The 72,089-nt window shown below is 45.9% G+C and overlaps 1 protein-coding gene across 1 annotated transcript; it reads right to left on the reverse strand.

The window, feature by feature from the left end:
* Positions 1-1,154: 1,154 nt before the first annotated feature.
* Positions 1,155-40,552, reverse strand: ANP32A (acidic nuclear phosphoprotein 32 family member A). Its single transcript, XM_065871430.1, has 7 exons — positions 40,355-40,552; positions 9,136-9,285; positions 8,778-8,900; positions 6,176-6,374; positions 4,819-4,916; positions 2,591-2,654; positions 1,155-2,376 (listed from the first exon to the last, which is right to left on the reverse strand). Exons 1-7 carry the CDS (start codon positions 40,406-40,408, stop codon positions 2,315-2,317), a joined length of 750 nt encoding a protein of 249 aa, XP_065727502.1. The 5' UTR covers positions 40,409-40,552; the 3' UTR covers positions 1,155-2,314.
* Positions 40,553-72,089: the final 31,537 nt, after the last annotated feature.

Below are 72,089 nucleotides of genomic sequence, written 5' to 3' on the forward strand. Positions count from 1 at the left end.
ACGGCTTGATATGACTGACATAGACAGGGTTTTCCTCCCTTGGTCCCATCATTATGAACCCATCCCTCATCATCCATTTTACCTTACATTTTATAGCATTTATTTCCATATCTATGTGAAGTTAACCAATCCTTAAAGTCCCCGTGGAGTCAGGGCCAGAAAACCTGAGTCCAGGCTTGAGTGCCTCTGGATTTCACTCCACTGCCCTGTTCCTTCACCAGCTCTGGGAGGGTCAGAGCATGCCTGGCCAGTTCGTCCTCATAGTCCTGATGCCTAGCATGGGACCTGGCCTCCAGGCCACCTCCCAAGCCTACACCTGGAGCCAGAGGATGTCTGTCTGCTCCAAAGAAGAGGGCAGTAGGTGTCAGGGTACCACCCAGGGGGTGGGGTGGGTCAGTCTCTCCTGAGAACACTTCATTCTGCTGGGATTACACAGGGTCTAGGGCTTGCTGTCGGGTTCAAGGCCATACGGCTGAGAATGAATATATGGGTATAAATTACCACGGTATATTGGTATAACCCTTCTGGAAAACATGGAACCTGGCACATGAGCCTTATAAATGTCACCTTTTGGTGTAGTGACTCTGCAAAGTATAACAGAATGTCTAGTGGTAAGTTGGAAATAACCCAAACATCTTACCGCTTGGTTAGAATTAAGCAAATCAGAATAGTTAATGGACTACTACATAGCCATTTCAGATACATGCTTGTGAAGACTCTTTAGAGGTAGAGAAATTATAATTAACGTTAAGTGAAAAAAGGAACAAATTTGTTTTGTACATTCCTCAGGTTTTCCTGTATTCTTTTTAGTCTGAACAACAAAACGATGGAAGATATTCAAAGTAAGGTCCCAAGGCTGGCCTTCCTGGTGAGTGTTTTTTAATTTAACTCTTTTTATATCTTTCTCTCTTTACATCACCACCCCCACTTCCCCACCCAAATGAAGTTTTTAATGAAGACAGCACACCACTGAGTCTCAAGTTGAGACCCAAAGTATCCAAACTTAGTGCATCAGGTTATATATCCTGTAAGAAAGACGATTTTGTCAGGTAACCAATGTGAAGCTCACCCCTGCACCCCCATCAGCTAGCAGGTTATCTGGAATTCATCCTAGATCAGTGACCTGTTGGACTCAAAGAAGCCACCCCCAAAAAAATTGTATAAAAAGATTTATTGAAATTTATCAATGACAAACAGACATAAAACTCAAAGTTTGGCTCTTCTGAGGGGGAGGAAAACCGGTGCAGATGTTCTTTTATACAGATGAAACACGGGCTAAGGAATCACACGTCACTTCAAAAGCAATCCAGAAGAGGGACAGGAAAGCAAACCTGTACATTCGCTAGGAATTTGCAGTCATTTCAGATTTCCACTAGGTAAGAAAATACAATTTTGCGTTAGTTTTTCCGTGCTCGGGTGTATGAAAAAAAAACCCAGCCGACATGCAGCAGCGTCTCCTGTGCTTAGGTTCGTAAAAATGGTCTAAGCACAGAAGGACATGTAGAAGAATTCTCTTGTCATTTTGTAAAACAAAGCGTTCTAATATTTTACAGAACAAGATAGGACAGTTTTGTTTTGAATCTTTGAAAGAGGTTGAAGTTTGAGGGTTTGCTTCTTCTCTTTTAATTAGAATTACCAAATCCATTTTACTCCTAACTCAGAAGCCTGCTGCTCTCAGCTCTCTGGCTCATCACAGGAGTGACACCAGAGTCTTCTTCGGACAGCGGAGCCCACCACCATCTGTGAAGAGGGAAAGGGGACGGGGGACGGGGAAGATCCCCCGACCAGTGCCAAAATACGCCTTTAGGTTGCTATTTACAAACCAGGGCGCTGGCTGCCTCTAGCAGGCCCAAGAAATGCGGAAACCACGAGAACCAGAACAAGAGGTAAGATGTGGCTGGTGCTCAGCCCCTCCTGGGCTTTGAGAAACCAAACTGAGGCCAGCCATGGCCTTCCAACCAACTCAAGAGACTCGGGAAATACCAGGAAATGTCAGAGATCTCCAAACCGTCCTCTTTGAGGGTAAGGAACAAACGCTCACTTGTGTGTGTACTCAGCTATCGCAAATTTATCAGGGACAGAACAGACACAAAGAAAAAGTAGGGGAAAAAAATAAAGAGTGGCAGTAAAAATAGTATTTTATTCCACCCCCTCCCCCCTCCCTCCCCCCACAACCCCCAGTACACTTTTCCCCTCTCGTTCCCACAGCAACGTTACAATCAGAAAAAAATAAGTTTCGGGGAGCGGGATTTGGGGGGGTACGGGTAAAAACAGTCAAATCACAATAGGAATTTTTCAAAATAGGTTATTCCACTTAGTCATCGTCTTCTCCCTCATCTTCAGGTTCTCGTTTTCGCTTCTGACCCCTTTCTTCTTCTGGAAGAGTAAGGAAAAGGCATTCAGATTAAACACGGATCCCGCCTCCTACTCAACCCTCCCCCCACCTCCCCGCTGGGAAAGCAGGGGACCGTATGTCTAGGACGCTTTGCCAACCCTGGCAAACCAAGGCCAGGTCCTCAGGACCCAGACCATCTACTGTCAACTGAGGGGGCCAGCCTGCTACCCGCGGAGAGTAAAAACGCTGCCGTACCACCAAGCTCCTCTTCATCTTCCTCATCGTCTACTTCCCCATCGTTATAACCTTCTTCATCCTCCTAGGAGAGAAGATGGACACCGGACATTAGGAACGCCCCGACCGTGGGACACGTGGAGGATGCCACTTTCCCTGACACCGAGCTCAGAAAGGTAGGGGCCGCCCCCAGCCCCTCAGAGCTCCCACGGACCTGCTTCGCACCGGTGAACCTAAAGCAGAAGTTCTTTTGCATCAAGGACCCCCCCCTTTAAGAATCTGTAGAAAGTTTTGAACCCCTTCCCTAGAAAATACCCACATTACACACGATATCTGCAAACAATGTCAGCAGAGGGGGGTGGATTCTATCCCCCGTTAAGAATTCCTGACCTGAAGTCCCTATAACTCAGGCAGCTCCGCAGTGTGCCCTCCTAGGGGAACAAGTTTCCCAGCCGACTCTCCATCGTGTGAAGTAGGCCGAGCTCTCATCTGTCCTCACTCTAGTTTTGGCTTCAAGAGAAGACCCCAGTCCAGACCCCAGTCTGTGGGTGAGTGCAGCCCCTTCACCATCTTGCAAACTTGGGTCACTTGGAGGGAGGAAAAATACAATTCTCACCCCCTGCCCAGGACATCACTCCCAGCTCCGTGAGATTCAGCAAGGGGTGTGAATTCACCCTCAACACAGGACCACGCTTCACGCTGGTCCGGTAGATCCAGGCTAGTTGAATCTCTGCATGAACACCGTTCCTAAAGTACCAGGCAGCCCATTGTTTAACAAGAACTTGGCAATAGACTTCTTTTTGTCAAGGGAAATATCCTTTCATAATGTCACCAAATAGTTCCTTAATCAGTCTGTTTGCTAAGACTGTGTGTGTGTGTGTGTGTGTGTGAGCTCTCCTTTACTGGAAGCTGGAAATTTGCAGATAGTCAATGAGATTACTAAAAACAACCACCACAACAAAAAACCAACCCCAAACCAAAAACAACCTCTACATGTTGGCGGCTCCTGACAGGAAGAGCAAGACGAAAAATCCATTAGCCAGCATGACTTACTGCCCTGTCCTAGGGGGGCCTATTTTGCTAGGTCTCTATTTTTAAAATACACAATATTCTTCAGAGGTGAGCCTAGCAGCCTACACCTGGGTAGAAGAGACACCCAGCAGCACAACTTGACGGGAACCAAGCCTATCTCACCAGTTTTCTCACTAACCCCGACCTGCCTCTCCCCAGCTTGTGGGGGGCTGGCTGGGAGATCCCGCCTGAGCAGGTCTGTGTGGCAGACAGGCGTCTGTGCCCTTGATGGAGAGAGACAGGGAACTGGGGGAGAAGGCAGGTACCTTGTCCATGCTGTCATCATTTTAAACCTCTCTCTCGGTCTAAGTTTTGCAATTAGCAAGAGTTGATTTAGAAATCTGAAAAGCCAGGGAAAATGACTCTGCTATAGAAAGACTCAGAACATCCAAACACAAAACCCAGCACACAGAGCCAGGACCTTGGAGAAGGGTGTGAAAGCCTAAAACAGTAAGTGGGCAAACACTCCCTTGTCCTTAAACATTTTACTTACAAGTTATCCTCTTAAGCCAGTGAGTTGATCCCTATTTACAACCCAGCTGTAAAATGACACCTATTGTACAGATGAGGAAATAGGTTCAGAAGGTCAAGGAACTTGTCCAGGGACACCCAGCTAGCAAGTGGCAGAAGCTGGGATCCACCCCGTCACAGACACATCCCAGACCCTGTTAAGAAACGATGCCCGACAGCGTGTGGATAGTGGCGCCATCCGCCGTGACAGCGTGTGGATAGTGGCGCCATCCGCCGTGTACGGGGACCCGTGTCGCCCTCTGACGTGGAATCCAGCAGTGTCTTATCCCCTTACCCACCAGTTCAAGGCAGTCTTTGATTTTCCCTAGCACACGGTAAGTGCTCACTGAATATCTGGATTAACATCCTAATGCCAAGAGGTAGAAAAAGGGGATGTGGATTCTACAGGAACTAATTTTCATGTGGAAACAAGTGCCAGGCTTGCCCCAGCAGATGAATCCCCTCCCTCTTTCTTTTCCAGGGCCAGCTGCAAGGCTTGCCTCTCCCAGACCAACCCAGTAACAGGCCCTGAAGTGGGTTCAATTCCCAGCCAGGGCTCCCGGCTGCCGAGGCGGATCACTGAGGCAGTTAGTGGGACTGACTCAGAGGCAGCAGGGTAAGTGAGGGGGGCTCTGAGAGACGGTTCCCTGCCCAGCCCAACCTCTCACCTCTTCCTCTCCACTCACATCCTCCTCTTCACCTTCCTCCTCCTCCTCCTCGTCCTCCTCATCTTCCACTACCTGAGCATCTTCATCGTACTCTTCCTCTGTGCAGTGGGAATGGGGACAAGAACAAACTGGTGGTGAGCTGGCCCTTCCCTCCCACAGCACAGGCCCAGGGCCTGGCGCCAGAGGTGTGGGGCCCACGACTCTCCCACGCCCGTCCAGGCCCACAGCCTGGACGCTCTAACGTGACTGAACGCATCCTAAAGTAAGCCCTCCTCCCAAGCGTTACGAAAACAGAAGATCTCTCGTGGAGGCTGAGATGGGAGAGAAAATGCCGGATCAGAGAACCAAGTTACAGGCCTGGGACAGCTGAGAAGTCAATTCATTCACAAAGAGCGTCTAGCCAAACGCGCCGCCCTAAAGGTGAGGAGACTGAGTCCCAGAGGGGGAGAAGTGAGTTGTTCAAGGTCACACCTGGAGTTAGCGGCAGATCTGGGCCTAGAAGCCTGGTCTCAGGGCGCCAGTCCTGGGACCTTTCTGTCCCATCGCAAGATGGAACAAACTAAGGCAAACAGGGCGTCTGAATCCCTTGTAAAACACTCCCACCTAACGAGGGAAAAGCACTCTTACGTCTGAACTATTCAGGTAAGGTCTCAACCCTCAACTTTACTCTGGCCACAAAGACCTGCAGGGAAGCCGCACTGAGCTGGCAGTGTGGGAAGGAGATGCGAGGCTCTCCTTCCTTTTCCTTCTTTCCTTCCTGTGGTCCCTGACTGCTCACCACACCACCAGGGAGCCCAACGTGCTGCCTGCAGCCTCCTCTGCTTCCTGGGCCCCTGGGGCTCCTGAGTCCTCATCCCCCAGGTCCTACCATGTGGTCCCGTGGGCGGCAGTCAGCTGGGGGCCCCACGACCTCTCCAGCCGTGACCTCATCTCCACTACCGGACCCGAGATGGAGAGAGGGGACCCTCAGGCCACACCCCACCTTCCTCCATCCGCTCATCCCCTCCCTGGAAGAGTATCTTGGGTCCAGCACCACACTACAGAGAGACACTGTAGGATCTCGTTTTCAGGGGGACTTTGGAAAAGGGAAGAAAATTGAAGGAAGACTCAGATGGTTTTTACGGAGTTATTATGCAGTTGGAGAACCTCAGGACGCTTCTCTGGGACTCAGGCCCTGTTATTTTAGGGGCGTCGATCAATGAGACAGACCAGGGACAACAGTAAACAGAGCAGACAGCCCACTCCCCTCCACAGCTCTAGAAAGAGGTCGATAGCCCTCGGGGGCCGGTGGGGGCCCCCTGACACCCAGCCCGCCCCCCCATAAAGCCCGGCCTGGCCTCTCCCTGGCGCCACTCACCATCCTCATCCTCCTCGTCATCCTCCAGGCCCTCCACGTAGCCCTCGGCGTCCGAGTCGGGGGCCTCCTTGTCGTCCCGATCGTAGCCATCGAGATACGTGAGCTGAGGAAGGAGCTTGAACACGTTTTCTCGGTAGTCGTTCAGGTTGGTCACCTCGCAATTGAAAAGGTCTAAGCTCTTGAGGTTTTCTAACTTTTTCTGCAAGCAAACAACAAAGCTGACAGTGAGCGGCGTGGGAGGCGGGGTGGGGAGACGGACGGGGGTGAGGTGAGACGGCGTGCAGAGCTCCAGGCTCACGGGTGATGAACACACTCTGGTTTGGCCCTGCCCGGCCGTCTCAGCCCTGGTCGGGGGGCCTCATGTTCATTCACGTGGAAGGTGGGAAGTTGGACTTGAGGATCTTTGAAGCCTCATCCGATGCCAACGCTTTTATTCTGCAATTACAGCTCTTGCCGTAGCAGTGACGCACCTGAAATTAACCCGGGGCTCTCTTGGTGCATAAGCCAGGAGCTTGGCTGCCTGCCCCTGTGACTAAGGAGCCAGAGAGGAACTGAAAAGGCCACAGGAACTAACAAACGACCTCCTTCTATGAATAATAATAATAATGGCAATTAACATAGCACTTTATGGATTAACTCAATTTATCCTCATGACCCCGATAAGGCAGAAATAATTATTCGTCCATTTTACAGACAAGGAAGTAGAGGGCAGAGAATTGGGATTTGATCAGGCAGCCCAACTTCAGACCTGGGCTCTTACTCTTTGCCTGTCAAAAAGGACAAGAGAAAAACCAGTGAAGCATCCAGATTTTGTCCACAGTACTTAACACAATTGGCTTTATCAAAGCTTTACGTATCGATGGGTTCTAGGCCCGTATTATACCCACTTGGTGGCTGGAATCGGAGGCCCAGGAAGCAAAACGGTCATACATCTAGCAAGAAACAGCTGCCTCCTGACTTCCTACCTCACACGTCTTCAAGGCGCAGGAACCCCACCCCGGGCCAAGTCCCTGTTCCAGTGGGGCCAGGCATAACTGCCAATTAAGGCTACTGTCCCTCAGGGTCAATGTCAGGAATGAGGCTGCTCTCTTGAGATCTCGTGACTGAGACCCGGTCATTCTCAGCAGAGGGTCAAGGGCAGGGAATGAGTCTGAGCTGCGGACTGGGTGGGTGAGGCCAGCATCTCCCAACCAAAGGCAGTTCCCCCACCCTCAGAAGTGAGTAAAACACCTTAATCACACTGATAATCAGGGAAGAAGGTACAAAACCATGTGTGGCCTGGGCAAGGGAATAGAGAGAGGGTGTGTGTGTGTGTGATCTATAATGGTACCCAAATCACAACTAAAACACACATATACAGAACTTCAAAGATATTCTCCTTTTAAAATGAAATTATGAAATCAAGGCTTCCAGGTAGATCAAAATAGCTTTGCTCTCCCCAAGGAAATTGGTGGAAGACCTGAAAGAAAGTTCAATGGGAAGCATAGTCTAGTAGTTGACCCCAGGCCACAGATGAGCAGGTAAAGTCTGAGTTGGAAGGAGAAATGCCAGCTTCCCGTTCTGCCACGCTGGCCCATCAAGCTGCCCTTCAAGCATCCACGAAGGGCAAGGAACGCGTTTTGGACAAGAACACACACTGAGAGATGTCCCAACTGCCACTCTATATACCCAGAAAAGGGAGACGTGGCACACTTGGCCAAATATCCCCATGGCCTTTCCCTGAACCTAAGGTGCATGGCTTAGGAAGTAATTCTTACGTATATATTTACAGTAAGTGTTAATTTAATGCGGTAGTTATTTCTACATTTCAAAAAAGCTATCATGAATCAGTGATACATCTTACAGTTGACTTCCTTAAAGTCAAGGGAATACAGTCACTCAGATCTGGGTAATGTAGAAACTGTTATTCTAACCATGAACCATGACCTGCCCCTTTCTGGCTAGTGAACCGTGAGGTTTGGGGTGTGCTCAGCTCTATGTGGACCAGCGGAGGAGGAAATGCGGCCCAGACCTCTGAGTCCCTGGTCACCATCACACCCAGGACTGGTGACCAGGGTCCCTCTTCTCTACGCCCCACAGGGGAAGGCCTGCATGGGGCTCCCGTGCCACACGGCTCTCTGTCATCCCAGGGGGCCTGTGTCAGGACCAACCCACCTTCCACGGTTCAGAGGTGCTAGCCTCTGGCCAGTGACCCAAGGAGAAAGCAGGTGACCACCTCCAGGGTCAGCTTAATTCCCGGATGGCGCCTCTCTCCCCAGTGAAGGGCACAAGCCATGCTCTAAGCCTAAAGAAATGACAGCTCGGGTTTCCAAAGCTGAGCAGAAACTATAAGAAGAAAAGCACTAGACCAGAAATTGAGACCTGGGTCCTACAGCATCCTTCACCCTGATGCCCATTCCAACTGTGCGACCCTGGTCAAGCTCTTTAACTTCTCTAGGCCTCAGTTTCTCTACGGACGGACCAGAAGTAGGAGCCCTGACTCTATCTCATGGCACACGATTAGAGTAAAAACAAAAAAGCATGTTATACAAATGCAAAAGTAGTATTCCCTGATATCAATCCCTCCCACCCCAGTGGAGAGGGGAGGACCCCAGTGACTCACCAGTGGCTCTATTGTGCTGAGGTCTTTAATTTTGTTGCCACTTAAATTTAGATGCGTGAGGTTCGGACACTTTTCTGCCAATACTTCCAGGCCCCCTGAGATTCTGTTATCGCTTAGTTCAAGCTAAAGAGGCAGGGAGAGAAAAAGCAGAAACGGCTTTTAAAATGAAGGCTCTGGGCTCAGGCGGCCGGCTCCCCGCAGACAGGACAGGAAGGGAGTTGGCTAAGGACCTGGCAGGCGTGCTGGGGCTCGCACCTGGCCTCCCCCCTTCAGTTACGCTCCCTCAACGTGGAACAATGACCCTTTCCTCCTCCCCAGCCCGGCCTCCCAAGCACACACGCTCCTCCGCTCTATTTACCTTCTTAAGTTTGTTTAACTTTGGTAAGTTTGCGACTGAGGTGAGGCCTACGTTGATTGTACTCAAGAACTCCAGTTCTTCAAATTCATCTGTGAGGCCTTCGATTTTGCCTTCATTTGACCGACAGTTGTCCAGGACAAGCTCTTTCACCTGGAAAGGGAAGGAGGGCGTGAACCAACTGGGCGAGGAATCGGGACTGAGGCCGGGGTAGGGGGAGGGCAGGAGGCAGGCCAGGAAGCATCGCAGCACCAGCGCCCACCCTGATCTTTCTGCCTTTACCAATGCTGGGGGGATCTAGGGGAGCGCTGCGGTGAACGGAGCTGCAGAACCAGGGGGCCCCTCCGGACAGGAGCCTTGGCTGGACTGGAGAAGACAAACGCAGTAAGCCCAGCTGCTGTCGGCAAGGCTGGGGGCGGTGTCTCGTTCCAACCCTACCGCCACACCTCAGCCCCCAGCTCCCCACTGTACCAGCCATAACACTGTTGGCAACCTCTCGGCCTTGCCATTCCATCAGAGCCCCTCTCCCAGCGCCCACCACGGCCCCGCCTGACCGTCTTACTGAGGCCAGCCACCTACGACTTCGCCTCCTCAGCCCCCCACGGGCCTTTCACCTCCATGTGTCCGTGGACGGCTCCCAGGACGTCCCCATCTGCTTGCACTCGTACCTGCCCCTGCCACCACGGTCAGAGCCTGCCCATCCGGCCTGGCATTCACCACTTGGCCCCACTGTAAGGGTCACAGACCAGGGACCCCTCCAACTCTCCATCCTCTAGACCAGCGCTGTCCACCAGAACCAACAGAACTTCCTGTGACGATGGAAACCCCACTAAGAGAAGAGCCACTAGCCACATGTGGCCGCCGAGGTGAGGCTGAGAAACTAAGTTTTACATTTTATTTAGTTGGTTTCTTTTTTTGGCCACACCGCACAGCACGTGGGATCTTAGTTCCCCAACCAGGGGTCAAACCAGTGGAAGCGCAGAGTCTTAACCACTGGACTGCCAGAGAGTCCCAAATTTTATTTAGTTTTAATCAATATACGTGTAAAGAGACACATGTAAATTACCATATGGAGTATCATGGCTCTCGACTTTGCTCTTCAGGGTCCTGGGAGTAGATGTGGAAGGAGAGAATGGATATCCACAAACCCAGGATGGACCCACGTAGAAATGCTGAGGTTGGCAAAGCCCAAAAGCTAGTCTCTGGAGGCACCTCTGTGGCCCTGCCTGCCCCCGCCAACTCCCTGGAGGTGGTTTTGCCCTATTAGAGTTCTTAGATTCCCCTCTCTTCTCTTCTTACTCAAAATTTGGGCCCTAAATCCTTATTTCAAATGAGATAGAAAGAGCTGATAAAGAGCTACCGCCTCACTGGGTTGTTAAAAGGCAGACCTGGCTGCAGGTTCCAGCGCAGATGGCAGGGAGACAGGCTGAGGAAGAGTCCTCAGGTCTCAGGCCTGAAATGACCCAGGGGAGTCAGCAAGGGACGCCAGGCTGCCTGGCCCTCCAGAGAGATGCCCAGAGTTATCCACTCCTGTCCTGAGCTGACAGAGGTGATCCCTCCTGGCTGCACCTGGTGCTTGACACAGCATCTCCACGTGCCCCCTCCCTGCAGCCTCCGGGAAACATGTACTGACGTCACCTGGATATGATGCCTCCCTGGGACTTCCACCCACAGGTTCGGATTTCTCACCTATGGGTCACTCGGTACAGGCCCGTCCTTCTCCATAGCAGCCCTGCATTGTCATTTCCTGCTGAGAGGCAGGGAGCAGGCTTTTCTCCTCCTAGATAAGCAGACAGGCCTATTCTAAGCAGTCCCTGTCCAGGGCTGCTCCCTGCCTCTCAGCAGGCCCATTTGCCCAGCTTCTTCCTGCACGGCCCAGGATGACCATCTGTCTCAGTGGTCCTCCTACTCGGGCGTCCCTGGGCCAACCCGGGGGAACAGAACCCACAGCAGGCTGCTGTGCCCCTCCTCAGTCCACCCTTGCCAGTGGTCAGACCAGGAGCGCTCGGGGCACGTCTGGGCCACAGCACCCTATAGTTGCCCTGCCTTCTTCTTCCCTGGTGGAGAGAGAGAGCCTGCTCAGTCTAGGACTGCAGCAATTTGCCAGGAGGGGCAAAGCCAGGTGAGGCAGCTCTCACCCAGAGCCAGCAAGCTCTCGGCTCAAGCACCAGCGCCAGGGCCCACCTTTCCCTTGGATCTGGGATGGGGGAAGTTAAGTTCTTTCCCACTCTCTCAGTCCCCAGGGGAGGGGATGTCCAGGTCAAGCCACCTTTTTCAAGGTCACTGCAAGTGTGCCTGGGAATAAATCCCATGAGGCCTTCTGCCCTAGGGCAGGAGATCAGTGTAGAGCCAGGAAACCAGGCCTTAGGGGAGCAGTGGAGGGAGATCAACTTTCCCGGGGGGAGGGAGAGTCACCTCCCCTTCGTTTGCAGTTACTGCTGGGGTCACACAGCCACTGGAGTGGCTCCTTCAGTCACTCCTTTCCTTGGAAGGCCCTGGGAATTGTTTAAGCTCCACCAAAGAAAGACAAGTATGAGAAGGGTTTCCAGTCCACCCTCAAAGATTTCAGACATGTGGTTTTTCTAGGTGGGTCAAGGGCTTCTCCTCTTACGGCCATCAGCCAAGGAGGAGGCCTCAGTAACGGGGGGAGATGGTGCTGTGGAGTCAAGGGAATTCCTCCTGGAAGTCAGCCTCTGTCCCGGAGAGGCACAATGCTGCCTGGGAATTCTACAGACAGACCCAAGGTTCCAGCCCCAGCTCCCAGCACCATGCCCAGACTGGTGGCCATTCCTCTCGGGGACAATATGCAAGCCACCACTACTAATGCTTTTATTAACAACAATCATGGGCTCTTTCCAGAGCCCTTAGCAGGCACACTCTTCAAAGGCACTGTCTCATTTAACCCTCACAATCGCTCCACGGGGTGTTCCTGGGGTATTCTCCCATTTTACAGCCACATCTGAACCACAGATCCTAAAGCCCCAGGAATGGGCACAGGAGGTTATCTAATGGACCCCGATGGTCAGTGTTGCCGCAAGATAAGGAGGGTTTCCCTGCTATTCCCAAGTGCAGGGCACAGGCTCTTGCAGACCCCCAACTGATCCTACAAGCTACCCTGACGGCACCTACACCCCCTTCGGCCCCTCTTCTAACTGTTCCACCGGCGAGTGGGGGCCACTCCCAGCGGTCCCACCCTGGTTACACTTCCTCGGTAACCAAAGCACAAAACTTAACCCAGCCCCCGTTCCAATGACACTGCAGTCAGTGGGGGAGGATCTGGAGAGGGGCCCGGGGGCCTGAGACCCCGCTCTTCCCCAAGGAGAAAGAGGCTGCCTCCCGTCACTCGGGAGGGAAAGCCTGTGGTGTCTGGAAGTCCAGGTGGCTGCTCCAGGTCTGTGGGCCTCCGGGATCCCCATGGTTTCTGCATTTCCTTCCTGGCGGGGTTTCAGCACAGTTTGGGGAGAGATCAAAGAGGGGAGGGGTGGGCTGAGGCTTACACCAGAGAGGCCAAACCACATCGGGGAAAACCCACTGCCTCTCTGTGAGGTGATGAGTCACATCGGGTATGGCAAGTAAGCAGCCTGTGAAGTGTCTGTAATGCACCAAACGGGAAAAAACAAAAACTCCAGCCCCGAAGCTGACCTGTGGAAGGTATTCCGTCCACCCCCTGTTCCACCTGCTTCCACACAAGCCCACGCTTTCTTACAGCTCCAGGGCAGGCTAACGTGTTTCAAAACGTCAAACCCACCCCAACCTTCCTTAAACTGACTTTGAAACCCTGCTGCAACTCCAGCCCGCTTCCTCCCATCTCTGCTCGCTGCTGCTGCTGCAAACCCTTCCATGTGAAGAGAACATCCCTTTTACATCCAGGGTGTATTCTGCTTAAAAAAGAAAAAAAAAAAGTGAGGCCCATTCTCCCCGCCAAACCATGGGTGTGAGCTAAGTGCAAAGTTAAAATTAAACTGAAAATTTGTACTTTGGGTTTAGACTCTCTCCCAACTCCACTGGCCGTTTAAAAATATCCGAATGCGGTTACTCTCTCCAGAACCCAAAACTGGAATTACTCTGCTTGTATCGGGAACTTTTCAATCACCCCAAAAACCCTCCACAGGATCCTTTGCTTCATTCCTCCAGCGTTAACACCCAAGAAGTGTCTGCATATTCATACTCAGCGCCCACCCCCCATCCCCCCCGGAGATAGTAGTGGGGAGGCACTGAAGGTTCCCAAGAAATCAGACTGCGCGGCTCCGGCATTTCCTGAAAAACTTGTCCCCAAAGCAAGGACGCAGCAGTCATTTCTCACCAAGGGGAGCTGAACTGTCTGTGATAAACACGAACACATTGTTACTCTAAGGGACAACCCGTTGCTTGTTTCAAAACTGTGAAATCTTGTCTTTACAGATCTCTCACATTTGACCATTCCTCTCTACTGCCGGCACTGCAGTCCTGGTCACGGTCATCTAAGTCACTCTAAGTCTGCTTCTGCTTCCAAATGGGGTCCATGTAACAGTGGGAATGCTGGACTACTGGGAATAGGCCCCCACCCGGAGGCCAAGGCCTGGCTGGCTGAATGCCTCTGACTCGATCCCTGAGGTCTCAGGCTCTGCCTCGAAGAAAGGGGAGGATGATATCTGTTTAACCTATAAAGTGCAAACTCTGGCCTAGAAAACATTCCTGGCTTCCCGCTGCCTCTGGGAAAAAAATTCAAGGTCCTAGACTGACCCAAGGAGGCCCTCCACTCTCGACGTCTCCCCACTTCCTCCAATCTCATCGCCCCCTGCCCACCTCTGACACTTGCCTACAGATCTAGTTAAGCCCGCCTCCCCAGGAAGCCTTCTGCACCCAGCTCTGAGCATCCCGGGGCACCGAGGGCAGCTGCCGCATGAATCATTTAATCGTGTATTAAGCATCCGATCCTCCTAGAGGTCAGGAACTGTCCTTCTCCGTAATCAGCCCAGCAGGGAGCGGACACCGGCGCAACTGCTTCACAAATGTTCCTGCTTATCGTGCCAGCCACAGCACTAGGTGCTGGGGCATACAGAGGGAGACGAAGCATCGTGACACAGTGCAACCAGTCCGATACACGTTGAACAAGCCCTCCCTTATTATAAACAATAACAACAATGTGTTCTCGTGTGTTTTGTGTCCCCCCAGGTAAGCATAAGCCCCAAGAGGAGGTAAGTCAACGGTGCACCCTCTTCTTGACCCGACCCAAGGGTCTGCACTCAGGTCTCTTGCCCGTAAGAAACCCCTCTCTCCACCCAGCAAGCTCCTGTGACACTGTCCATCTGAGCAGCTGAGGGGACACGGAGGTGACGGAGAGCCACAGCTGGGGGTCCCTGCCAGCAAGAGGTGTGGTGGCGGGCTAGGAGGAGACAGACCCCTGGTAAACAACTATAGTCCACTGTGCCACGTAGCAGGCCCGAGGCTGGGAACAGGGTGTGTGCTTCGCATGCCTCCACCCCGAGAGGATGGGCACACTAAGGACAGGCAGGGGGGACCCAGAAAGACCAAGAAAGGGGATGCACTATAGCAAAGCCAGGGCCAGCCAGATAATTTGCAGGGCCCAGTGTAAATGAAAACGGGAGACCCCTTGCTCAAAATTTTTTAAGAATTCCCAGACAGTGACAGGAGCGCATTAAATCCAAGAGCAGGGAGGGACCTTCTAAGCATGGAGCCTGTGTGACCACACAGGTCACATGCCCATGAAGTTGGCCCTGATTTAAATGGACAGCTTGGGCCTAAAGCAGAGCCCTCTGAAGGCCAGAACCAGAGAGAAGGAAGCTCGAGAGGGCGCTGCTTTTTATTTTTCCAGCACTTCCTGAGGCAATGTGGACAGGTGGGCAGAAGGCAGGCTCCGGAGTCGGACGCACCTGGCTCGAGTTCAAATGCCCCACTGCAAGCTCATCATCTCACCTCTCCTGAGCTCGTTTCCTCCAATGACAATAGTGCCCACCACTTAGGGTTGGATTAGATGAAACAATGCACTTAGAGCATCCCCAGCCTGGAAAAAGCCACCTGCCTATTCCCCAATCCACGGCCTGCGGATTGAGTCAAGTCACAAGAATGGGAATCAAGGCAGGCCCGCAGCTCTGAGTCACCCCTGCTGCCCTCAAGGCTTCCTCATGGAACAGAAGCCTCTCCACATTCTGGACGGCTAAGATGCTGTGCCCAGAAGACACCCCCTGCTGGATTTTATACCTACACCTTGTTTTGTTTAGTTTGTCCCACGAAACTCGAAGCCTGATCTTTTCTTTCACCAAACAAGAATGTAATAAATATTTGTAGCTTTGGTTTCAACCTTGTCAGTCCCTGACCAATTTAGTTTTCAGGTCCCAGGCTTCTAACAGAAGACTTAAATCAGATTGACCCCGTGTTTTTTTGGTGCTCATGGGTTTTAAATAGGTCAGCTTTTAAATGGGCCATCCCCTGTTGCAGATCCCGTTTCTAGCTCGAAGACCAACTGTTTGAGACACCGAGGCTGAGGGGAAATGGGCTTCTTCTCAGAGGTGATCGATAGCAGTGACAGACACTTGTGGTTCTGTCCCTAAAATCTCTAGTTCTGCTCAACAGTCAGCGTGGCAAAAGATGCAAAAATCAGTCGGGTTCCATGGGGGAAAAGTCAGGCTCTGGGGGAAAAGTTGGACATTTCCAAAGCTTAGAAAGGCCTTCAGGATCATCTAGGTCAGTGGCTTTCTGACCACAACCCACAATAAAAAATACATTAACACCTTGGCTCAGCACACATATATTTTTGTGTGTGTATAGGCATACACACTGAAACAAAACTTACCCTGTTACAATTACTCTTTTCTATTACGTTAAAAAATAATTAAAAAAAAAAAATGTGACCCACAGTTTGCAAAATGCTGGTCTAGTTTAGCTCTCTTTTTCTAGAGGAAGAAGCAAGGTCCAGAGTTGGCCAAGAGCCCAGGAACCCCAAGCTGCGTGATTCTCCTGCCACACCACACCACACCACGCCGCTGCTCTGATCGGAAATCAGTCCCCAGTGGAAGACCGGGGAATCAACCACGTAGCTTTCGTGTTTCTGCTAATAGGAGGCTGTTCTGCAGCCTCAGTGGTAGCTAAGACTCAGCTCTCCATACCTCTTAAAGATCTTTTAAAATCTTAACTAAGGGGCAGAGTCCCACCTTACTTTAAAACAAACAAACAAAAACAAACAAAAAATCTCTCTAAGAAAAAAGCATCTGGGTCTCTGGATTTTGTTTGTTTCCTACAATAGAGCTCTGAAGGCACGGGTGGGAGCACATGGCGCGGGAAGTCGGTGACGCCATCCTTATTATTTTAGGGAACCATGGAAGGCAGGCCGAGGCTCGCTGCGGCGGTAATTAAGCTGTCGGCAGGGCCTGGGTAATAGGCTAAGCGCCGGCTGGGGGAGGGCCCACATTAACATAAACCCTGTGACTGGCTCCCTCGCGGCCTGGAACCTGCTTCCTACCTCCTGCCCCAAGCCTGGGGAGGACTTGGTTTCTGCCTCGCCAAAGAGGAGCTGGTGCCACTGCAGATGCTTCTCCGGCCAGAAGAACAGACTCAGGGCAGTAACCCCAGGACTGGCACAACTGGTATAGGAGCTGGGCTTCGGGCTTATCAGATGGACCTGCTTAGCTAGTGAAGCCTGGCAGAGCTGGAAAGCAAATGTTATGCCTTTGCTTTCCTCCCCTTGAACCTCACTCCTCTCTTCCAGCCAGTCTAGATTCTACTCCACTTCAAGGACTTGTCAGTTCCATCTCCTGCAGGAAGCCTTCCCTGATTGCTCAGCCCTGCCCTAGCCCTGCCTGACTTAACAGCAGGTGAACAATTCCCAGAGCCGGAGAAAATAGGCCCGGAATGCTGTCTGCGGGAAAGGAAGTGGGGAGGAGTCAAGCTGGGTCTGACTTTACCGTGTGTGCGTGTGTGTGTGTGTGTGTGTGTGTGTGTGTGTGTGTGTGTGTGTGTGTTGGGGGTGACAGTGCAGTGGGGACAGGGAGAGATGAGGGTTTTGGAACTGGTGAATGACATGATCAAGCGAAAATCTAGCAGGCTGCATCTTCTAACTGGCTGTGTCCCTTGCTACCTTCAGCGGGTACTGGAAGGTGTGAGAAGCAGGAGTTGGAAGCAGAGCCCAGGGAAGGTGCAGTCCCAGCAGGCAGTGTTTGAATGGTGACCACGGGAAGGAAGAGGGACAAGAAGCACGGAGGTTTGGTGCAACGGATGCTCGTCAGGCAGTCTGATGACCTGGACTCTGGGCCCACTTTGCCACTAACTTGAGATGTGCCCCCAGAGTGGGGGGGAGTCACATCTACACTCTCTGGGCTTCTACAGTCCCCGAATCCGCACACTGGACAGACAGACACGAGATCCCTTCTAGTTTCAAAATTCTGTGGGTCCACCCACTTTTAGTCCTGCCCCACATCCAAACTCAATCATTGTTCCCCAAAAGGAGGTGGGAGATTTTATGGGCCAGAGGATCCCAGGATTCATCGCGTTGAGGGATGCCAAAAAGGAAATCTGGGCCGCCGGGCAATTATCCCGGATAATTACTGAAATGCGAAAATCAATCATGTAGTCTCTTAAAACACACCGGGATCATAAAAACAGCCCCCAGGGCTCAAGGTTTTGGGTTCCAAATGATGGAGTCTAGCAGCGCCCCATCTGATGCCTGCCGCCTTACAGGACAGCTTGGAGCAGGTATCTCAACACATGGGGTCCTACTGCCTGCTGTGCAATCCTGTGGTTCATAAAAAACCACACCATCCATGATGATCCAAGAGCCAGAGCACTGGCCCCATGCGACAGAAGAGCCCTGAGGAGAGTGAAGAGGAAGGCCCAGAGAGCAGAGGGGGTACATCCTGGGCAACCTTCCCAAAATGCTGTTTTGATAATGCCACGTCATGGCCCATCACTCCTTGTCCAGAAGCCTCTAATGGCCAAGGGAGTCAAGTGCCAAATCCAGAGGAGAATTCCCAGCCCCCCGACCATCAATGTCCCCTGACTAAAACCCTGTGCCTCTTTTCAAGTCTGTCCCTGCCTCACCCCTCTGCCAGCCTCCCTGATTGGCAGCACACACAGTGACACCACCTGGCATTTCTTCCCCACGTTACAGTTTACAAAGTGCTTCCCCAGGCATCACCTCATTGAATCCACAGACAACTGGATCCCACCCCCGGAAACCGTCCCTGTCCACCTATACCAGGGCCCTCAGAGAACCATGGTTCGGTCACAGGATGCCTGGCAGTCTTTCGTCCTGTGGTCTCCCCTCCAAACACAGCCTTGCTATGGTCTGAGGTCTTGGTGTCCCCTGCTGGTGCCCTGCCCAGAGGGGCTGGCTAAGTGGTCAAACTGGACCAGGTCACTCAAGAGGAAAGGATGGAGCGGAGGAAGGTAATGGCTCTGACCCCTTACTCACTTTTGGAAGCAAAGCATTCCATTAACTCCACTCGCGGGCAAATCAACAAAACGATACAAAAATGGCTTCCTGGGCCCCCTGTCCCAGCTGCACTGATGTGGCTAATTTGGGTTCCTGAAATCAATTTCAGGGATTTGAGCCCAGCTGGGCTGGGACCACTTGTGGAAATCCCACCAGAGTCCCCGAGTCAGCAGGGTCTGAAAAGAGGACACAGCCCAGGGTCTCTGCTGTGGGTCTGGTGTGGGTGGCGACAGCTACCCACTCTCCAGGGACCAAGTGGAAGAACGGTCTGCAAAACAGAAGTTAATTCATTTCCTCAGCTTCACCACACAGAGATCCACAGGCCAGCGGTTCATAGCCCCTACCCAGCCCAGGCGAACAGCACAGCCCATCTAAGAAGACACCATGCCTTCAGACTTGGGCTGAGACACTTCCCACAGCCCTCGTATGGGCCCCTGCCAAATTTCCAGTCGGCTTTAGAAAAGTGCTTCAGAGAACTAAAGGATCCCTCATCGTAACTCTAGGGAACCACTGGATCCAGTCCAGCTCCTCAGGCAACTAACAAAGCCAGGTGGAAACCAACACCGTGACTCACCCAAGGTCACACAGTTAGCCCTTTATGGAACCAAACCTTGGGCCATTTCTTAATCCTCTTAGGGCCCGCACCCCAAAGACACAGGCCTCTCCATGGTGAACTCCTTGAAGCAAGAGGAAACGGAGTAGGAGAAAGAAAACAGCTGTTAGGAAAAGAGCCCCAGGCCTGAACCCAGCCCTCCTCCCCGACCCCTGCCTGCCTCTCCATGTACCCCAGGAGGGCTGGCAGGGCAGAAGAGGCCAGGGAGGGCTAAGCGGACTCAGAGAAGAAACCCTCGACCTTGGCCTCCTTCCCTGCCACCTCTACCAAAACGACAGCCACATTGGCAATGACAGAAGCCGAGCAAACACCGTGGCACTGAAGCCCTCGTGTCCAACCACCAATCGGAAACCGCTGATGTGGGCAGAAAAGGGAACCAATCATGCAAAAGAACCTAAAGCTGGGGACTGAAAGTTTTTTCTCTCCAAGACCGCAAAACAAATTAGCCGAGGGTCACACGTACGAAGGAATTTAATCTCTTCCTCCCTTAGAGAAATGTGACATGTGCAGCCTGCCTTCGTCTGGAAATTAAGTGCTTATGGTAAAAGTATTGGTGATGGAAGTGCAGGAAATGCTAAGGAGTACTGTTAGTTCCATATGCTACTAGCTAGAAGGGGTAAAACAGGAGGCAATGGAAGGAGAGCAAGGAAGGAAGCGGAGGTGAGGGGCTGCTGGAAGGAGGAGGGGGAGGGATGGAACACGGAGGGCGGAGGGGACAGATGGACACTGGGAAAAGGACACAGGCAGTCAAAAAGAGGGCAGAAAGGAGAAATTTAAAGGCTCTGTGGGTTTTTCATTACTTCCATAGTTCCACCCTCTTCACCTAGATCTTGGTGATAAGAGCTTTACGTATATTTACTGTTTTTTAAAATATAGTACAGGTTGAATTCATTGCTGTTCACAGATTTACAGCTGCTTTAATCTTAAAATGCTAAAAACGAAGACAAAACAAAAGCCTTCATGATTCTTGAAGAGTCAGCGAGGGGCTAGATAAATAGAGACGATGTAAAAAAAAAAGAGCCTAGAGATTTTAGTCTTCATCAGAAGCTCATAAAGGAGGTCCCTGCCAAGGTGGCCAACACAGACAAGGCCGTCCCAGAACACTCTGCTCTGATGGGACCAAACCAGAAACTCCAACACCTGAAGCAGAACAAACTTGAAGAGGGTGACAAGGGTGGGAAGGCTTCTGAAAACCGTGACACCAGAACAATGGAAGGAACTAGTAATGTTTAGGCCAGAGGTGGCGGTGACTCATGATAGCTCTCTCTCTCCAACTATTTGAAGGAGAGTCGTATGCAAATAAAAGTACATTTATTCTGTGCTCTCCAGCAGCCCAAGAGCTAAGATCAGTGTGCAGGAATTACAAATAGGTAGTTTTTGGCCCAACGTAAAACATAAGAGGGTGCTTAAATCTTTACAGCAAATCTTTACAGCTGTCCCACGAAAGAATAGGCTGTTCTAAGAAAATCAGTGATCCCCCTGTCCCAGTAAGCATACGCACTGGAGACTGCTCAGTGACCATCTGCAAAGAACCGTACATATAAACAGCACTGAACAATTATTAAATGAATTAATAATATTGTATGATGAAGTCCCACATAAGAGATGAGCCTCGGGTCTTTTCACCTCTTAAAACGCTATGATTGATTCTTTCCTCTTTAAAGAAGCGTTATGTGTTTAGGCCACAGGCCCGATTTACTCATTCAACAGTATTAACAGAGTATCTGTCAGATGCTGGGCACCTGCGCTAGGCAGTGACCAAACAGCAGAGACCAAAACTGGGTGCCTAGCCCACGGGTTTACAATCTAGTGGAGGAGTGAGATAGTAAGCCAATAAGTGTATATGTCTATATACAACCTATATAATTGCTACAAAGGGAAAAAGGGGAAAGAAAAGAGATCACGACGAGAGAGGACTTTACAAAGCGTACCAGGGAAGGCCGATCCAAGCTGAGCTTTCAGTGGGGACTTGAAGCCAAGTGAAGAGGGCAGAGGGCACAGCCAGGGCAAAGACCCTGAGCAGGGAACATGCTTGGTCCTTTTGGGGGAACAGCTAGGATGAGAGGTGGTGGTAACGGAATTTGTGGAAGGGAAGGAAAGGAAGTGGTGGAGTGAGAAAGGGGTGGGGAGAAGGCGCTGTCTGTCACACGCACTCGTGTACACCCATGGGACATGCTGCACCTAACTGGTGGCAGGGTGATGGGTTTCACAAGCAGTGGAAGTCAGAATTGTTTGGACCACAGCAAAGGGGGTAAGGCCCAAGACCTGACCATAAGCCTGGGATTTCTCTTGCCTGTCCTTAGAGGAAAAAAGGAGCTTTACTCAGGACTGTGCTCACCCAATGTTTCCCAGTAGAAATGGCCCTCGGCTACACCCCTGGGGAATAGCCTATGGCAGAAGGTTTTGCTTATGAGCGTTTGGGTGCATGAGAAGTAGTCAGAAAATGCGGTTTGGTTCCAGCCTTTACCACTTAGGAACTGTGTGGCTTTGGGCAAGACTTCACTGAGACTTAATTTCCTCATCTGTAAAATGGAGAGAAGAATCCCTACCGATCCCACAAGTCTCTGTGGGACTGGATGAGGTAAACCGTGCTGTCCTGGAGGGTACAGGGAGGAATTCTACGAGCAAGTTTCGTACCCAAAACTTGGCACCCCAGAGAGCAGAGAGGAGGTGTTATGCACCAAGGTGGTGTTATACCGCCTTGCACTTAGCTCACAATAAATGTTTGCTGAACTGAAAAGCATTAAAAATAACCTGGGAAAACATGCTGCCATTTTTCTTTCTTCCTATTAAACTGGAGCACTTTGCCAGAATGCTCCGGAACAGTCTCTCTTCTCTGTAATCCTTCATTTAGGGGAAGAACCAACTGAGTCACATCAGGGCAGGGTGTTCAGAGGATAAAGTCCCAGGAATGGGGACAGGAACTGGGCCCGACCCCTCTGCAGAAGGCTCCTGGCTCTCTGCATCACCCCAGTCTTTCTCCAGCAGCCTGAACTGATCCAAGTCCAGGCCACCAACGAAAGAAGGGTCCGCAGACCATCCTAGGACAGGGTCAGCAGCTCCTGGAAAAGCCCATGAAAACCAGAGATACACAATATATACACCATGCCATCCACATGAAGCCTTGATCTAATCCAATCACCTCACTACAGATGGGGAGACTGAAGCCCAGATACATAGACTAGCTAGTCCAAAGCCACTTCATTCTCAACATATACAGTTAATTCTCCTTCTCGTCCTCTCCTGTAACTATTCCACCCATTAAAAATCCTTCCAGAGTTTGTTTATACATACACAAACAAATTCAGAATCTTATTTTTCGGGCTTCCCTGGTGGCGCAGTGGTTAAGAATCCGCCTGCCAATGCAGGGGACACAGGTTCGAGCCCTGGTCTGGGAAGATGCCACAGAGCAACTAAGCCCGTGTGCCACAACTACTGAGCCTGCGTGCCACAACTACTGAAGCCCACATGCCTTAGAGCCCCTGCTCTGCAACCAGAGAAGCCACCGCAATGAGAAGCCTGCGCATTGCAAGGAAGAGTAGCCCTCGCTCACTGCAACTAGAGAAAGCCCGCACACAGCAGCAAAGACCCAACACACAGCCAAAAAAAAGAAGAATCTTATTTTTCTCTCTTTTATACCAAATTAACATATTATACATTGATCTTTGCCTTGCCTTTTTTCATGAAGTTTGTGTAATATACAGTATGCAAAAAACTGTCCTTGTTTCTTATTTGCATTGTGTTCCATTGTGTGGATGTGCCATCATTTTTCTTAACCAGTCCCTTATTTGATGAGTATCTGAGTTACTTCCAATCTTTTGCTATAATGTTGCAATACAGATAAGCTGGCACATATGTCATTTTGCATTCACCCAGCTTATTAACCAAAGAGCTGGAATCAGACACCACTTCTGACCTGCAGGGCAGCAGTCGTAGAGACTGGGAGTTCTAGAATCTAATGGGCTCACCACTGTACCTGTGTGAACAAGTTACCTCGCCTCCATCCGTTCAATACTACTACTTAGAACCTACCAAATGCTAGGCACTGCACCAGGCTCCAACGATAAAGGTATCCTTGCCTTCTGCCCCCAGAGTGTTCAGTCTGGGATAGACAAGCAGAAGGGACTGCTACAGCACACGGGCAAGTTCAGTGTGCCTTGAAGGCCACCTGACCTCTGTGGGCTTGTTTCCCTGTCTGGTAACAGGGTGGCCAGACCTGCACTGTAGGGGGCGTTCTAAAGGATCAAAACGTAATGCTTGCTAAGTACCTAACACGAAGCAAGGCTCGGAGCAGGTACTCAACAAGGGATAAGCCTAACTCCTGTCCCAGAAGGGGTCTTACTGATGGCAAGGGCAGCAAGGTGTTCTAGGCAAAACACATGGCGCTCACTGCCATGCGCGTTCACAACACTTTCCTTACAGAAGGCTGGAATGCACTATTAGTTTCTGAGGCAGCACCCAAGCCCCTAATTATGTCTTAGCCCACTTTTATTGGAGAATGATTTGGCCTTCTCCCACCTTCCAAACCCTCTTTCGTACTGTGAGGTATCCTGGGTATATTTCTCATTTGTGTGCACAAGTCCTCATGTCTGAAGTACATCTGAGCTGTCAGTGGAAACCCAGACACATATTTATGAAAGACCCTGGCACAGAAAGGCAAGGATAAAGTTGATTTTGTTGGGATTTCCCTGACAGTGTAAAATAATCATTTAAAGGAAAAAAAAAAAACCTGAAGGAGAAAAATCACCGAACCTCACATTTGTTTTGTTTACTTTTAAATGTGTTCTATTTCACAATAATACACTTAAAAAAATCTGAAATTCTGGCATCATCTGTTTTGCTTTCCTGGGGGAACAAATGCAGCAGAGAAAAGAAAGAAATGGAAGTCAGGAGTGTAGAGTCTTTCCATATTAACAGCAGCCCCAAAAGTGGCTGAGAGGAGGCAAGAGGTCAAAGTTAAGATGCAAGGTTCCACGCATTGCTCTGAAGCCAACGACCTGGCTTTGCACCCAGCACAGCTCCTCAGTACTTTGTGACCTTGAGCTAGTTCACTAGCTTTCTGAGCCTCACTTCCCTCATCTGCTAAAGTGGGAATAATCCCATTCATTTGTAGTGTTTCTGTATAGATTAAATAAGAACAAATGAGTACCCATGTGCCAGACACCACAACAGTTAAAAACAAACAAAACACATACAAAAGATACTACTTTCTCTCAATACTTAGCAAAGAGATGAAAATCTAGTGCCTTTCCTTTAAAAGCTCAGAGCAGAACAGGAGGCATCAAATTACCCAGCCCCCATCATACTGGGAAGCCAGGCTCCTAGCAGGCTGATTAATGAAGTCTTACTTCACCAGAAGCTCCTTTCATATTCATGCAAGACGCCTGCTTCTAGATGAAAACTATCAGCCAATTAAGGCTCATCCCGGTCCTTGGGAGAGGGTGGGTCATGGCTGGATTTGTGATCTGACTTAACTGTGGGTTTCTCTCCCTAAAATAAGCTCCCGGGCCTCTGAGTTCTGCCTTACTATCCTTCATCAGAGGCTCTGGCAGGGTCCCCCTTGCCCACTCAAAGGTGCTTGGCCCCCCAAACCAGGTGGGGAGGGCCTGAAAGATCCAGATGGAATTCAAAGAGTACCAATAGGGGTCCTTCAAGAAACTCTGCTATTTCAGAAGGATGGATAGAAATCCCACCGTGAAAAGAAGCAAGAGCCTGCCGTTACCCAAACCGGGCCGCATCTCTGCCGAGACCGGAGCGTAACCAGCTCCCGGCGGCCAGGCCGTGCCTGGGGGGCTGACTGGCAGTTACAGATGTGTTCCTGCTCCCCAACCCCCAACACACCAGCCACAAATGAGAAGATAAATCTACTATTGTTAACGAACGCAATTTGGAAGCACCAATCTTTTAAAGTGCGAGCCTCAAGGGGGTGATAAAAGACATCATGGGACGAAAAGGCAGAGGGTCAGCTGGTCTGGGGAGAGGCATAAGCTTGAGAGCAGAGAGTACTGGCCAGTTATAGTTTGTCACTCTTTTGTATCATGTCATTGGCTCATGAATTCTCATCTTAACCTCGCTGGGCCTCAGCTTGCTCCTCAGCAAGACGATTCGTAGGTGCTTCCGAATCAGACATTCTAAGTTGCTGGCTCAGGGGGGGCCACAAGTCCAGTGTAGGCTACCTGAGCCTCTGCTCAAATGCCACCGTGTCAGAGAAGCCTTCCTGGGTCACCTATCCCCTTTAACACAGCTTTATCTGTCTTCGTGGGACCTATCACACCAGCAGTCATGCCTTTGCTTAACTTATTGATGGGCTCCCTCGACGGAATGGAAGCCCCACATGGGCAGCCCAGATAACGTCCTTGTCCTGTTCACTGCTGTATCCGGAATGTTCAGGAAAGGACCTGGCACAGGGCGGGCATTCAATCAATATGTGGAAACGAATGACCCTCCACAGTATTTTCTATCTTCAGAAATCACCCTCACAACTCTGGCTACCATCAGGCACTAGCTGGCCAGCGCTGCTCATCATCAGGGACATCTATGGACATAATAAGCCTCCTGGGGCTGGCAAGCCATGTGCCCAATACGAGTCTGGTTTCCAGCACAGTGGGCACCTCAAACAGGGATTCAGACCTCGCTGGAGTCTAAGGCCACAGGTCAAGTTCAGAGGTGCCTTTTCACTCTCACATCTGACCTTCCTGGGTGTCTACTCCTGACAATGACCACACTGGCCACGGGATCTGAGGGAAGATTCCTGAGTGTCTACAGAGGCCAACTGTCTGCCCTGAACCAAGTCCCCCTCGCTTTTAAGAAGCCAGCATTCCATTTCTCCTCCCAGATTGGCTGCTCTACCTCACCCCACACAGCAGCCCCCGGAGGGCCCTACCCTAGAAGCCTCCCCAGACTCCCAGACCACACACACCTCAACGTACAGACACACCAGCTCTCTTAACCGAGGCTCACAAAGGCATGTCTGCAACGGAGTTGCAAACTGGATGGGGGCTCAGAGGAGAACCACTCATCATGGCAGCAGGCCAACCTCTGCAGAGGCTTCTTCAGGCCTCCCAGACAGCTGGGGAGCTTTACTCAAGTCCACGCCTGCCCACTCTCCCTGGGCCGCACCGGGGTATACCTGAATCTCCATGGGGAAAGGGAGACGTGCAGCAGTGCAAGGAACGCCCCGAGTGACTGCAATGGCCTGTTCCTGGCCCTCCATATGGAACAGGCCCCTGTGCCAGAACAGACAGATCCTTCCCACTGGCAGCCAGGCGGGAGGCTGGAGGCCACATGACATCATCACAGCGCCTTCCTGATGCACCCAGCTACAGGGGAGCTGTGCTGGGCTCTGCAAACCGTCAGTGCTGCCCTCCGGCAGGGGGGAATAAAGGGACACTGACTAATCCAAGGAGAGAGGGGCCACCACGCACACCTTAAGGAGGTGATCCCAGAATTAGTGCAGAGGAGAACACTGCTGCATGACCTAGAAATCCTGGGGACTTTACATCTTGACATCACCTGGGATGGACATAATTTGCTCCCCTTCCTCCAGTGAGTCAAGGAAGACTTCCTGGAGGAGACCTCTCAGGAGCTGTTTGGATGAAAGATAAAGGCCTGAGCGGGGCAGACCCAGAATTCTGTAGCCAGGAGGGGAGTTGAGAGGAAGGAGGGGCTGTTGGCACAGAGCATGCCTGGTAGAGAGCCTCTAACCCCCACCCCACGATGGGAAGGGAGGCCCTGGGGCAGGGGATGTCTGCAGCTTGGCTGACATAGCTCCAGCCCCACCTCAACAAGAAACTGGGGGCTCTGTCCCTTGCTTGGGACCCGTCCTGCCCTCGCCCACCTGCTTGAGCAGCTCCAAGTGAGGCCTCCTTCTGAGGCAGGCAAAGACAGCTCTCCCAAGAAGTATTCCCACCACACACAAGCTCAGACACTGAGCAAGGGCCTTCTTTAGCCGGGCTGGCTCCCCCTCATTCCAGCAGCTCAATCAAGCCCAGGCTGGTTAGAATCTACTAATCTTCAGGGGCTGTCCACAACACATGCCTGGCATGAACCTTATTTCTTTCAGTCCTGACAACAGCCCCTGGGAAGCAGGTGTTAGTGTTAGTCACCATTTTACAGATGAGGCAACTGAGGCTTAAAAACGTAACCTACTAGATATCCTCCACCCACAGGGCTCAGCAGTCCCTGGCACAGCCCAGTACATCTGACTGCTTGGCCCTTTGGTCCCCTCCTTTTCACAAAATGCCCACTGGCCTCAGTCCCCTGGAGATCAAGGATGGGCCAAGTCCAGCCTTGCTCAATAAATCCCACTTAGCACTCAGCAGCCTCATGAGATACAAGTAAATGAAAACTCACAAGTGTGATGAGCAGGAATCTGGGCACGTGTGAAATGTGTGTGGCCACGGCGGGTGGGGCTGGCGGGGCGACACAGTGAGCAGGCCAAGGACCGGGTCGCAGCACCTCAGCAGCTTAAATCCTGCATCCTTTCCAATCTCCTGTTTTCCTTGCTCCATTTTCCTCTCTCTTACATCCGCTTAGCTTACTTCTTCCTACCCGCTGTGAAGTTCTGCACCCCGCCTCAATGTGGCGGCTTCCAACTTTGCTTTAGAGAACCCCTTTAGAGCATTCTAAAAATACACAGACTGGGCACCACCCTGGGAGACTGACTCGGGAGTTGGGTAGAGCCTGGGAATTTCTCAAAATGCTCCCCTGGTGGTTCTGATACACAGCTGGGCTTGAAATCTGCCTTACCAACCACACACCTTTCCTCCTGCCTATGTGCTGTTTATATATATATATATATATATATGCCTCCCCAGCTCCACCACAGAAACGGGCAGTAAGTACCAGCTTTCTGTAACCCGCTCCCCCATGTTCATATCCCTTGCCCCCAGCCCAGGACATAAGTAACTAGATTCAATGAACTCTACCTGCTACACGGATACTTACAGAGCGTTCCTAAAGCCCCGTGCATCATCCTGGAGGCTGTGCACACAACCCATGTCAGTGAAAGTGAGCTCCCCTCACCCTCCCCTCCACAGCCACACCATTTGGGCCTGTTGGGGAGGCCAACGGCTCAGGGGAAAGCTGGTTACATTACGTGGGACGGGTCTCTCCTCATGATGCACGCCCCTGAAGAAATCTACAATTAATCCCTTTAAATTTACTATAAGGGCTGTGCTTCCCCGCAGCCCCCACTCACTCAGGAATCTCTCTCATTCACTCACGCCTTCTGCAAGAGGCGGCAGAATCCACCGATCCAGACCTTCTGGGCACTTCTGACTGCAGAGTCCTGGCACAACCTTGCTGATGGTGCCCCACAAAAACACACAGGAACACCGGCAGGCTTCTCTCCTCCAGGTTTCCCTCTGGCCCACACAGATCCTGCCTTTGACTTATTTCCAGCCTGAGGGATAAGCAGGAGAAAGCCTCCTCCCCCCCACTTCAATGACCAGCTGAAGTCTATGGCTGATGGAATCCTCTCATCTCAGGTGCTTCTGGGCTATTCCAAGCATCTTCAGGAGCAGCCCAGGAGTTGGCTTTACTGGACCCCAAGGGACAACCTGAGGGAACTTAGGAGGGTCTGTGCACACAGCCTGACCAGGCAGCACCCAACTGACATGGGGCAACAGACGCTTGATTTGCTGGGGAGCTCAGGCAGACCACTGGATCTTCCCTGCTTATCAAAGAAGGGCTAAGAATGCTCTCCACTCCTACCCATTAACACCAGGGCGAGGAAGATCTTAATAAGGAAACGGCACTTAATAAGACACAGGCATTTCTTGTATGCCGTGAACTTTCGTAACCAAATTAAAAATAAAATAAGCAACTGACTGGCTCAATATTAAAGAAACAAACAACCCAATCCAAAAATGGGCAGAAGACCTAAATAGACATACAGATGGCCAAGAAGCACATGAAAAGATGCTCAACATCACTAATTATTAGAGAATTGCAAATCAAAACTACAATGAGGTATCACCTAACACCAGTTAGAATGGGCATCATCAGAAAATCTACAAACAACAAATGCTGGAGAGAGTGTGGAGAAAAGGGAACACTCTTCCACTGTTGGTGGGAATGTAAACTGACACGGCCACTATGGAGAACAGTATGGAGGTTCCTTAAAAAACTAAAATCAGAATTACCATATGACCCAGCAACCTCACTATTGGGCATATACCCAGAGAAAACCATAATTCAAAAAGACACATGCACCCCAATGTTCACTGTAGCACTATTTACAAGAGCCAGGTCACAGAAGCAACCTAAATGCCCAACGACAGACAAATGGATAAAGAAGATGTGGTATGCATATATATATACATACATACATATATATATATGTACACACACACACACACACACACACACACACAATGGAATATTACTCAGCCATAAAAAGGAACGAAACTGGGTCATTTGTAGAGATGTGGATGGATCTAGAGACTGTCATACAGAGCAAAGTCAGAAAGAGAAAAACAAATATCATATATTAACGCATATATGTGGAACCTAGAGAAATGGTACCGACAAACCAGTTTGCAGGGCAGAAACAGAGACACAGATGTAGAGAACAAACGTATGGACTCCAAGCGGGGGAAGTGGCGGTGGTGGTGGTGGTGGTGGGAGACTGGGATTGACATATATACACTAATATGTATAAAATAGATAACTAATAAGGACCTGCTGTATAAAAAATAAGTAAAATAAAATTCAAAAAAAAAAAAGCAACTGACTGGACGAGTGGTCTCCTAAGTAGATCATCCCCAGACAATCCACAGGGCTGCAGGAAGTAAACCCTCGGACTTTTAATATTTTTTAACTTAACCTCTTAAATTTTAATTTTTTGGTGGTTTTACAATGTACATATTTATAGGCAATGTATGTGAATAATTCCTAACTAAAGGGAGACACACCGGGGCCAGGGCTCAGGTTCAAATTTTTTACCGACACGGGATATAAAACCCAGAAAAATGTGAAGACCACTAGGCTGAGAAGGTGTGAATCAGCCACCCAGAGGCAGGAGCTCACACTGACCCTGGGAAAGCTGAGGACACCAAACCATAGTGGTGTTTCGGATGCTTTGTTTCAGTGGCTTCGTGCTTGGCTCACCAGACCGTGGGTGATGAAAATGACAAGAACGTACAAGGACCATGGCTCCTTCACTCAACCAATACTTCTACAATGCCTGGCACGTGCCAAGTGCACTGCTGAGCCCAAAGAGGTCCCATCAATCATGCAGCCTACCGGCTACATGGGGACAGAGATGCCATTTCAAACACACGCAGGAATGTCTAATTACAAACTGAAGCTCTTTGAAGGGAATTTCTATAAGAGTTTTAGAACAAAAGAAGACCTAGAGCTGAGGAGGGATATCGGATGAAGGAGATCATAAAGATGATTAGATGCTAGGGAAGTAATGGTGGCAGTTCCAGAGTGGAGTAGATTTGAGAGTGTAAACGGTAGTGAGGCCAGCACAGTGGGAAAGGGGGGGTGAGGGAAAAGATGAGAGTAAGAGGCAGACCACGCAGGACTCTTGTTGGTCTTATTAAGGCTTTTGGGCTTTATCCTAAGGACAATGGTGTATTTTAAGTACAGGGTGACACGATTACACTTGCATTTTGGTAAGGTCATTCTAACAAGTCTGAAGCATGGCTTCAAGGGGGCTTTGTGCAGGGGAAATCGGCTGGATGATATTTGCAACTGACAGGATTTGTGATGGAAAGATCACAGGTGTGCATGTGGGGAGGATGGAGGAGGTTGCAGAGGCCATGGGTTCCCACTGGACATGCTGAATGTGGGGTGCTCTGGGGACACTCGGGGGGAGACACTAGGTGCGTCCTGAGCTCAGTCAAGTTAACAGTAAACGTCAGACCCCAGGCACCACAAAGTACCTGCAGCTGTCAGTGAGGAAGAACAAGATTTTGTGGGGAGGGAATACAGAACAAGAGAGAGCTCAGGGCCTGGGCTTGACTAAGTCCGATACTTCACGGCTGCAGAGAGGAGGGCCAAAGAACCGCGGAAACTGAGGAGTGACCACAGCCGCAGGGGAAATACTGGAGAAAGGGGGAGGTAATGGGGAACGTATCTCATGAAGGTCAAGGGTGGGGATACAGTACTGCTGCTGAGGAGTCATGTAGAAGACAGTGATGGCTGCTGGGATCTGGGGAGCTGTTTAGGAAGCTGCGGAGGCTGAGGTGTGAGAGAAGTGAGGGAAGGGAGAAGGTGGTTAGACAATTCAGGAAGTTTGAATGTAAAAGGGGAGAGATGACCAGTTGCTACAGTGAGATAGGAGATCAAGGGACATTTCCTGTCTGCTTTAAGATGGGAGAAACACCCCAAGCTTGAGAAGGATCCAAAGGAGAGTAGCTAGGTGCCCAGGAGGAAAAAGGTAACTGAAAGGCAGGCACAGGTAAGACCCAAAGGACAGCTGAGCTGGGTACAGGTTTGGTCTAGGAATTTCTTAGGAAACCAGGAAGTTTCCATTTTCTCTGTGAGGGGAAGGTCATTGGCTGGGAGGGAGGGGGTGGAGGGTTGGTGGGCAGTTTGAGGAGTAGAGTCTGAATTACTCGCTTTAGGTAGTGACCAGGTGTTGCCCAGGAAAAGGGAGAGTCATGTTATTATCCTCAGCAGAAACTACCTATTTAGAATCCAGTGCTGGGGCTGTTCCGTGATGTTTAGATGCTAGAGCTACACTCATTAGATGGAGAAACAACACATTTGCTGTTGAATTGCTTGTGGGGAAAAACAACTGGCAAGTTTGAATCTCTAGCTTCTAACCTCTTTCCCCACTGAAACAAATGTTACTTTTTGATGTAATGTGTCTGTTGATAATGTAAACTTTTTTTTTTAAGTGAATGCCAACTGTGGTGTCTAGGAACAGACCATAATAACAATGACATCTAATGTTTATCGAGCCCGTACTTTGTGCCAGACTGTGTGGTAGGCACTATTACATTGTCATTTTACAAAGACAAAGGGGGGGGGCAGTGAGGGTAGAGAGAAGGGGGTGGAGGAACATGCTTGGCGGAGGGCTGCTGGCACAACCAGGAGACTTGGAAGGCATCCATCCAGGCAGGAATTTAGGATAATGATTCCATAATTCCATAATGCTGTGAGAAGGTCTGGGTTGGGAAAGGGCTAGGAGAGCAGCTTGAGAACATAGGACCCAAGATGAGATGGCTTCAAAGCAGGAGGAATCACTACTGACCCTCGGCGGAGAGATTTCACAAAGCTGCAAATGGCATTCCCGCATTCCTCCAAATCAAACCACAAAACATTTGAGTGTGAAGGAACGAGCATTAATATTCATCTTTTAATGTCTTTCCAACATTAACAAGTAATGAAATCAATTTATGGGTCAAAGCCAGCATTTTTTTTTTAATGAATATAAAAGTGTTTTATTCCCAGTAAGGGAGCGTACTGTCAGTTTTTCAGATAACCTGTGTATGTATCAATAAATACATACTGGGTAGTGTTTTAAAACATATTTCTTAGTATAGGAACAAAAAGTTTGAAAGTCACTGATCTCACTCAACACTCCCATTTTAGAGTGGAGAAAACAGAGGCCCAAAGAGGCCAAACAACTGTCCAAGTTAGTTAATAGCAAGGCTGGGAAGAGCACCCAAGTCTCTAATAGCTCTCTGGTAATTTCCTCACCAAACCAGAATCTCCAAACGCAAATCCCTCTGGGAAAGATAACCCAGACTTTAATCCACATTAGAGTAAGTGATCGTGGGGTTAAGTAAACTCATCTTTTAGATCTGCCACCTGGAGCAAGTTTTGGTAAAAGGCGGCAACAGATGTGTGCACCAGGGCATCTGTGAAGCTGAAACAAAATAAATTTGAGTGAAAACACAGGGGTTTCAGGGTGTGGCCCAGGAGGCACTCGATGGGGCCCAGTGCGAGTGAACAAAGACATCTTATCTTGTTTTATAGGCTTCGTGTTAACAAATGTCATCAGGACAACTGGTTCTACTATGCAGGGAGGCTGCTTCCACGTCTGGGAAGGGGGCCCAGGCCAACGGCAGCTTTGTTCATCTAGCTTCAACCCATTTTATTAAATGAGAAGTTCGGAATAACAGATGCCTTCACAAGTCTCCATCCCTGCCAGACTCCATCTCTTTAATGAAAACATCATTGTTGGGTATTTATCATTTGTCATATAATTATATTACAATGTAATATAAGATTCAGACTCAGGTCACTATTTCTCTACTTTGCTTGTGGGAGGAAGGAAGTGGTGATGGGGGACTGGGAGAGGGTACTTCCTAGGAGACTAGAGCACTAGCTAGAGGTGGTGGACAGGTCAAAATGTGTGTGTTGCCTGGGAGGGCATGGTAGCGAACATCTGTAAGGGAGTACCCCCTCTGGACACCAGAGTAATGAGCCTCCTCTTCACCAAGTCCTAATTCAGGCTCAACAACTCAGCCAAGCTCATTCGACCAGGGCTCATGACCACTCAGCAACAAGCTCTCTGCTCCTTTCCTAAGTGATACACCAGAGTAGAGGGCAGGCACCGTGGTTAACGAGACATCTGATGAGCATCCATACACAATCTCCATAAAAGATCCCCAACAGCCCTGAGGTTTTTTATTTCAATGTGGTAAAATTAATATAAAATGAAGCGCTAGACGACCAGCCCCCAAAGCTCAATCAAGGTGCCTGTATTACCTTGAGAGGCTGGTGGTGCAGCAGCGGCCCAGAGAGGGAACTAGGTCTGCAGTTTGCTGTCCTTAAAGTACAGGCCACAGTTATGGGGACTGGGATTCACCCTCCTGGATTTATCGCCTCCTCCCGTGGCCTGGCCAATTTTCTATCCATTCCTTCTGCTTATTAGCTCAGGCACAAGAGGCTAGAGAGGTAGAAAGAAGGGCTCTGGAACTCAAAGCCACTTTGCCGCTAGTACGTTCCCCAGGCAACATGCACGGTGGAAGAGCAGCAGGCCCAAACGAGAGATTCTAGGATTATCTGTGCTTTCCAGTGATCTGTGCTCTGAAGTTCTGATGTCAGCCACCAGGTACACAGCTGCTGCACCTTCCAGACCTCAAAGCTCAAACCGTTGCAGTTCAAAGCTCCTTTTCTCTAGCTCTGAGAAGACATCTAAAACTTAAGGGTAACCATTTAACTACAAGGTATGCAAAAACCTTTTGAAATAGCCTGAATATGCAAGATGAAGAATTTCAGTTGGTTACACAGAATAACTTCTGGATAGAAGGGATGCTCAATTTTACACCAGCAACAAGTACGATTTCTCTTCTTATGGATGTTCATGGATTGAGGCTGATTTCCACCAGACATCAACTAGATAAAAGGCACAGGGCTTCCCTGGTGGCGCAGTGGTTGAAAGTCCGCCTGCCGATGCAGGGGACACGGGTTCGTGCCCCGGTCCGGGAAGATCCCACATGCCGCGGAGCGGCTGGGCCCATGAGCCATGGCCGCTGAGCCTGCGCGTCCGGAGCCTGTGCTCCGCAACGGGAGAGGCCACAACAGTGAGAGGCCCGTGTACCACAAAAACAAAAACAAAAACAAACAAAAAAAGGCACATGTCAAAGGACTTGGAAAGACCCCTAAGGTACCACCCAGAAGAAAGTCTTCTTACACACTTAATAAAAAATTTAATAATTAAAAAAATTTAAAAACTGAGATCCCAAGGTCTTTCTCCACAATCTATTAAACTAGGGATTACCGAACGTTTTCTGTAAGGGGCAAGATAGTAAACTTTACCTAAAGGCAAAACTGAAAATACTACATAGGCACTTTTATAATGAAAGAAAACAAATTTCCACAATTCTTTTATTGATAAAATTCAAAACATATAATGAGCACAATTTTTTTCCTAATAAAGGTCCAAGGAGACAAGTATAATTCCTTGCAGGGTGGAAAGGGAGACAACATTTCCCTTAACTGGGATTCAGTGTTCCACATCATCAAACTGATTGCAGTGTTTACATGTACAAATCATTCTTAGCTCGTGATACAAAAACAGGCAGTTCACCCAAAATTTGGCAATGCCTGTGCTAAACCAATGTCCAGGGGTGGAGCCAGGAATCTGCATTCTACATGCACCGGGATGATTCTGGTGATGGGCCACGTTTGGGACCCAACACACTATACAATTTTCAAAGTCCTTACTGTCTAACTAAGGACCTCCGGTTTTACAGTGGGAGGAAAACCCAACTCTGCTGCTTACCAGCTGTTTGACCTACTCTCCCAGCCTGGATGATTCACCCTCACAACAGAGGATGTCACCCTGCTTGGCCTATCCTTAAGGAGTTGTTGGGGGATTAAGTGAGATGATCCATGAAGTGTTATTAGTAAACTAGGTCCTGGAAACCAAGGACATGCCAATTCTGTTCAGCTTTTTGTCTGATAATAAAAGTGGGAAATGCATTACACGCACGATCCCACACACACCACTGCCTGAGTGGCTCCTGCTTATCTTCTCATTCCTCAAAATGTGTCCCCCAACACCTAAAAGGCCAGATTCTAACCAGATGTGATGTGCTCACCCAAACTAGGGAAGTGTATGTATGGCCTCCCCCTTAAAACCGACAAGCCAGAGAGCCTCTGATCCTGACCACCCACCTCAGTATCTTCAACCAGGAGGCTGTCCAGTCTTCTAACTCTCTCATAAGGTGGCAATATTTCAAAGCCAAGGAAGAAAAAGCTCTTCCCCACAGTCTCTTACAAGTAAGGGTACTTCAGGGGAGGGAGTATAGAGGTTGAGTATGCAGATTGGCTGTGATAACATCTTTATGCCTCGATTTCCTGTGTTAATATAAGGATTATAATAGTACCTGCCTCCTAGGGCTGCTGTGGGGACTAAATTAACTGATATGTGTAATCCACTTAAAACTGTACCAGGCGTAGCATGGGTGCTATACAAGCATCAGCCATTATTACTGTTGTTCTCTAAACCCTAGAAATGCCCAAAGTTGTGCTGCATCACACCCCCCTCTCTCTCTGAGAATAACACTATCGCATACTGAGCACCTGAGGGCCAGATCCAGCCAGTTTTGTCACTGACTCAATAAATAGGATTATTCCCATTTTACAGGTGAGGAAACCAAGGATCAAAGAGGTAGGTTAAGTTAACCGGCCTGAGATCACAGGGGCAGGGCAGGTTAACTTATCTTACCTCTGTGACACGAGGAATTTACACTTAGGCCTGTGTGGTTCTACCACCCAGCTCCCCCGTGAAGCCCTCAGGCTCAAAACTACCATGAGCAGCAGCAATCCAGTACCAAAACATAACTGACCATGTCCACATGGAACTCACGCTCAATTTTCTGCCTCTGGATCCCTGGTAGGCTTGCATAAACTGGAGTTAATATCAGCCTACTTGAACCCAATTAGGCAGTTAGTCAGTCTGGAAAACATGATGTGATGTATTCCAAAGGTCAAAGTTAAACCTGGCTTCCTGGGCAGTCTTGGCCGGGCACTGCCATGAAAGCTGGTCTCCATGCAGACGTCTACCAGAGTTTAACCTGTGAGGTGCTTAACCAGCATGGATATCAGCTTTTTAAAAGTCTCAGACAGATGTCGGCGACGCGATGCCTTGCCTGGTTCACAGTCAACAGCCAGAGAAAGGCAGTTAGAAAAAAAAAAGACATCATTTACTTTTTAAAAAGCAACGCCTTATTCCCTAATCTTTTCGGTTTAGGGTTACATTTACTACTGTGGCTGCCTTCCCCTGGGCAAAAATAAAAGGGGGAGGGGCAGAGAGAGAGCAAGGGGGCCTCCCCTAGCAGCCAGCAGGGCGCTGCAACACCCACCTGAAACACCGAGCGCGACCTACCTTCCCGGAGAGCCCAGCCCCGGAGGGCGTTTCCCCAACGCATCAACTCTTCCCTCCCGGCTAAGCGGCTGCTGTCCTCGGCTTCAGTCAGGGCCGCTAGAGTCGCGTGCGCCCCCCCACCAAAAGAAACCTCATGTTTAATTTCTCCCCCCACCCTCCTATCAGTTCCGCAGAAAGAGCAAACACCAGGGCGATCCGTTCGTCTTTAGGGCCACATTGAACTACGTCTAAAACGCCTGCAGGAGGAAGGACGAAATACTGGCGAGAAGAGGGGCGGGGGAGGCAGGGAGCGCGCTGGGGGGTGGGGGGAGCACTCGCCGGGAGGATCGTCGCCCTCCCGGAGCAACGGCCGCCGCAACGCTCCAGCAGAGCCTCAGGCCGTTGGCAAGGGGCGAGGACCCCCATTGGGGCCCAGAGCACAACCGGGGGTCCCCGGAGCCCGCTCCCCCTGCTGCCTCCACGTCCGGGGCCGTCGGGGCGATGGCGCAAGTCTGCGCCCCCCCCCCCACCCAGGGACAACAGCCACGGTGACAAAATGGCAGCCCGGCGCCCGGCAGTCGTGCCACAGGCGAGCAGGGCCCCGGCGGCCGCCCCTGCCCCCCAGTAACGCCTCGGCGCCTTTCGGGCTCGGCCTCCGGCAGGCCTGGCCGTTACAAAAACAATAATAATAAATAAAACACCTCGAGCTCCAAACCAGCTCGGGAAGCCAAAAGGCCCGCCCTAGGGCCAGTCCGGCGCGCCCGCGCCCCGACCCGCGCGCGCGAGGCCCGGCCGCCGGGTCGCCCGGCCGCCGGCCCGCGCCCTGCGCCGCATGGAGCCCGGCGCCCGCATTAGGAGCCCCGCGCTCGGCGCCGGCCGCGCCATGGGGGAGGGGAGGGGAGGGGCGGGCCGCGCGAGACCCGGGAAACATGGCTGCTTGTCCTATTTCGGCGTCGCGGCGTGGCCACCAGCCCCCGGATCAGAGTTGGGAGAGGCTCCGAAGGTGGGTGTGTGGGGGCCCTGGGGGGAGCACGGCAGGGAGGGGTGCAGGGGGCGCTCTCTGGGAGCTATTTGTCTTAAGAACGTTTAAAAAACCGAGTTTCTCCTCCCTCACCCCTTTTGTCCCTCATTAGCTAGCTTTCTCCCCCTCCTCCGCAAACGGACAGAAAGTGCCCCCTCCACCCCCACCCGCGCCCCACCCCGCCTCAAGGTAGGGGGCAGGCGTGTGGGCCGGGAGACTCGAAGGCGAGGGGGCGTAAGCGTGAGAAATCGCTCCCAGTTCGGCGCGGCGCGCTCCCCTCCCCCAGCACACACTCGGGAAGTTTAAAGAGCCGGTTCGACCCGCTTTCGATCTCGCTCCCAGTTGGCCAGCAGCAGCGATAGGGTTGGCCGGGCGAACCGCGCCTCCGCACCCTCCCTCCGCGACCCCGGCCCCCTACTTGGCGCCCTTCCCCCTCCGCGCGGGGGGCTTCCGGAAAGTACGCGGGAAGCCCGCGGCTCCGGCCCCCTCCCCCATCACCACACCCAGCCCCCCAATCCTCTGGCTCGGGGTCCAAGCTGGGATGAAACCGGCCAGAGAAAGGCAAACCGCCGGCAAATTGTTCGCGGAAACTCCAGTGTCCTCCGGCGGGCAACCCCTCCCCTCCCTCCGCCACCCCCTCCCCGCCCTGCGCGCCATAAGGCATTGCACGTCTACAGTCCACAGCTGCGTTATGATGGGGGGGGGCACAAAAAGGATCTTGTTTTCAAAAGTCTCACTCAGGTTTGGGGGAGGAAGTAGAGAAAAGAGGAAGCAAGGCCTGCCTGCGCCAGGAATTCGGGTTTTAACGGGCTGGAGGGGCGACAGGTCAGCGCACAGTGCTACCCCAAACTCCCAACTCTGTGGAACCCTGGCCACGGGGCTGGGGTGAGGGGTCCTCCCGCCCGCGCTCCGCTGGTCCCCGGAGGGGCCACGAGAGGAGTCAGCCAGCGTCTTCGCCCCAGACCCGGGGTCTCCTCCGCTGAGCCTCCAACTCACATAAAACAGTGTTTGAAAGCGAGAGGGAGACAAAAACGGGCGTTCGAGTAACCCACCCTCACCTTTCCCCTCCTCGGGGGTAGGCTTTTGCCCGAGCCTCCCAGTTCCCATCGGTTTAAGTTTCCTCCGGCCGTACTCCCGCTACTGCCCAATCAATAACGGCGACGGGAAGGCAAACTCCCATCCCGGAGCTGCGTGTCTGCTAAGCCCGCATAAATCTGGACCCAGCCAATACCCACCACAGGCACCAGCTCTGGGCAGCTCGCGTCCTGACAAAGTTTCCCGGGCCCATTTATTAACTGGGCGCCGAATGGCTGCCAAGGAGCCCACCCTAGAGAAAGACGGGCCGGGGGTCGGGGCCGGGGGGGGGCGGCCAGGGCTCAAAGCCTAGCATCTTAGGGAGGCCGGAAGGAGCAAGGGCGAGGGGGGACCGGGACATAGCCTTTGGGTAACTTGCAGTAGCGATCGCGCGAGGTGGGGAGGCGCGGGGATTATCTGTGCCTTTGCACGTTCGAAAATCCCTCCCCCCGTCTTCCAATTTATCCTCCCTTCGGAAGGAAAGGAAGAAACATCAGCATCTGGCCCGAAGGTGGGGTGGAAAGAGTGAGGGAGAAAGAGGAGGAGAGGAAGGGAGGCAGAGAAAGGGAGGGAGGGAGAGAAAGGGCGCGTTCACGAACACTACAAAGTTACAAATATGGCTCCCCCGTCTCTCGCCTCATCACTGCAAAGAAATGAAGACGCACTTTAAACTCGAGCCATTCCCAACTCCACTGCAGCCCCCTCCCCACGCGCTCTCCCCAGGGGCCTCGGCCCACATTTATCAGAAACTAAACCGGACTCGCGAAGCCCAAAACTTATTGTGTGTGTGCGAGCGAGCGAGCGAGCGAGAGAGAAAGGGAGGGGGAAGGCGCGGGAGGGGGGCGGAAGGGGGGATTCATTTATAAAATATAAAACCCCCTTTTTTTGTTGTTAAATCCAGGAGGCAGCCCCTCTCCTCCTCCTCTCTTGTTAATCTTTCCCTCAGACGGAGTCACGGGAGCAGCGAGCTCAGAGGGTTATTTTGCCTCATTCTCTCCGACCCAAACGCGTGCGCCCGCCGGCCCCCGATGGGTGCACACTCTCGCACCCACACTCGCACACGCGGGAGCACACGCACAGGTAGTCACACACCAAGGGCAGCGGCGGCGGCAGCCAGAACATGCTCGGATGGCACTGCAACCCCCCAACCTTGCAATTCATTTGCAGTCCGACCCCCAAACCCACATCTCCTGGGCGCCCCCCTCAAAAAAAAGTGCCTCCCCCCAACGCGCACACACACACACACACACACACACACACACAAAGTAGGAGAATGGACCGACAGAGATATTTTTGGCAAATGCTCACATCAGAGGGCGTCCTGTTCCGCAGCTCTAAATGAATCCGTTTGTCCATGTCCATCTCTCGCGCTCTCTCTCTGCAGAGGCTCCCGCGCCGGCGGAATTCAATCAATAAACCCCGAACCCACGGCCGCGCGTTTTAGGACTTTGAAGGCTCAACCAGCTCCGCTCGGTTCTCGAGCCCCCAGCACCCGCGGCGCACACTAACCTGATCACCGTGGAGGCGGGATTGGCAGCCCGGAAGAGTGGCAGCAGCCTTAGCCAATCGCCGCCGAGGGTCTCCGGGCAACAGCGAATGGTGGCGGAGGCGGGGGGGAAGGGACCAATGGGCGGGCTGCGCAGCCGGCCAGGGAGGCTCAGCCATTTGGTTGTGGTGCCGGAGACGGACCCCTTTAGATTTCGGGGCGGCTGAGGAGCGCGGCGGCAGCTCGGCGGCTGAGCAAGGGGGGTGGGCGGAATGTAGGGGGAAGGGAAGGTGACTGTGCCTGGAGGGCCGAGCCGCCCGGCCTCGCCAGCCCGCCGCCGCCTCAGCGTTTGGCCGGGGGCGGGGCCGCAGGTGCGTTATACGAAAGGGAGGGGCGCGGCCGGAGGGGCAGGGGGTCGGGGTCCGCGCCGGGCCAAGGGCTTCGTGGGGTTGCCCCGGGCCTGACCGCGCCGCACGACCGGGTTGTGGAAAGAGGCAGACGGCGAGAGGTCTGGGGGCCGCGGACTGCCCGGCGGGCGGGCAGATGAAAGGCCTGGAAAGAGGGGAGGGGTCAAGGGTGCGGTGGGGGGAGGGGCTGGTCATTTTCTGGGTCCAGCGGGCAGAGCTAGTGGAGCGTGGCTGGTGCCCCCCATCTCCTCTGCGGGTTCCCACCCCCGGGCTGCGGCTCACAGCCCGCGCGCCCCTTCGCCTCCCGCCTCGTCGTAGTCCAGCCGTGGCCATCGCAGCCCCTTGAATACATAAGTAAATAAAAAGCAAGATGCGTCCACTTCTGGATGACTTGCCTTGCGGTCTCGACCCTCTCCATGGAGAGGCATTTCAGTTTGCATGTCAGCTTGGAAGGAGTGATCACCAAGAGGCACCCGGGGTTTTGTTTAATCAATAAATGAGTGAAAACCATGGACTAAGAATTGATGCTGAATACTTTGAATATTTTAAAAAATGGAAAGGGAAGGTGCTAGTAACTCCTGGTTTTCTGGACCGAACATAATTTATGGGCTTTATAGACCTAGTGAAAGAAAACGGCGCACAGTTTATTTTAATTGTCCACCTGAGTCATTTGGTTCAATCTGGGCTGCCAAAGAGGCTCTATTTGGAGCACTTTCTCCAAGTTTTACGGTTTGCTTGCTTTCGGTTTTTTGAATCACATTAGTTGTAAGAGACCTTAAAGCCTTAATTCCCACTTGGTTAACAACTTATGGCTAGTTCTAGGACAGTGTTGTGTACTGCGTTGGCTGCCTGTGTCTGTTAACAAATCACGGGGATTGTTGTCAACAGGACAGATACATCTCCACACAACTGTTTTTCGATTCTTTTATTTCTACACGTCTACACTCTTCCTCATGCACTCCAAGGTAGTTCTTTTGCATATTGTGTTTATTTTTCAGGGACATGGGTTCAAGGGAGATAAACCAATATGTATGTTGCAAGTTTGAAATATTGTTACATAACACCAATACAGTTTCATTCTTGAGCATCAGAGTTTAGGAGGAAATAAAAAGTGACAGTGTAAATAAAAGGCACATAGAGAATGCTTACACTGGGGAAGAAACTGTAGTAACTTTAATATTGTAACCCGATGGATGGCAAATGTGAAATCCTGCAACTAAGCATTTTACTCAGTAAATTCTTTCAGACAAAATATTAAGTGGAATTGGAAAAGTGATCATGTATACTCTGAGTAGCTGTGAAATGCAAAATAAAAATGGAAAGCCATTGTTTTATTTCATCTGCATATAAATAGTATGGGGTAATTTATTTGACTTGCCTTAGCTGACATCAGTCTTCCTCAGTTTTGTTAATCTTATTGAGGTCAATTTGTGGAGCTTATTCTTTTTAAAATAGGCTTCGTTATAAAACATACAGGGACCCCAAAGTTCCTCTCTTTACCAGAATCAGCTGTTACTTCTGGATATGGTGTTTAAGGTTGTTTCAAAACAGAGCTCTTCATCAATCACATTTAGCCAATATGATGTCTAGAATCTATATAGCACAGGAGTCCTGAAGTTTATGTTCTCTCTGGTGGTAAATGCTCATCTTCAATTAAAAATTTTAACCACAACTAAGTCCACGCCGCTAGCAATGTGATATGGCACGGTACCTTTCCAGAGAAGTAATCCTTTAAAAGCCAACCAATCAAATGCAGATATAGCCCCCATCCAGCTCTGCTAAAGGGAAGCAAATAGCTCATTTTATCTCACAAAGACTGGAGAGGATGACTTGGAAGCCCAAACCCCCCGTTAAAAAATGTACAGGAACAAATTAGAATGGAAAAAGTCATGACTTGATTACTACTCAAAATGTTAAACTTAACGGTTGTTTTTAGATAACAGCTTTTGTACTGGTTTTAGAAAATCGAAAGAAGGCTTCACTGGATGTCAGTCATTACAGAAGCTGAAATATTCAAAAAGTGTATTTAGCCAATTGAATACTTAACTTCCCATCTTTCCAACATACTTTGAAAGGAGAGATTTTTCTCTCACTTTCACAAATAGATTTCTTTGTAGTTTATTTCTCAGAAAATTTTAGTGATTTTGATTTTTGTTATTATCAAAAGGAAATAGGAATATAGCTCAGCCAAAGCTGAGCCATTTGCCCCAGGCTACTTAACCAAACATCCAAACAAACAACAACAACAAACACTGCCCTTACAGTCCCTATTCTACAGAGTTGTTTCTTTAATTGCACTTCATTGCATATTATAGGAAATAAATGCCCTTGAATGGCTCTGAATATCAGACATATAGTAAGAAAAGAAGCCCCATATCAAGGAATATGGGCTGAATTTTGAGGTGGAGTGGGAAGAGGGTGAGTTCCTAACTCCTGAGAGATTCTACAATGGGAGTTAGGTTATGAAAGATGTCGAGTCTGTAACTTGCAGAACTGGATTTGATTCACACTGAGAAGAATAAATGAGATGCAGTTCAAAGGTTTGAGCCCCTAGGGAGAAATGGCCTTCAAGTAAGGAGAGAGATCTTCCTGCCTTACATAATATTTTCCTTCAAGAACCATTCCAAACAAATGAGCAGCCCATCTTATTCTTTAAGAGGTATAAGCAATGGGTGTCCTTAGCCTCTTGATACATTTTGGAAAACACTGTTTTATAAATAACTCACATGGATGTTGCTGCCATTTTAACTCATTTGCCCTTGTTTGGTCTCTAAAGATGGAGACCCTCTGATTAGCATCCTTTTATGAGTCAAGTTAATGTATTCACAAGTTCAGCTTTTTGTTCTTCAGCTTGAATCACATACACTGGAACCTGGCCATAGTACTTTTTCACCTACATCATGGTTCTGCTGCCTGGACCCCAAAAGACAAAGATATGGAAAGACTCCAGCTTAATTATGTTCTCTTTTGTCTTTCTATATAAATAGCTTTTAGAAATGTAGATTATTCTTTTTTTCCTCTTGTTTTTTAAAACTGTAGATTGTTCTTTTGAAATTCATGGTAACAAATGTGAAGACTACTGCATTTTGATTTGAATAGCAAAGGCATGTTGAGGTCCAGGATTTAAAAAGTTAACCATTCTTAATTCTTTTGCTTAATAAAGCATTGGATGCTTTTATCTTTCAAATTATTGAATAGTTACCTTATCAATGCATTGGTCATGGAGAAAAAGCACTGTCATTATGAAATATATAATGAAAATAGTCATATGTGATTTTAAAAATTAATAGTAAAAATCATAAAAGGAGCTTAAAGATAGCTTATAGATAGAAAAATACCTATCATCTACACACGTGTTAGAAACTCACTAGAAGTATTGTGAGTTTGTTTCTTAAATATATTTATTAAGGGTAATTTGGGGGTAGCAATAAGAGGAAAGTTTGTATACCACTCACCAGGAAGAAAGCCATAGCTATAATCTCTTATTTTTAGTAGTAATTATGGCTCTAAAGGAAAAAAAATAGATGCCTTAAAGACAAATAATGGGATAAGGAGCCACAGAATAAGACTGACTTGAGGACAACCTAGGTTGAAAAAATAGAAATACAATTAATTTAGAATCTACGAATTCATTTTAATCTATCTGGGGTTGAAGTTTACCTCTATGAAGAAAAGAGTACTAAAGTCTATTAAGATGGAAGAGGTAGAGAACAGATTTTCTAAGAGCTTTTAATATATTTACTATCTGCAACTAGTGTTTATAAGTTTAAGCATGCCTGGTAAAACTGTCCTCTCAGATTACCTACTTTGTAATGGCAGTTATTATTTGTACATATTATTACTTATATGTAATTCTTCTTAGAGATGAATTTAATGCATTCTGAGAAATTAGTAATTTAAAAATTATTTCTAGTGGAAATATTAGGTCCTCAGGAGAGTATACCTATAACCTGAACTTCCTCTGAAAATTCTGAATTCTAGCAACTTGAATATAAAAATTACACCCAGTGCACTTGACCAAATGAGTCATATGACGACTCTTAGCCAGCAAAGGAACACTGTCCTCTGAAATAATTTTGTATGCCTTATTGTATAAGAGAATTATATCATCTACACGTATGTTTATTCAAAGGCAACTTGAGTAAGGGTGACAAATACTTTTCACTAGGCTGGACCAACTCATTATGTCTATATTCACGTTCATGAGCAGAAGCAAAGCTATAGATGAGGCAGAATAGCAGGTAAATAGCAAGCACGTTGATCACAATGTGGTAGCACTTTTTATAACAGCTAAAGAAAGAAACAAAGAATATATTCATATACCCAGGAAAAAAGTCTAGGAGAGTATGCACCAGAAAATGTTAAAAATTTTTTTACAAAGGTTCTCTGTGGGTGATGAGGTTACACTGTTTTTTGTTTTTGTCTATATTTTCTAAGTTTTTCAGGTGATAAATAATTTTTGCAATAAGAAAAAGTTATTTTAATGGAAAATACAGGTATAACAGATTTGGGGGATGCTTGTGCTAGTAGGATTTCTTAGTTGCAGACAATGGAAACTTTCCCTGACCGATACAAACAGTAGGCAATTTCTTATAATCCTGTCACAAACCAAAGAACAAGGTACAGGAAAAGAGCAGGAAGTGGGAAGCTGGGCAGCCTGGAGCAGCCAAGATGGTACTCCAGGTATAGTCTACAGAAGACCCCCATACCTTGGAAGTCATCTCTAGGCTGTGGACTCTGCACCCCTCCATTGCCGCGAATGATCTTTCAGGAGCCTTCATTTTTGTGTCACTCCCTCAAGCTTCAGAGCCCTTGGCAGGAATATTTGCAGATGCCCCAGCTGTCAGGGGAAAAGATTATCTGACCCCTTTAGCTCCTACAGTGGGGTGTGTGACCCTGCCTCCCATCTATTTTAGGATTCTGCCCAAAGAGTATTCAGATGCTAGGTGACCAAAAGCAAAATCCACTAAAGTGTTCTGATTAAACCATACTCTGAAGGTTTCCTAATGATCCAAATTAGCCTTGTCTGAGCTCCTCCCCTGCTCACTGCTGTTTACGAGGAAGAGACTTGCTATAGTCTGAATGTTTGTGTACCTCCCCCTACAGTTCATTTGTTGAAATCCTAATCCCCAAAGTGTTGGGTTTAGGAGGCGGGGCCTTCTCCTTCAGGAGTTGACTAAATCTTTATCCCTCATGATTGAGATTTGTGCCCTTATTAAAGAGGCCCCACAGAGCTCCCTAGCCTTTCTGCCATGTGAGGACACAGTGAGAAATCTACAACCTGGAAGACAGCCTTCACCCAACCATGCTGGCACCTGACCTCGGACTCCCAGCCTCCAGAACTGTGAGAAATAAATGTTTCTTTTAATTTGTAAGCCACCCAACCTGTGGTATTTTGTTGTAGGAACCCAAACATACTAAGACAAGACTGCATCACCTATCTAGGATCAACCTAAAACAGAGCTAATATCTGAACTCTTTGATTTCCTTTCAAATGCTTCCCTCTCCAGACCCCAGGCCAGAAGAAACAATGTACTATTGTTGATGTCAATGAAATACTTAACAAATCCGAGCTGGTAATAACTCTAAGACTTTGAGAAGAAGGATGCCCAGTAGAGATAATTGATTTTACATTACAAGGAATTTAGTCCTAAGGGTTATGCTAAAGATGAGAATAACCTACAAGTCATTTGTCATGAATAAATGCAAAGATCTCTGGATATCTTGTGGTATAAGATCTTGAGTAGTGATATATTACTGCTGATGGGTTTCTATCTGCTGCTGTGAGCGTATTTTCAGGCTCAGGTGCAGAACTAAGCTGAGGGGTATGAGATTTGCAGTAAAAAATTATTGGAAGTAGGCAAGTGGTCATAGACTAAGGGTTCACAATAGGATGCAGTCACTTTAAGGACAATTTTGAAGAAAAAATGCTGATGGTGAAAGAAATGCAAAAACCACAAACACATCAAAGAGGTTCATATTCCTGGGAACAAAATGGAAGGTCGGAAAGGATCTGCTTATAGAAAACATATTAATCTTGGGACGCTGTCCTTTTGCGTCTTGCCCCCCATCATTTCAGGTCACTTAGCTTAGACTGCTTTTCAGCTGAAAAAAGCAAATGATACCCTTGCAAGGACTCTGCACAACATTATAGGAATTCAGCTGTTTTATTTTTACAACTATTAAAGCATGGTTTAACGGTTACATGAATAGAAGTTCCTTATAAATGGCAGTAACTTCTCTCCAGAGATGCAGTGCTCAAGATTCTGTTCATTGACATACAAAATGCTCTTCACGATCAAGTGTTTTACTTATTAGAATTTAACTCTTTCTCAGACGATTTAATACAAACCGTGGCAGACAGCTGATTAGTCGACAAAATCCATTTCCTCTTCTTCCCAGACACAAAGCTTGACTATGCTTTCCAGCTGCCCTTGTCATTAAGTTGGGCCATATGACTGAGTTCTAGCCAGGGGAGTGTGAGTAGAAGTAATGTTTGCCACTTGGAGGGCTGAAATCTTGAATGCATGCTGACTGAGATGGAAGTGACAGAGTGACCTTAGATGCCATGTGTTGTTCACGAAGGTGGAACCCCCATCTGCCTGGGCCTCTATGGAGAGCTGTTCTACCAACCTATTCACTTGCTCATCAGGAGACAGTGTGACCAAGATAGAAACTTTTAGATACTGTACCGTTACATGTTTGTTTATTTGTTACTGCAGCCTAGGCTAACCAATACACTAATAAAACTTTTTTCAGTCTTAGTTTTTGATTCATTTATGATTTTGTAGATCAATTGTAAATTTTAAATATTTATCATTGTATTTGCAATATATCTTTGAATTAGAGGTTCTAAAGCACCATTAAACAGAAATAAAAGAGTTATACTGTTGACTCTTGAACAACATGGGTTTGGACTGTGCGGGTCCACTAATATGTGGATTCAAAAAAATAAATACAGTAGAATACAATACCACGTTGGTTGAATCAATGGATGCAGACTGAAAGTTACAGAGGGCTGACTATGGGCCTTGAGCATCCACAGATTCTGGTATCCACAGTGGGTCTTGGAACCAATCCCCCATTGATACCGAGGGATGACTGTATTAAGTAACAAGTACTTAATGAAAAGATCGTTGTAAGGGAGTCTATATAAATGACATGCAAATATATCTTTTCCCCCCAAATTTAGTGCTTGTCATAGTAGGTATAAAATAAATATCTTTTCTCAACAATAAATGAACCTCCCTCCCAAGCTCCAGACTGATTTCAGTTGCCCAAGGGACATTTTTCAACAGTTTCCTACAGGAACATCCACAGAACATTTCCACAACTAAAATGATCTTCCCTGTCAACCTCTGCCTACTCTGCCTCTACCAAAATACCATCATGCTCCCCACTCTCCTGTTTTTATCAAGGGCACCCTTCGAATTGTCCTCTGTTGACTCACATAGTCAAATGGTTGCTTCATCTTCTAAGTTTTATTTCCCAAATATCTTTCCTCCTTCAGCACACTTTCTCCACTCTATCCAAGAGTACTCAGCCAGCTCTAATTGTCCCTATGTAACAGTAGCTCCCAGGCTTCTAGTTTTCTGGCCAATAACATTGCAAAAAAAAAAAAAAAATAGTGTTTTAGGGACCAACATATGATTGCAAACTTTTAATTTGGCCAAATAACATTATTTTAAAAAAATTTTTTATGGCTGAATAACACTCATATAAAAATATATATCACATTTTATTTATCCATTCATCCATTGACAATTAGTTTGTTTCCATGTCTATGTAAATAATGCTGCAATGAACATATGCATTTATCATATATTATCTATAGACTATTTTTAAAATAGTAAGATAGAGAGGGCTCATTTCAGAATATAGGAAAGCCTTTTAACTTAAATAAATTAAATTTTATGCAAATCATGACATTCTCCAAGATTTTCTACTCAGGTAGTTAGAAACTCTTCGGTGGACCAGCATTGGTCCTGAGGTCCTGACATCCTCTCATAGCTAGATGAATATTTCTGAGCTCCAGTCACGGTGCTCCTTTGATCAACAGTAGCCTCTTTGGTTCCAGGTGGCCTACCCCCCAACAAACTGGCATTTAATCTCCCAAGAAGAAGAACCCACACTACCTTCCCATTATTATCTCTAATTTCCAGACAAATCAGACCATCTGCTATTCCCTTCTTTTCTATCTTTGATGTGATTCTCCCAGCTTATATATCCTTTTCTTTTTATCCTCATCAGTCAAAATTCTACCCAAAATTTAAGATCAATTTTGATGGCACTGTATCATGAAACCTTTTATGATCCACCTAAACAAATAAGATCTTTCCTCTCCTTGAACTTTCATAACACTGTAAAGGGTATCAAGGGACCACTTACTTCCATGTACTATGTTTATTTACCCCTCCCACAATAAATTCTTGAAGGTAAGAATAATATTTGACACATTTTTGTTACCCCCGCATTATATATACATATATAAAATGTATACACGTATATATATATATATATATATATATATATATACACTAAATAAATGCTTTGAGCATAGTGGGCACTCTACTTTTAAAAGTTCCTTTGTCCAGCAATCCCACTCCTGGGCATATAACCACAAAAAACCATAATTTGGAAAGATACATATGCACTCCAATGTTCATTGCAGCACTATTTACAATAGCCAAGACATGGAAGCAGCCTAAATGTCCACCAACAGATGAATGGATAAAGATGTGGTACATATATACAATGGAATATTACTCAGCCATAAAAAAGAATGAAACAATGCCATTTGCAGCAACATGGATGGACCTAGAAATTATCATACTAAGTGAAGTAAGTCAGAGAAAGACAAATAGCATATGATATCACTTATATGTGGAATCTTAAAAAAGTGATACAAATGAACTTATTTACAAAACAGAAACAGACTCACAGACACAGAAAACATACTTATAGTTACCAATGGGGAAATGGGAGGGGGGGAATAGTTCCTCTGAAACATTTAAGTAACTTTGATCTTCAATGTCACATAAATAGCAATAGGGTATTGGGGAAACAGGGATTGCTAAGTAACTTCTTTATTCTTTCCAACATGAGGGAAACAAAAATAAATTCATGTTTCTATGACCATAACACAGAAGGTTGTCTACTATAAAAATTTTATTTTAGACTCCTACTCAGGAATTGTCTTTTATTTTAGGCTCCTACCCAGGGATTGAATCGTCTTAAAAGACAACTTGTTGGAGAGATGGGAATTACAGAGCTCCCTAACTCTAATTTTGTGTCTATGCCAGTTTTAGTGAAGGTACACAGTATTTATTCCTTTAGGTTTTACATTCATCAAAAAGCAAGACAACAAAGCTCAAAGATCTGAAACCATAAAATTTCTAGAAGAAAACATAGGGGGTAAACTCCTTGATATTGGTCTTGGCAGTGATTTTTGAATATGATATCAAAAGCGAAGGCAACAAAATTAAAGGTAAACAGTTGAGACTACATCAAATTAAAAAGCTTCTGCACAGCCATGGAAACTATCAACAAAAGGAAACAGCAACGTATAGAATGGGAGAAAATATCTGCAACTCGTGTATCTGATAAGGTTAATATTCAAAATATGTAAACAACAACTCCACAACAACAACAACAAAAAGAACCCAATTAAAAAATGGATAGAGGAACTGAACAGATATTTTTCCCAAAGAAGACATACAAATGGCCAACAGGTACCTGAAAAGGTGCTCAACATCACTAATCATCAGGGAAATGCAAATCAAAACCTCAATGACCTATCAATTCACACCTGTTAGAATGTCTTTTATCAGAAATACAAGAGATAACAGGTGTTGTCAAGGATTTGGAGAAGAGAGAACCCTTGTGCACTGCTGGTGGGGATGTACATTGGTGTACCCACTATGGAAAACAGTATGGAGTTTCCTTAAAAGATTAAAAATAGAACTATCATATGATCCAGCAATTCCACTTCTGGGTATACAGCTGAAGGGAAAAAAAAATCACTATCTGGAGAAGATATCTGCACCTTCATGTTCACTGCAGTGTTATTTACAATAGCCAAGATATGGAAACAACCTAAGTATGCATTGATGGATGAATGAAGAAAGAAAATGTGAGATATAAAAAAAGAAGGAGGGCTTCTCTGGTGGCGCAGTGGTTGAGAGTCCGCCTGCCGATGCAGGGGACACGAGTTCGTGTCCCGGTCCAGGAAGATCCCACATGCCGTGGAGCGGCTGGGCCCGTGAGCCATGGCCGCTGAGCCTGCGCTTCCGGAGCCTGTGCTCCGCAACAGGAGAGGCCACAGCAGTGAGAGGCCCGCATACCGAAAAAAAAAAAAAAAAAAAAAGGAAAATTTTCCATTTGCAACAACATGGATCGACCTTGAAGGCATTATCCTAAATGAGAAGTCAGAGAAATACAAATACTTTATGATCTCACTTACATGTGGAATCTTAAAAAACTGAACTCATAGGTACAGAAAACAGATTGATGTTGCCATAGGTGGGGGATGGGGGGAGGGGAAAATGCGTAAAGGTAGTTAAAAGGTACAAACTTCCAGTTATAAGATAAATAAGTTCTGGGGATGTAATGTACAGCATGGTGACTAAAGTTGAAAGTTGCTAAGCGAGTAGGTCTTAAAAGTTCTCAAAACAGGAAAAAAAATAACTATTTGTGGTGATGGATGTTAGCTAATCTTATTGTGGTAATCATTTTGCAATATATACATATATCAAAGCATCATGTTCTATACCTAAAACTAAGGAAATCTGAGCACTTATACTACTGTGTCCTATCTTTGAGCTAAGAAATTAACTATTTGTCTGTAATGCTCTATAAATATGAAAATCAATATGCAAATGCTTTAGTTTCACTCCAATTATATGAACAGAAAATTTAGCAAAGATTAGAATGAGTATATTTTATTAAGCTCTTAATTGTTTTAAGGGAGGCATGAAAATAAAGGCCAGAACTCTATAAAAACATAGGACTTTTAATCTGGAATTTAAATTTGAGTGGGAACATTTGGTAAGAGGATCTTTATGCTTAGCCTTTCTCTACAGCTAGAGATGAGAAAAACATAATGGTTCCTTAAATTCATTCCTTTTAAAAAATGAATCTCTTGATTTCCAGCTCTGGTTGTGATTGAGTACCGGACATTGGACTCACCTTCCTGCTGTAAACAACAATAAAAGCTAGATAAATTGTGTAAAACAATGATCAAAGGCACCAGACAGCAACCAAGGCAGAAAAGGGAAGCACATGAGGTCAGCTTCATGTTCATCCCAGTATAGAGATATACAGCCCAAGCAGAGAATAGGAGTGTCTCTGGGCAGAGGAAACAGAGATCAAAGTTCAGACCTGCTAACCCAGCTGGGTTTGAAGGGCAAGGTGCCTTAGAGAAGGGAGCTGCAGAGAAGAAGCCCTCCAAAACTGCATAAAAATTTCCCTCAGGTACTTGTCCCATTGTTGAGATGTGAATGAGCAGGGCAAGACTCCAGGAGACCTAGCAGAGGACAATTTCTGGGAGGCTGAGTGCTGAACAGAGATTTCAGAGGTTTCACAATATGGGGAGACATGAGAGGTTAGGTCCAGCCTAATGTAGAATGTATAAACCTTCACAAATACTTACGCATTAATGGAGACCCCAGAAAGACCACATCCTAGGGTTAAGGACCATGAACTAGCAGTGTTACCAATAGGAGTAAGGACTAGATTTAAATAGACACTTGTTGCCAGAACAAGATTCAAACTCAGAGCCTCTTCACTGTATTAACCACTGTACCAGTGGATACACACACACACACACACACACACGCACACACAACCAACCACTGGACATGCAGAGGAAAAAGAAAAAAACAACCAAATCATCATGAGATAAAGTAGTAAAAGAAGCAGACCCAGAGATGATTCATATATTAGAGTTATCACTTAAAAACTTCAAAATAACTATACTTAGTATGTTAAAGAAATTGGAGGAAAATGGAGACAAAATGGATAAAAAGAGTACTTCCATAGAGAATTTAAATCTAGAATAGGAATCAAATGGGCATTCTAGAAATGCAAGTTGAAATATCTGCAATTAAGAACTAGCTGAATGGTTACAGTATGCGTCTAGATTCAGAGAGAGTCATATAAAATACTGAAACCGAACACAGAAGGAAAAAATACTGAAAAAAAACAAAGTATGAGACAGATTTGGGTCTCAGGCAAAAGGTTTAACATACGTGTAATTGGAGTCCCAAAAGGAGAGGAGAGAGAGACAGGACATATGTGATATTTGAAGATTGATGCCTGAGAATGTTCCTAATCTAAGGAATGATAAATCACACACACATTCAAAAAGCTTCACAAACACTGAGCAGGATAATAAAAGAAAACCACACTTAAGGACACCATAGTCAAACTTCTGAAAAGTTAAGTTAAAAAGAAAATCTTTAAAGTGGCCAGAAAAAAAGCCACAGTATCTCCTGGGGAAACTATTATAAAAATAGTAGTTGATATCTTAACAAAAATCTATGGATGCTGAAAGACAATGAAATAACATCTTTAAACTGCTAAAAGGTAAAACAAACAAACAACAAAAAACACAAAAAAACCCTGTCAAGCTAGAATTCCATACCAAAAAGAAAAGGAAAAAAAAAATCTTCAAATATGAGAGTTAAAAAAACGTTCTCAGATAAATAAAAGCTGCAAAATTGTATCCCTAGCAGGCTTACATGACTAAATAAATAAATAAATCTTAAAGGTATTTATTCAGGTTAAAGGGAAATGATCCTACATCAGCATACTCAGTAAATATAAAAGACTATTGACTATTAACAATAATAACGAATAAAATACATAAAATCAATAAAAATATGTGTGTGGGGATAAATGGAGGTAAACTGTAGCAAGATTCTTGCATTATTTGTGACAATGATAGATATATTGTAATGAGAATACACTTTTTAAATTCTAGGATTAAGTGCTGAAAGACTGACAGTAAAAGGGAAACAAAAAAGATAAAATGGAATATTAAAATACCTGATTAATAAAAAGAAGGCATGAAGGGAGGAAGAAAAGAACAGATGGGAAAAAATAGAAAACAAATAGCAAGATAGTAGACTTAACCCCAACTTAATTATGTCATAATAGAGCAAGTGTAAGTGTAAAGAACAAAACACCCGATAAAAATATAGGTTGGTGAAGATTTTTTAAAAAAGACCCAATTATATGCTGCTTACACAAGACATGCCAAAATACACCAAAGTATGAAAACACAAATAAGTTTTGTGTGAAAAGACAAATCAAATATATCATTTAAACAACTAACCAAAGAAAATAAGTATGATTACATTAATATAATCATATATAATCAAATAATCAGAGAAAGCAAACTTTAAGCCAAGAAGCTATTACTTGAAATAAAGAAATTCCATACTGATAAGGGTTAATTCAACAAGAAGCAAAAACAGTGGACCTAAGAATATAGCTATAAAATGTATAAAGCAGCAATTGACAGAGTAAAAGAATAGACAAATCCACGATCATATTTGGAGAATTCAACACAGAACGATCAGAAAAGTTAAAAATGGAATATCTAAGCAATACTATCAGCCAATTTTACCTAATTAGTATTTATAGAATACTATACCCCAAAAGTACAGAATACACATTCTTTTCAAGTACAAGTAACACTTATCAAATAAAACATACTTCAGTCCATAAAGGAAGTTTCAACAAATTTCAAAGGCTTAAGATCATGCAGTGTATTATTTCTGACCACAATAGAATTAAATTAGTACACACTAACAGAACTGTAACTTAAAAAATCTCCAAGTATTTAGAAATTAAGGGAAAAACTTCAAAAATAAACTTTGGATCAAAGCAGTCATTATAATGGAAATTATAAAGTAATCTGAGCATTAGCTTAGATTATAATGGAAATGCAACCTATCAAAATTAGTGAGATGCAGTTAAAACAATATGTTAAAATAAATTTATAGATCAAAATATATATATTAGAAAAGAAGAATAGTTGTAAATCAATGACCTAAGCTCCCAATGCAAGATGTTAGAAAAAGAACTTTTAAAAAATCCAAAGCAGGTAGAAAGAAGGAAATAATAAAAATAAGGGCAGAAATCAAAATAGAATATACACCTATATAGAGTATATCCATATAGCCAAAAATTGTTTTTTAGGGGAAAAAAAAAAAACAACCTTAGCAAGACTGAGTAAGAAAATAGAGAACACACACATACACACAACAGTATCAAGAAAGAGATGATATTATGAATAACTTTATGCCAACAAATATGAATATTTAGATGAATGGACAAATTCCTTGAAAAACACAATTTACCAAAATATAATCAAGAAGAAATAGAAAATCTGAATAGTCCTATATCTATTAGATAAATTGATAGCGGGACTTCCCTGGTGGTCCAGTGGCTAAGACTCCATCCTCCCAATGCAGGGGACCTGGGTTCAATCCTTGGTCAGGGAGCTAGGTCCCACACACTACAACTAAGAGTTCTCATGCTGCAACTGAAGATCCCGTGTGCTGCAGCTAAGACCCGATGCAGGCAAATAAATAAATAAATATTAAAAAAAATAAATTGATAGCAAACCTTTCCATGAAGTAAACTCCAAGCACAGATGGCTTCACTGGTGAAATCTATCACATGTTTAGTGAAGCAAAGATGCTAACTTACATAAATTCTTTGAATAGAGGATGAGAATATTTCCTAATGCATTTATGAGTTCAGCATAACCTGGATATAAAACTTTATAAGGCTATTACAAAAAAGGCAATCACTGCAAAACAATATCTTTCATGAACATAGGTACATATTCCTAAATAAAATTTAGCAAATGAGAACTATTCCAGGGTAGCAAGGGCAATTTAACGTGAGAAAACCAGTCATTGAAGTTTGTCACAATAATAAGGTGTAGGTAAAAACCCATGTCATACTCTCAGTAGATTAAGAAAAAGCATTCAGTAAAAGGGAGCATCAGTTCACCACTAAAATATCTTAAACTGGCATGGCAGGGAGCTTCTTCAACCTGATAAAGGGCATCTAAGAAAATCCTAGAGCTAACACAGTACGATTATGGTGAAATGTTGAAAAATATTGCCTTAAGGTCAGAAAAAGGCAAGCATTTTCACTGTTATCACTTCTGTTTGACATTGTATTGGAAGTCCTAGCCAATGTGACAAAACAAGAGAAAGACATAGGTATACAGATGGTAAAAGGTTGAAGTAAAACTGTCTTTACTACAGACAATATGATAGTTTACGTTAAAAACTTTTTAAATCTATGAAAAAAATACTAAAACTGAAGTGTGAATTTAAGAACTTTATATGATTATTCTTGGTTGTATGTTTTTCTCTTTTATCACTTTAAGTATATCATGCCACTCCCTTCTGGCCTGCAGAGTTTCTGCTGAAAAATCAGCTGATAGTCTTATGGGAGTTCCCTTGTATGTTATTTGTTGCTTTTCCCTTGTTGCTTTTAATATTCTCTCTTTATCTTTAATTTTTGTCATTTTGATTACAATGTGTCAAGGTGTATTCTGTGGGTTAACCGTGAATGGGAGACTCTGCTTCCTGGACTAGGTCGACTGTTTCCTTTCCCAGATTAGGGAAGTTTTCAGCTATTATCTCTTAAAGTATTTCCTCAGGCCCTTTCTCTCTCTTTTCTCCTTCTGGGACACCTATAATGCAAATATTAGTGTGCTTGATGTTGTCCCAAAGGTCTCTTAAACTGTCCTCATTTCATTTTTTTTTTCTTTTATCTGTTTGGCAGCAGTGATTTCCACTACTCTGTCTTCCGGCTCACTGATCCGTTCTTCTGCCTCATTTAGTCTATTATCGATTCCTTCTAGTATATTTTTCATTTCAGTTATTATATTCTTTAATTACATTTGGTTGTTCTTAATATCTTCTAATTTTTTGTTAAAAACTTCTATTTTCTCGCTCTGTGCATCCATTCTTCTCCTGAATTCTTTGATCACCGTTATGATCATTACTCTGAACCCTTTCTCAGGTAGACTGCCTATCACCACATTACTTACTTCTTCTTCTGGGGTTTTATCTTGTCCCTTCAACTAAAACATATTCTTCTGTTGCATCATTTTGTCTAAATTGCGATTGATATTTTTATGTATATGGCAGGTTATATTTTTTCACCTTGGAGAAGTGGCCCTCTGTAGGAGATGTCCTATGCATCCCAGCAGTGCACTCCTCTCTTGTCACCCAAGGGCCAGGGGCCAGCTGGTCCCAGGGTAATGATTGGTCTATGTTAGCAGATTTGGTCTGCAGGCTGCAGGACTGTAGTTTTCTTGCTTCTGGTGTCTGCCATCTGGTGGGTGAAGCTGGTCTAGAGGCTTGTGCAGACTTCCTGGTGGGAGGGGCTGGTGCCTGCCCCCTGGTGAGTAGAGCTGGATCTTGGTGCTCTGGTGGGCAAGGCTAGAGGTGTGTCTAGAGGTGCCTGTTGGCTCAGGAAGTCTTTAGGCAGCCTGTCTACTGATGGATGGGGCTGTGTCCCTGCCCAGTGTGTTGTTTGGCCTGAGGAATCCCAGCACTGAAGCCTACAGGCTGTTGGGTGGGGCCAGGGCTTGCTGCCAAACTGTCCTCCTCCAGAAGAGCTCACACAGATGAATACTCCCTGATATGTCCATCACCAGTGTCTATGTTCCCAGGTGGGCCACACCCATCCCCTGCCTCCCTAGGAGGCCCTCCAAGACCAACAGGTGGGTCTGGCCCAGGCTCCTATGAAATGACTGCTTTTTCCCTTGGTCCCAGTGCACCTGAGATTTTGTGTGTGCCCTTTAAGAGTGAGGTCTCTAAACAAACGTATGGACACCAAGGGGGGAAAGCGGGTGCGGGGGTGGTGGTGGGATGAATTGGGAGATTGGGATTGACATATATACACTAATATGTATAAAATAGATAACTAATAAGAACCTGATATATAAAATTTTTTTAAGAAAGAGTGAAGTCTCTATTTCTCCCTATCTTCTGGAGCTCTTGCAGTCAAGCCCCACTAGCCTTCACAGCCAAGTGGTCTGGGGGCTTCTCTAATCACTTCCAGACCCCTGGGATGGAGGGTCTGACATGGGGCACAGAACTCTTACTCCTGTGGGAGAATCTCTGTAATGTAATTATTCTCCAGTTTGAGGGTTGCCTACCCAGGGAGTATGGGGTTTGATTACATTGCAAGTCCACCCCTCCTACCCATCTCCTTGTGGTTCCATCTTTATGACATTAGTTGTAGAGGATCTTTTCTGGTAGGGTTCAGTCTTTTGCAGTGATGGTTGTTCTGCAAACTGTTTTGATTTTGGTGTGCTTGTGAGAGGAGGTGAGCTTAGCTTCCTTCTACTCCATGACTTTGGACGCTTCTCCCCTCCAGGTTTTTCTTAATGCAATTCCTTCACCTTGTATTGTGTAGGTCAGGGGTCCTGGGCAGGCTAAGCTGGGCTCTACTCAGGGTAAATGAAGTTATGGACCAGCTGAACTCTTATCTGGAGGTACTGGAGGAGAATCCACTTTCAAGATTATTCAGGTGGTGGCAGAATTCAGTTCCTTGCAGGTGTAGGATGGAGGTCCTCATTTCCTTGCTGGCCATCAGCCAGGGACTGCTGTTTGCTCTTAGAAGCTGCCCACATTCCTTCTCATGTGGCTCCTTCCATCTTCAAACAAGCAAAAGCACGTCCATGCCTTCTCATGCTTGGAATCCTCTGACTTCCTCTTCTGCCTACAAACAAGAATACTCTACCCAGCAAGGCTCTCATTCAGATTTGATGGAGAAAGGAAAAGCTTTACAGTCAAGCAAAAGCTAAAAGAATTCAGCACCACCAAACCAACTTTACAACAATTGCTACAGGAAATGCTCTAGGAAAAGGAAAAGGCCACAACTAGAAACAAGAAAATTACAAAATGGAAAAGCTCACCGGTAAAGGTAAGCATATAATAAAGGTAGAAAATCATCCATGCACAAAGCTAGTAGGGAGGTTAAAAGACAAAATTAGTAAAATCATTTGTATCCACAATAAGCAATTAAGGGATGCACAAAACAATTAGGTGTAAAATATAATAGCAAAAACAGTAAATGTGAGGGGAGGAGACTACAAATGCAGGGTATCTAAAATGCATTTGAAATTAAGAGATCAGCAACTTAAGCACATAAAAATTTAGACTCCTAAACAAATACCTCATGGTAACTGCAAAACAAAAATCTATAATAGATATATGCACAAAAAAGAAAAAGGAATCTAAACACAACACTAAAGATAGTCATCAAGTCACAAGAGAACAAAAGGAGGGGGAAAAAAAGAACTACAAAAACAAATTTAAAAAATTAACAAAATGGCAATAAGAACATATATATTGATTATTACCTTAAATGTAAATGGATTACATTTTCCAACCAAAAGACACAGACTGGCTGAATGGACATAAAAACAAGACCGAAATATTTGCTGCCTACAAGGGACTCACTTCAGATCTAGAGACACATACAGACTGAAAGCGAGACAATGGAAAAACGTATTCCATGCAGATGGAAATCAAAAGAAAGCCATCGTAGCAACACTCATCAGACAAAATGACTTTAAAATAAAGACTGTTACAAGGGACAAAGAAGGACACTACATAATGATCAAAAGATCAATCCAAAAAGAAGATATAACAATTGTAAATATATATGCACCCAACATAGGAGCACCTCAATGTATAAGGCAAATGTTAACAGACTTGTAAGGTGAAATTAATAGTAACACAATAATAGTGGGGGACATTAACACCCCACTTACATCAATGGACACATCATCCAGACAGAAAATCAATATGGAAACCCAGGCCTTAAGTGACACATTAGACCAGATGGACTTAATTGACATGTATAGAGCATTACATCCAAAAGCAGCAGGAGGATATACATTGTTTTTCAAGTGCACATGGAACATTCTCCTAGATATATCACATGCTGGGTCACAAAGTAAGCCTCAGTAAATTTAATAAAACTGATAGCACATTAAGCATCCTTTCTAACCACAACACTCTGAGGCTTGAAATCAAGTACAATGAAAAAACTGCAAAAACTACAAAAACGTGGAGGCTAAACAATATGCTACTAAACAACCAATGGACCACTGAAGAATCAAAGAGGAAATAACAAAAAATACCTAGAGGCAAATGAAAATAAAAACACAATGATCCAAAACCTTTGGGATGCAGCAGAAGCAATTCTAAGAGGGAAGTTTATAGCGATACAAGCTTACCTTAAGAAATTAGAAAAGTGTCAAATAAACAACCTAACCTTACAACTAAAGCAAATAGATAAAGAAGAAACAAAACCCAAAGTTAGTAGAAGGAAAGGAATCATAAAGATTAGAGCAGGGCTTCCCTGGTGGCGCAGTGGTCGAGAGTCCGCCTGCCAATGCAGGGGACACGGGTTCGTGCCCCGGTCTGGGAAGATCCTACATGCCGTGGAGCGGCTAGGCCCGTGAGCCATGGCCGCTGAGCCTGTGCGTCCGGAGCCTGTGCTCCACAATGGGAGAGGGCACAACAGTGAGAGGCCCACGTACCGCAAAAAAAAAAAAAGATTAGAGCAGAAATAAATGAAATAGATGCTAAAAAAAAAGAAAAAAGAAAACAAAAGATCAATGAAACTGAAAGCTAGTTCTTTGAAAAAATAAGCAAAATCGATAAACCTTTAGCCAGATTCATCAAGAAAAAAAGGGATAGGGCCAAAAACAATAAAATCGGAAATGAAAAAGGAGAAGGTACAATCAACACCACAGAAATACAAAGGATCATAACAGTCTACTACAAACAACTATATACCAACAAAATGGACATTCTAGAAGAAATGGACAAATTCTTAGAGAGGTACAATCTCCCAAGAATGAAGCAAGAAGAAATAGAAAATATGAACAGGCCAATTACCAGTACTGAAATTATATCAGTAATTTAAAAACTTCCAACAAGCAAAAGTCCAGGACCAGATGGCTTCACAGGTGAATTCTACCATACATTTAGAGAAGAGTTAACACCTATCCTTCTGAAACTATTCCAAAAAATTTTAGAGCAAGGAACACTTTCAAACTCCGTCTATGAGGTCACCGTTACCCTGATACCAAAACCAGACAAAGATATCACAAAAGGAAGAAAATTACAGACCAATACCACTGATGAACATAGATGCAAAAATCCTCAACCAAATACTAGCAAGCTGACTCCCACAATACATTAAAATGATCATACGCCGGGCTTCCCTAGTGGCGCAGTGGTTGAGAGTCTGCCTGCCAATGCAGGGGACATGGGTTCATGTCCCGGTCTGGGAGGATCCCACATGACGCGGAGCAGCTGGGCCCGTGAGCCATGGCTGCTGGGCCTGCGCGTCTGGAGCCTGTGCTCCACAATGGGAGAGGCCGCAGCAGTGAGATGCCCGCGTACCACAAAAAAAAAAAAAAAAAAAAACATACATCATGATAAAATGGGATTTATCCCAGGGAAGCAAGGAGTTTTCAGTATCCACAAATCAATCAATCTGATACACCACATTAACAAATTGAAGAATAAAAACCATATGATCATTTCAATAGATGCAGAAAAAGCTTTGATAAAATTGAACATCCATCCGTGATAAAAACTCTTCAGAAAGTGGGCAGAGAGGGAACATACCTGAACATAATAAAGGCCATATATGACAAACCCACAGCTAACATCATACTTAGTGGTGAAAAGCTGAAAGCATCTCCTCTAAGATCAGGAACAAGAGAACCACTCTCACCACTTTTATTCAACATAGTTTTGGAAGCCCTAGCCACAGCAGTCAGAGAAGAAAAAGAAATAAAAGGAATCTGCATTGGAAAAGAAGAAGTAAAACTGTCACTGTTTGCAGATGACATGATGCTATACGTAGAAAATCCTAAACATGCTACCAGAAAACTACTAGAGCTCATCAATGAATTCTGTAAAGTTGCTTGATATAAAATTAATATACAGAAATCTGTTGCATTTCTATACACTAACAACAAATATCAGAAAGAGAAATTAAGGAAACAATCCCATTACAATCACATCAAAAAGAATAAAATACCTAGGAACAAACTTACCTAAGGGGCAAAGACCTGTACTCCAAAAACTATAAGACACTGATGAAAGAAACTGAAGACAACGCATATAGATGGCAAGATATACCATGTTCTTGAATTGGAAGAATCAACATGGTGAAAATGACTATACTACCCCAAACATTCTACAGATTCAATGCAATCACTATCAAACTACCAATGGTATTTTTCACAGAACTAGAACAAAAAAAGTTTTAAATTTGTATGGATACACAAAGGACCCCAAATAGCCAAAACAATCTTGAGAAAAGAGAACAGAGCTGGAGGAATCACATCCCTGACTTCAGACTATACCACAAAGCTACAGTAATCAAAACAGTATGGTACTGGCACAAAAACAGAAATATAGATCAATGGAACAAGATAGAGAGCGCAGAAATTAACTCATGCACCTATGGTCAATTAATCTGTGAAAAAGGAGGCAAGAATATACAATGGAGAAAAGACAGTCTCTTCAATAAGTCGTGCTGGGAAAACTGGACAGCTACATGCAAAAGAATGAAACTAGAACCCTCCCTAACACCATACACAAAAATAAACTCTAAATGGATTAAAGACCTAAATGTAAGGTTGGATACTATAAAACTCCTAGAGGAAAACATAGGCAGAACACTCTTTAACATAAATCACAGGAATAGTTTTTTGGATCTGTCTCCTAGAGTAATAGAAATAAAAACAAAAATAAACAAATGGGACTTAATTAAATGAAAAAACTTTTGCACAAGAAAGGAAACTATCATCACAACAAAAAGACAACCTATGGGGCTTCCCTGGTGGCGCAATGGTTGAGAGTCCGCCTGCCGATGCAGGGGACATGGGTTCGTGCCCCGGTCCGGGAAGATCCCACATGCTGCGGAGTGGCTGGGCCCATGAGCCATGGCCGCTGAGCCTGTGCGTCTGGAGCCTGTACTCCGCAATGGGAGAGGCCACAACAGTGAGAGGCCTGTGTACAGCAAAAAAAAAAAAAAAAAGACAACCTATGGACTGGGAGAAAAGTTTTGCAAATGATGCTACCAACAAGGGATTAATTTCCAAAAGATACAAACAGCTCACACAAATTAATATAAAAAAACCAAACAGCCCAATTTAAAAAAAAAGGGCAGGGCCTCCCTGGTGGCACAGTGGTTGACAGACCGCGTGCCGATGCAGGGGACACGGGATCATGCCCTGGTCCGGGAAGATCCCACATGCCATGGAGCAGCTGGGCTCACGAGCCATGGCCGCTGAGCCTGCGCGTCCAGAGCCTGTGCTCCACAACAGGAGAGGCCACAACAGTGAGAAGCCCGCATACTGCAAAAAAAAAAAAAAAAGGGCAGAGGAAATAAATACACATTTCCCCAAAGAAGAGATGCAGATAGCCAGCATGAAAAGAAGGTCAATATTGCTAATTATTAGAGAAGTGCAAATCAAGACTACAATGAGATATCACCTCACACTGGTCAGAATGGCCATTTTTCAAAAAGTCTACAAATAATATATGCTCGAGGGGAGACCTTCAAGATGTCGGAGGAGTAAGACATGGAGATCACCTTCCTCCCCACAAATACATCAAAAACACATCTACATGTGGAACCACTACAGAACACCTCTGAACACTGGCAGAAGACCTCAGACTTCCCAAAAGGCAAGAAAATCCCCTGTACCTGGGTAGGGCAAAAGAAAAACCAGAGACAAAAGAATAGGGATGGGACCTGCACTTCTGGGAGGGAGCTGTGAAGGAGGAAAAGTTTCCACACTCTAGGGAGCCCCTTCACTGGCGGGGACAGGCGGTGGGTGGGGTGGAAGCTTCAGAGCCACGGAGGAGAGTGCAGCAACAGGAGTGCAGAGGGCAAAGTGCACTTCCTGCACAGAGGATTGGTGCCAACCAGCACTCAACAACCTGAGACGCTTGTCTGCTCACCTGCTGGGGCAGGTGTGGGCTGGGAGCTGAGGCTTGCACTTTGGAGTTCAGACCCCAGGGACAGGACTGGGGCTGGCTGCGTTAAGACAGCCTGAAGGGGGCTAATGCACCACAACAAGCCAGGAGGGAGTCAGGGGAAAAGTCTGGACCTGCCGAAGAGGCAACAGACCATTGCTTTGGGGTGCACAAGGAGAGGGGATTCCTTCCCCCTGTGCCCACAGAAGGCAGAGCACTGAATAAGCGAGATCCAGAGATGGGCGTGAGCTGCAGCTATCAGCTCGGACCCCAGAGAGGGGCAGGAAATGCTAACTCTGCTGCCACTGCCACCAAGAGTCCTCTGTGCAATCACAGGTTACTATCCACACCCTCCCTGGGAGCCTGTGCAGCACTCCACTGACAGGGTCCTGAGATCCAGGGACAACTTCCCCAGGGCGAACACACGACATGCCTCAGGCTATCGCAATGTCATGCTGAATTCTGCCACTGCAGGCTCGCCCTGCATTCCAATTATGACTGCAGTACCTCTCACTCTCCCTGGCCTGAGTGAGCAAGAGAGCCCTAATCAGCTGCTGCTTTAACCCCCTCCTGTCTGGGCAGGGAACAGATGCCTCAGGGTGACCTACTCGCAGAGGTGGGGCCAAAACGAAAGCTGAACCCCAGGAGCTGTGGGAACAAAGAAGAGAAAGGGAAATTTCTCCATGCAGCCTCAGGAGCAATGGATTAAATCCCCACAATCAACTTGATGAACCCTGCATCTATGGAATAACTGAATAGACAAAGAATGTTTCCAAAATTGAGGCAGTGGATTTTGGGAGCAACCATAGACTTGGGGTTTGCCTTCTGTGACTGATTTGTTTCTGATTTTTATGTTTCTCTTAGTTTAGTTTTTAGTGCTTGTTATCATTGCTGGATTTGTTTATTGGTTTGGTTGCTCTCTTTTTAAAATTTATTTATTTATTTTATTTTATTTCCTTTTTTTTCTTCCTTTTCTTCCAAGCCGTGTGGGTGACAGGGTCTTGGTGCTCCGGCCAGGTGTCAGGCCTGAGCCTCGGAGGTGAGAGGGCCAAGTCGAGGACACTGGACCACCAGAGACCTCTCAGCCCCATGTAATATCAATCGGTGAGAGCTCTCCCAGAGATCTCCATCTCAACACTAAGACCCAGCTCCACCCAATGGCCAGCAAGCTCCAGTGCTGGATGGCCCATGCCAAACAACTAGCAAGACAGGAACACAACCCCACCCATTAGCAAAGAGGCTGCCTAAAGTCATACTAGGTTCACAGAAACCCCAAAACACACCACTGAACGTGGTCCTGTGCACCAGAAAGACAAGATCAAGCCCCACCCACCAGAACACAGGCACCAGTCACCTCCACCAGGAAACCTACACAACCCTCTGAATCAACCTCACCTACTGCGGGCAGACACCAAAAACAATGGAAACTACGAACCTGCATCCTGTGAAAAGGAGACCCCCAAACACAGTAAGTTAAACAAAATGAGAAGATAGAAACACATGCAGCAGATGAAGAAGCAAGGTAAAAACCCACCAGACCAAATAAATGAAGAGGAAATAGGCAGTCTACCTGAAAAAAAAATCAGAATAATGGTAGTAAAGATGATCCAAAATCTTGAAAACAGAATGGAGAAAATATAAGAAACGTTTAACAAGGACCTAAGAACTAAAGAGCAAACAAAAATGATGAACACCACAATAAATGAAATTAAAAATTCTCTAGGAGGAATTAATAGCAGAATACCTGAGGCAGAAGAACAGATATTGTGACCTGGAAGATAAAATAGTGGAAATAACTACCGCAGAGCAGAATAAAGTAAAAAGAATGAAAAGAATTGAGGACAGTCTCAGAGACCTGTGGGACAACATTAAACACACCAACACTCAGATTATAGAGGTCCCAGAAGAAGAAGAGAAAAAGAAAGAGTCTGAGAAAATATTTGAAGAGATGATAGTTGAAAACTTCTGTAACATGGGAAAGGAAATAGTCAATCAAGTCCAAGAAGTGCAGAGAGTCCCATACAGGATAAATCCAAGGAGAAACATGCCAAGACACATATAAGCAAACTATCAAAAATTAAATACAAGGAAAAAATATTAAAGCAGCAAGAGAAAAGCAACAAATAACATAAAAGGGAATCCCCATAAGGTTAACAGCTGATCTTTCAGCAGAAACTCTGCAAGCCAGAAGGGAGTGGCAGGACATATTTAAAGTGATGAAAGGGAAGAACCTACAACCAAGATTACTCTAGCCAGCAAGGATCTCATTCAGATTCGATAGAGAAATTAAAACCTTTACAGACAAGCAAAAGTTAACAGGATTCAGCACCACCAAACCAACTTTGCAATAAATGCTAAAGGAACTTCTCTAGGCGGGAAACAAAAGAGAAGGAAAAGACCTACAATAACAAACCCAAAACATATTAAAAAATGGGAATAGGAACATACATATCGATAACTACCTTAAATGTAAATGGATTAAATGCTCCAACCAAAAGTCACAGACTGGCTGAATGGATACAAAAACAAGACCCGTATATATGCTGTCTACAAGAGACCCACTTCAGACCTAGGGACACATACAGACTGAAAGTGAGGGGATGGAAAAAGATATTCCATGCAAATGGAAATCAAAAGAAAGCTGGAGTAGCAATTCTCATATCAGACAAAATAGACTTTAAAATAAAGACTATTACAAGAAACAAAAAAGGACACTACATAATGATCAAGGAATCAATCCAAGAAGAAGATATAATAAGTGTAAATATTTATGCACCCAACATAGGAGCACTTCAATACATAAGGCAAATGCTAACAGCCATAAAAGTAGAAATCGACAGTAACACATTCATAGTAGGGGACTTTAACACCCCACTTTCACCAATGGACAGATCATCCAAAATGAAAATAAATAAGGAAACACAAGCTTTAAATGATACATTAAACAAGATGGACTTAATTGATATTTATAGGACATTCCATCCAAAAACAACAGAGTACACTTTCTTTGCAAGTGCTCATGGAACATTCTCCAGGATAGATCATATCTTGGGTCACAAATCAAGCCTCAGTAAATTTGAGAAAATTGAAATTGTATCAAGTATCTTTTCCAACCACAATGCTATGAAACTAGATATCAATTACAGGAAAAAAAACCCTAAAAAATACAGACACATGGAGGCTAAATAATACACTATGAAATAACCAAGAGATCACTGAAGAAATCAAAGAGGAAATAAAAAGTACCTAAAAACAAATGACAATGAAAACACGATGACCCAAAATCTATGGGATGCAGCCAAAGCAGTTCTAAGAGGGAAGTTTCTAGCAATAAAATCCTCCCTCAAGAAACAAGAAAAATCTCAAATAAACCACCTACCCTTACACCTAAAGCAATTAGAGAAAGAAGAAGAACAACAAAAAACCCAAAGTTAGCAGAAGGAAAGAAATCATAAAGATCAGATCAGAAATAAATGAAAAAGAAATGAAGGAAACAATAGCAACGATCAATAAAACTAAAAGCTGTTTTTTTGAGAAGATAAACAAAATTGATAAACCATTAGCCATACTCATCCAGAAAAAAAAGGAGAAGACTCAAATCAACAGAATTAGAAATGAAAAAGGAGAAGTAACAACTAACATTGTGGAAATACAAAGGATCATGAGGGATTACTACAAGCAACTATATGCCAATAAAATGGACAACCTGGAAGAAATGGACAAATTCTTAGAAAAGCACAACCTTCCAAGACTGAACCAGGAAGAAATAAAAAATAAGAACAGACCAATCACAAGCACTGAAATTGAAACTGTGATTAAAAATCTTCCCACAAACAAAAGCCCAGGACCAGATGGCTTCACAGGTGAATTCTATGAAACATTTAGAGAAGAGCTAACACCCATCCTTCTCAAACTCTTCCAAAATATAGCAGAGGGAGGAACACTCCCAAACTCATTCTACGAGTCCACCATCACCCTGATACCAAAACCATACAAAGATGTCCCAACAAAAGAAAACTACAGGCCCACATCACTGATGAACATAGATGCAAAAATCCTCAACAAAATACTAGAAAACAGAATCCATCAGCACATTAAAAGGATCATACACCATGATCAAGTGAGGTTTATCCCAAGAATGCAAGGATTCTTCAATATACGCAAATCAATCAATGTGATACACCATATTAACAAACTGAAGGATAAAAACCATATGATAATCTCAATAGATGCAGAAAGAGCTTTCAACCAAATTCAACAACCATTTACCATAAAAACTCTCCAGAAAGTAGGCATACAGGGAACCTAACTCAACATAATAAAGGCCATATATGACAAACCCACAGCCAACATCGTCCTCAATGGTGAAAAACTGAAAGCATTTCCTCTAAGATAAGGAAAAAGACAAGGTTGCCCACTCTCACCACTCTTATTCAACATAGTTTTGGAAGTTTTAGCCACAGCAATCAGAGAAGAAAAGGAAATAAAAGGAATCCAAATCGGAAAAGAAGTAAAGCTGTTACTGTTTGCAGATGACATGATACTATACATAGAGAATCCTAAAGATGCTGCCAGAAAACTACTAGAGCTAATCAATGAATTTGGTAAAGTAGCAGGATACAAAATTAATACAGAGAAATTTCTTGCATTCCTATACACTAACGATGAAAAATCCAAAAGAGTATTTAAGGAAACACTCCCACGCACCACTGCAACAAAAAGAATAAAATACCTAGGAATAAACCTACCTACGGAGACAAAAGACCTGTATTCAGAAAACTATAAGACACTGGGCTTCTCTGGTGGTGCAGTGGTTAAGAATCTGCCTGCCAATACAGGGGACACGGGTTTGAGCCGTGGTCTGGGGAGATCCCACATGCCGTGGAGCAACTGGGCCCGTAAGCCACAACTACTGAGCCTGCACGTCTGGAGCCTGTGCTCTGCAATGAGAGGCCGCGATAGTGAGAGGTCCGCACACTGTGATGCAGAGTGGCCCCCGCTTGCCGCAACTAGAGAAAGCCCTTGCGCAGAAACGAAGACCCAGCACAGCCAAAAATAAAAATAAATTAATTAAAAAAAAAAAAAGATTCCACATCTTCCCCCAACGTTGGCTTTCCTTTAAAAAAACAACAAAAAAACTATAAGACACTGATGAAAGAAATTAAAGACGATACAATCAGATGGAGAGATATACCATGTTCTTGGATTGGAAGAATCAACACTGTAAAAATGATTATACTACCCAAAGCAATCTACAGATTCTGTGCAATCCCACTCAAAGTACCAGTGTCATTTTTCACAGAACTAGAACAAAAATTTTACAATTTGTGTAGAAACACAAGAGACCCCAAACAGCCAAAGCAATCTTGACAAAGAAAAACAGAGCTGGAAGAATCAGGCTCCCTGACTTCAGACTATACTACAAAGCTACAGTAATCAGGACTGTATGATACTGGCACAAAAACAGAAATATAGATCAATGGAACAGGATAGAAAGCCCAGAGATAAACCCACGTACATATGGTCACCTTATCTTTGATAAAGGAGGCAAGGATATACAATGGAGAAAAGACAGTCTCTTCAATAAGTGGTGCTGGGAAAACGGGACACTACATGTAAAAGAATGAAATTAGAACACTCCCTAACACCATATACAAAAATAAGCTCAAAATGGATTAAAGAGCTAAATGTAAGGCCAGACACTATGCAACCCTTAGAGGAAAACATAGGCAGAACATTCTATGACATAAATCACAGCAAGATCCTTTTTGACCCACCTCCTAGAGAAATGGAAATAAAAACAAAAGTAAACACATGGGACCTAATGAAACTTAAAAGCTTTTGCATAGGAAAGGAAACCATAAACAAGACCAAAAGACAACCCTCACAATGGGAGAAAATATTTGCAAATGAAGCAACTGACAAAGGATTAATCTCTAAAATATACAAGCAGCTCATGCAGCTCAGTATTGAAAAAACAAACAATCCTACCCAAAAATGGGTGGAAGACCTAAACAGACATTTCTCTAAAGGAGATATACAGATTGCCAACAAACACATGAAAGAATGCTCAACATCACTAATCATTAGAGAAGTGCAAATCAAAACCACAATGAGGTATCACCTCACACCAGTCAGAATGGCCATCATCCAAAAATCTACAAACAATAAATGCTGGAGAGGGTGTGGAGTAAAGGGAATCCTCTTGCACTGTTGGTGGGAATGTAAATTGATACAGCCACTATGGAGAACAGTATGGAGGTTCCTTTAAAAACTAAAAATAGAACTACCATATGACCCAGCAATTGCACTACTGGGCATATACCCTGAGAAAACCGTAATTCAAAAAGAGACATGTACCACAGTGTTCACTGCAGCACTATTTACGATAGGCAGGACATGGAAGCAATCTATGTGTCCATCGACAGATGAATGGATAAAGAAGGTGTGGCACACATACATACAATGGAATATTACTCAGCCATAAAAAGAAATGAAATTGAGTTACATGTAGTGAGGTGGATGGACCTAGAATCTGTCATACAGAGTGAAGTCAGAAAGAGAAAAATAAATACCGTATGCTAACACATATATATGGAATCTAAAAAAGAAAAGAAAAGAAAATGGTCAGAAGAACCTAGGGGCAGGACAGGAATAAAGACTCAGATGTAGAGAATGGACTTGAGGACATGGGGAGGAGGAAGGGTAAACTGGGACAAAGTCAGAGATTAGCACTGGCACATATACACTACGAAATGTAAAATAGATAGCTAGTGGGAAGCAGCTGCATAGCACAGGAAGATCAGCTCAGTGCTTTGTGACCACCTAGAGGGATGGAATAGGCAGGGTGGGAGGGAGACGCAAGAGGGAGGGGATATGGTGATATATGTATACATATAGCTGCTTCACTTTGTATACAGCAGAAACTAACATAACATTGTAAAGCAATTATACTCCAATAAAGATGTTTAAAAAAATATGGTAGAGAGGGTGTAAAAAAGTGGAACCTTCCTACACTGTTGGTGGGAATGTAAATTGGTACGGCCACTATGGAGACCAGTATGGAGGTTCCTTAAAAAACTAAAAATAGAGTTACCATATGATCCTGCAATCCCACTCCTGGGAATATATCCAGAGAAAACTCTAATTGAAAAAGATACATGCACGCCAGTGTTCATAGCAGCAGTATTTATAATAGCCAAGTCGTTGAAGCAACCTAAATGTCCCTCGACTGATGAATGGATAAGGAAGATGTTGTGTGTGTGTACACACACACACACAATGGACTGTTACTAAGTTCTAAAAAGAATGAAATAATGCCATTTGCAGAAACATGGATGGACTTAGAGATTATCATATTAAGTGAAGTAAGTCAGTGAAAGACAAATATCATATGATATCACTTACATGGGAAATCTTAAAAAAAAAGGATACAAGTGAACTTATTTACAAAACAGAAATAGACTCACAGACATAAAAAACAAAAGAGGATAGTGGAGTCGGGGGGAGAGGGGAGCAGGGAGAGATAAACTAGGAGTTTGTGATTAACACATACACATTACTCTTTATAAAACAGGTAAACAACAAGGACCTATTATATAGCACAGGGAACTATACTCAATATCTTGTAATAACCTATAATGGAAAAGAATCTGTAAAAGAATATATATATGTATAAATGAATCACTTTGCTGTACCCTTGAAACTAACACAACATTGTAGACTAACTATATTTCAATATAAAAAAGAACATTGCATGATCCAAGGTTAATATATAAATATCAGCTGTATTTGTATATGCTACCAAAAACAACAGAAAAAAATGTACTTTAAAAAATAACACTTAACAGGGGCTTCCCTGGTGGCGCAGTGGTTGAGAGTCCGCCTGCCGATGCAGGGGACACGGGTTTGCGTCCCGGTCCGGGAAGGTCCCACATGCCACGGAGCGGCTGGGCCCATGAGCCATGGCCGCTGAGCCTGCGCGTCCGGAGCCTGTGCTCCGCAACGGGAGAGGCCACAACAGTGAGAGGCCCGCGTACTGCAAAAAAAAAAAAACACTTAACAATATCATTCAAAAACAAATTATTTGG

This window comes from Phocoena phocoena, chromosome 2 (genome assembly GCF_963924675.1).
Source record: "Phocoena phocoena chromosome 2, mPhoPho1.1, whole genome shotgun sequence".
Lineage (NCBI taxonomy): Eukaryota > Metazoa > Chordata > Mammalia > Artiodactyla > Phocoenidae > Phocoena > Phocoena phocoena.

Excerpts from the sequence above, each read along its gene's own strand:
- ANP32A (XM_065871430.1), bottom strand. The coding sequence starts at position 40,408 with ATGGACATGGACAAACGGATTCATTTAGAGCTGCGGAACAGGACGCCC. Across the intron at positions 9,286-40,354 it reads GGAACAGGACGCCCTCTGAT|GTGAAAGAGCTTGTCCTGGA; the intron begins GTGAGCATTTGC and ends TTCCCTTTCCAG. Across the intron at positions 2,655-4,818 it reads ATGTGAGTGGAGAGGAAGAG|GAGGATGAAGAAGGTTATAA; the intron begins GTGAGAGGTTGG and ends CTTCTCTCCTAG.